At 44.0% G+C, this 71,860-nt stretch overlaps 4 protein-coding genes across 5 annotated transcripts in view; 2 read left to right on the top strand and 2 right to left on the bottom strand.

The window, feature by feature from the left end:
* The window catches only part of LOC139393107 (receptor-type tyrosine-protein phosphatase zeta-like), a 56,390-nt gene extending 46,343 nt beyond the window's left edge, over positions 1 to 10,047 (bottom strand). For both annotated transcript variants that reach the window (XM_071141461.1, XM_071141462.1), the window contains exon 1: positions 9,818 to 10,047. In XM_071141461.1, coding sequence (XP_070997562.1) covers positions 9,818 to 9,881 — 64 coding nt within the window. In that variant the 5' untranslated portion in view covers positions 9,882 to 10,047. The remainder of the gene's footprint in view (positions 1 to 9,817) is intronic.
* Positions 10,048 to 21,105: 11,058 nt separating this feature from the next.
* On the top strand, positions 21,106 to 26,163 carry LOC139393077 (cytochrome c oxidase assembly factor 6 homolog). Its single transcript, XM_071141420.1, has 3 exons — positions 21,106 to 21,242; positions 25,406 to 25,570; positions 25,821 to 26,163. The coding sequence occupies exons 2-3, from the start codon at positions 25,427 to 25,429 to the stop codon at positions 25,920 to 25,922; spliced, it is 246 nt and encodes an 81-aa protein (XP_070997521.1). The 5' UTR covers positions 21,106 to 21,242; positions 25,406 to 25,426; the 3' UTR covers positions 25,923 to 26,163.
* Positions 26,164 to 26,320: 157 nt separating this feature from the next.
* Positions 26,321 to 49,709, bottom strand: LOC139393076 (solute carrier family 13 member 4-like). The gene is made up of 15 exons (XM_071141419.1): positions 49,484 to 49,709; positions 46,415 to 46,543; positions 43,374 to 43,510; positions 43,095 to 43,276; positions 42,941 to 42,995; positions 42,786 to 42,819; positions 42,593 to 42,688; positions 37,812 to 37,996; positions 30,974 to 31,093; positions 30,744 to 30,845; positions 30,512 to 30,613; positions 30,103 to 30,337; positions 29,026 to 29,187; positions 28,533 to 28,670; positions 26,321 to 27,906 (listed from the first exon to the last, which is right to left on the bottom strand). The coding sequence occupies exons 1-15, from the start codon at positions 49,604 to 49,606 to the stop codon at positions 27,769 to 27,771; spliced, it is 1,938 nt and encodes a 645-aa protein (XP_070997520.1). The 5' UTR covers positions 49,607 to 49,709; the 3' UTR covers positions 26,321 to 27,768.
* Positions 49,710 to 59,249: 9,540 nt separating this feature from the next.
* LOC139392996 (uncharacterized) lies at positions 59,250 to 70,638 on the top strand. The gene is made up of 5 exons (XM_071141308.1): positions 59,250 to 60,013; positions 67,177 to 67,368; positions 67,663 to 67,819; positions 68,415 to 68,597; positions 68,743 to 70,638. The coding sequence occupies exons 1-5, from the start codon at positions 59,731 to 59,733 to the stop codon at positions 69,017 to 69,019; spliced, it is 1,092 nt and encodes a 363-aa protein (XP_070997409.1). The 5' UTR covers positions 59,250 to 59,730; the 3' UTR covers positions 69,020 to 70,638.
* Positions 70,639 to 71,860: the final 1,222 nt, after the last annotated feature.

The following is a 71,860-nucleotide window of genomic DNA, read 5'->3' as shown; positions in this document are numbered from 1 at the left end:
GTGAAGGTGGTAATATAGGGGAACAGCTGGGGGTTAGAACAACTGTTCAGAACAACTGGACAGTGAAACGACAGTGGAACAAATATCCCTCTTGGGAACGATAAATCTTTTTTTTATTGACATTTCTTCATTGTCCCCGAGAGGGAAATGTGTTCATCCGCCATCAAGTTTACTTCTGCTGCATAGCAATTCAGCCAGTGTTACCTAGTGTTGTTTTTTAGTGTAACATATCTAGTGTTGATTCATGTGTTAAATTAACTCTGAAATTATTAAGTTAACACTCATTGGTGTAAAAGACCCCCAGTGTTGGTTCAAATAACCACTGTTAAACCAAAACCACGCCCATCATTATCATATTTCCCAGCATGCTGCATTTCAGGTTGATTTTTAGGATCGTTTTTTTCATTATTTAGTTTTTTTGCATATAAATTCATTGATTCATTAATCTTATTCTACTCAAATATAAATAACATAGATGTTTCCAAACTAATATAATCTGTTACTGAAATGGTTGTTCCAGTTGTCAGGTCCTGACCATAGAGAGCCTTTATTTTCCATGGTGGAGTAGGTCAGGGCATTACTGTCTAGTTTATATTTTCTATGTGGGGTTCTAGGTTGTTTTTCTATGTTGGGGTTTTGGTGTGATTCCCAATTAGAGGCAGCTGGCTATCGTTGTCTCTAATTGGGGATCATACTTAAGTAGCATTTTTTCCACCTGTGGGTTATGGGATATTGTTTATGTTTTGAGTTAGTGCAGGTAGCATCTCGTTAGTCACGGTTCGTTGTTTGTTTCTTTATTTGTTTTGTTCTAGGTTCTTCACTTTAATAAATTCTGTTGAAACCATATCGCGCTGCAGCTTGGTCCGACCATTATTACGACGAACGTGACACCAGTTTAGATCATTTATGTAGTCTTGTATCTTAGCCTTCCCAACCCAGCAGTCATTTTTAATGCAGGTTGTGTGTGAATAAAAGTTCAAAATGTTGCATATCCCCACTCTGGCTAGATTCCAATAGGAATTACACATCACTTTATACAAGCAAGCATAATGTGACTTGCAGGCCTGATGTAGCCTGTAAACCATGAGTTCCAGGCCACAGCATTAGGGTAAAACTAGCCCTGTGTTGCAGTGTGTTAAAGAATTGACATAACATATTTGCTGAGGGTCTCACTTGGTGAAGGCCACAGGACTGAACATGGATGAATGCAACAACCATGTCTCAACCAAAACCAAGGCTTTACACTAAGCAGCGAGTTCATTTAACACTGAAAAGTGTGGACCCGTATAGACACTGGATCAGTGTTCAATTTAACACTCTCGGTGTTGATTTAACACTGGATAATTTTCTGTGTGGTTTAACTTCACATTATGTTGAGAACAACTGGGTTTTTAACCAGAGTCATTGGCGCTAAAATGGCTCGGAGTTTAAGACACTGGACAGAGCTGTCCTGTTCTCAGTGATAGGCCTGTGGAAGGTCTGCTCATGCATCATGGGAGTTTGTCTGTGACATTCCATTTCTGTGACAGATTCTGTGCCTCTGCGACTACTCCTCCCCTGATTCTGCTGCATCCGTTGACAGAAATGAGTGTGTGCTGTGCTTCGCACTCAAGAAGAGCCCATCAATCTCCCCTATGGTCCTGCACTCTGAAGGCTGTGTCAAGGTAGATTTTCTCCAAATTCTGTTTAATGAGATGAAGTTTAATGCCGATGGAGAGGGTTTTACTTGTCTCCTCCACAAAACTCTCCATGAAACACAGCATTTGTGAACAAACAACCCATGAAAAAGCCTGTTATTAATGTGAGCCGCGAGCCAGGGAGTTTCCTGGTGAGGGATGGCCTGAAATAATAAACACAAAGTCTCAGATCCTTCCTCCCAAGAAGAACTCATAAATAAATCAGGCACAGAGAGAGACACCCCTGGGGAGGGGGGAGAACACAGAGAGCTGGAGAAAACGGAGGAACAGAGAACTTCATAACGCAGAGACAGTATTTTAGAGCCAGGTACAGTCACTGTACTTACTGTAGTCAGCCCCACTGAGGTTGTGTGGTTGATGATGACATAAATGCTCAGTCCCACTTTGAAGTCATGACTGTGTGTACACTGGTAGAGTGTTTATTTGTTACTTGGGTACGTAGGATTGTGTCCATGTGAGTCATTGGGGATGGTGTGTGTATGTTTTCGTGTGTGTGTGCGTGTGTATGCTAGAACCAGTTGATTCTCCCACTCTGAGTGCATTGAAATGCACCGTGTTCATCTGCTCAGCATCACAGCACTGAGCTATATAAGCATCTCAATACTCTAATGTGGCTTCCTGGAGGAAAGGAGACGAGAAGGGGAGGTGACAGACAGTATTGAGATGCATCACAGGTTTCCCATCAGTTCCATCAGTATGCTGGGAGCATCAGCACTGGACTCCTTGACAACCGTATAATGTCTTGTGGCGTCTGGCCACCCTGATTTCCACACTGACATCCTCTGCTGCCTCCCCCATCGCCATGGACACACACTCCCCTATCTTTCACTGCCCCCCCCAACCCACCCACCCGCCCACCCAACCGCCTTTCACTTGAGGTTCCCCTCCATCTTTCACTGCAGTCTGCAGCCCCTCTCCCACCGGCTTTCCCTGGGTTCCCCCAGCCTCAGTCATCTCATTCCCCCAGACCCACTATCTCCCACAGCCTCTCTCCTTTAAACAACACTGTCCTTTGTGACAGACGGCCCAGCCACAGACAAGCCTTGCTCTTGTCAGGCATCCTTGATGCTGGCCTTCTAGGCAGAGCTCCTCTGTCCAGTGTCTGTGTTCTTTTGCCCATCTTAATTTTTTATTTTTATTGGCCAGTCTGAGAATGGCTTTTTCTTTGAAACTCTGCCTAAAAGGCAAGCATTCTGGAGTCGCCTCTTCACTGTTGATGTTGAGACTGGTGTTTTGCGGGTACTATTTAATGAAGCTGCCAGGTGAGAACTTGTGAGGCATCTGTTTCTCAAACTAGACACTCTAACATACTTGTCCTCTTGCTCAGTTGTGCACCGGGGCCTCCCACTCCTCTTTCTATTCTGGTTAGGGCCAGTTTGCGCTGTTCTGTGAAGGGAGTAGTACACAGCGTTGTATGAAATCTTCAGTTTCTTGGCAATTTCTCGCATGGAATAGCCTTCATTTCTCAGAACAAGTATAGACTGACGAGTTTCAGAAGAAAGGTCTTTGTTTCTGGCCTTTTTGAGCCTGTAATTGAACCGTCAAATGCCGATGCTCCAGATACTCAACTAGAATAAAGAAGGCCAGTTTTATTGCTTCTTTAATCAGAACAACAGTTTTCAGCTGTGCTAACATAATTGCAAAATATATATGTTGTTTCCAGCTACAATAGTCATTTACAACATTAACAATGTCTACACTGTATTTCTGATCAATTTGATATTATTTTAATGGACAAAAAAATGTGCTTTTCTTTCAAAAACAAGGACATTTGTAAGTGACCCCAAACTTCTGAACGGTAGTGTACATTTTTCTAAACTAATCCAATCAGTTAGTTAGATTTATTGCACACATTACTAAAATGGTTGTACCGGTTTAAATGGTTAAGGTAGTGTGGTTTTTTAATCAAGTTTCTTCACAGTCATTCTATGCAGGTCGTGGGTGAATTAAAATCCCAACTGTTGCATATCCTAACTATGTCTGGATTCCAATTGAAATTACACATCCCTTTGCAAGCCAGTAAAATGTGACTTGCAGGCCTGATGTTGTCACGTTCTGACCTTAGTTCCTTTGTTTTGTCTTTTGTTTTAGTATGGTCAGGGCGTGAGTTGGGTGTGTTGTCTATGTTAGTTTTTCTATGATTTTCTATTTCTGTGTTTGGCCTGATATGGTTCTCAATCAGAGGCAGCTGTCAATCGTTGTCCCTGATTGAGAACCATATTTAGGTAGCCTGTTTTCTATTGTGTTTTGTGGGTGGTTATTTTCAGTATTTGTTTGTCTGCACCAGACAGAACTGTTTCAGTTGTCACTTTGTTGTTTTGTTTTTGAAAGTGTTCAGTTTCATTAAAATAAGATGAACACTAACCACGCTGCGCTTTGGTCCTCTCCTTCTTCCGAAGACAACCGTTACAGATGTGGCCACTGGCCACAGGGTAAAACTAGGACACTTACTAGGACACTTACTAGGACAATAATTAAGGCCTTATGATATATGATGTAATTCCAGAGTTTAATTTGAACGATAACAATCCCCTAGGAACTCATTTGGTGAAAGCCACAGGCTGTTAAAAGGAAATAATTCAACCACCATGTCTCTGTCACTAAGAAATAGAGTTATGGGTCTTAAGTCTACAATTTACTCAAAAAGAAAAGGCACCCTGGGAAATATGCAAATGAGGCTTCACACCATACAGCGTTAAAAGAACACCCACAATGACGTACTGTAACACTACAGTTTTCAATTTTCTGACACTGAGAAAGTGTAACGGTGTCATCACTAAGCAAAGTGAGCCCAGTTTACTCTGAATCAAATGTTCAGTTTTACACAGTAGATGTTGCATATTACTCTACAGTTGAGATTTGCAAAATCGAGTTCTGGGGAACACTGCAACATGAGCTGCAGCGTAACGGTCCGTCCGGTTCTACAGTTCTAATCGCTATGGGAACAGACACACACTGGCCCTCAACAGTGGCAAAGTGGTGTGAGTGCGTGTCTGTGTGTGCGTGTGCATCTATGCGTCTGTGTATGAGAGAGACATGGGAGGGGAAAACAGATGATGTGGGACAAAGCACATGTTCCAAATCAGCTCTAAATCTTCTGTTGTTATTACAGGGCTAGATCATAACTTGAGATATGTGTGCCTAGGGCGTACTGCGTAGCTAACTTGAGTTTCCACCCATACATTAGACTGAACATATTCAAGCTGTCTAGAGCGCAAGCAGTTCCCTCAGATCATCTCGTTCGAGTAATTTACCATAGTACATGTTACCATGACTACTGTTGACATCCTCTATTAGATTGCATAGTCTGATGAAACACCCTGTACTGGTGAATAATCATGACGGAGAAGCAGAAGAGAGAGTGAACACAGAGAGGGACAAGAGAGACTCAGCATGAGCACTTCGGGGGTGCAACGTCCTCCATGGATTCTGTCACGGGAGAAAGGCCTGCCTACAGAAACATGGTACGTGAAGTGAGATCCTGCCTCTATGTTTGTTTCCATGAACACCCACACACCCACTCACACTCCTGTCTCTGGAGACAGATACACGGGGCTAAACAGAGAGCTGTACAGCAGATAAGACCGACATTCATCTGTCTCTCTCCTCGGATCCAAACCGCCGACGTTGAAATCAGAAGAGGAGACAAGCCATACCAGTGATTCGTTGACGTTTAACTCTAGACGAAACTCATTTAACATTTAAGAGCAACGGCCGAGATGGAAAACAAATCTAATCAGATAGAGAGAGACGGAGAGAGGTCCCGTGGACGTCTTTTTTTACAAACGTTAAGAGACATGGATCATTTGATCGTCCAGGGGGAGAGGGGGCTCTCTCTCTCTCTCCTCATGACGTACGTAGCATTAGGATGACATAACTACACCGTGGGACTAATGACCAGATGTGGTAGATCACAGGACGTCATAAAGCACCCAGGGGTGAACCAGTCAAACCTCGACGGCTAATAGACAGCTTCTCTGCTACGCATCATCTGCATGTGTCACAGGTCTCGTTAGGCGACGTCGCTTTGATAAGGAACATGATTTACAGAGCTAGAGGGGGAAAAAAAGAGTTCTGAAAGGGTTCTGGGTTCTAAACTGAACCGTTCATTTGAAGAAGCCCTTTTGGGTTCTATGGCATCAGGTGTATGATTGGCTTCATTCACAGGTCATGTTGCTTTATTAAGGCAAATTGCTCCTATTATAAATAGTATCATAATACACAGTTAATAAAGGTTGTATTAGCAGTAATTATTTATGAGCATGGTTGGACGTAATGATTCTAAACCAGGTTGCAGTTCAATTGGTTACAGGTTTGACTCAGACACATTTTGCGTCCGCAACACCAGCAGGTGTCTCTTCAGTAGAAGACTCCTATTCTATTTTTAATAGTCCTTCTGGCTTTTCATTGTGTTTCATTATCTGGTGCTCTAGTCTAGGGCTTTGTTTTCTTTATTCCATGTACATTCTGTCAAGGTTCAAAGGAAACTGCAGTGGACATGCTGCCAAATGCCAATTAACTATACACCGTGGGTTTGGAGAAGAGTAAACGAGCCTAATTAATGATGCTGGATCCCATAACAGCACTCATCCAGGCTCACCCACCTTCACCACATCCACATAGGGTAGTTACACTTGCAAACACCGTATAGAGAGTTTTTCTATTGTGTTATTGACTGTACGTTTGTTAATCCCATGTGAAACTCTGTGCTGTTGTTTTTTGTTCGCACTGCTTTGCTTTATCTTGGCCTGGTCGCCGTTGTAAATGAGAACTTGTTCTCAACTGGCCTACCTGGTTAAATGAAGGTCAAATCATATAAAGAGATGACACTGCAACTGTTACAGGCACACACATGCTGCTGCAGGTACAGCTCATTATTAAAGAGAGCATCAACTATCTGTTCATGTCGGCCAAGAGATACTATTATATTATATTAAACTCTGTAGGTCTGATTGACCAGCAAAGAAGAACCCAACACAAACTTTTAGAAAAAGGGGGGGGTGTCTACAGTAGAGTATCGTGATATTATTTTTGACTATGTTACATTGATTCTATGACATTGATGTACTTATTTGTTGCTGGGTAGTTAACATGAGTTATCGCTAGCCGGTTGTACCAGCGCCAAAACATCTCCTCATATAGGTTGGTCACAATCTTCTTTTTAAATGGTGAGCCAACATGTTTTCAGCTCTTTTATATCCCTGACTGATCAAAACTCGTTTTTATTATGGCTCTCTGTTGTCCCTCTGTGGCAGACATATAGTGAGCAATAGGTTTTTAACATTGAATCGCCCAGAAAATCTCAGTATCAAGTCGCAATACATATAGAATTGTGATATATCGTGATAGATATCGTATCGGCACTTACAGTTGAAGTCGAAAGTTCACCATCTCGTGCTGTTACTTCATGCATCCCAATCACACCCATTGAGATAATAACGTTACTTCATACATCCCAATCACACCCATTGAGATAATAACGTTACTTCATACATCCCAATCACACCCATTGAGATAACAGTGTTACTTCATGCATCCCAATCACACCCATTGAGATAATAACGTTACTTCATACATCCCAATCACACCCAATGAGATAACAGTGTTACTTCATACATCCCAATCACACCCATTGAGATAACAGTGTTACTTCATACATCCCAATCACACCCATTGAGATAACAATGTTACTTCATGCATCCCAATCACACCCATTGAGATAACAATGTTACTTCATACATCCCAATCACACCCATTGAGATAACAGTGTGGAAGATCAATTCTTCACATTCATTCAATAACCCTCTAGGGTCATTCCATGTCATTTCAGCAAGCCATGACACCCACCATGTCAGATTGTTCTGAAATCATTTACTTAGTTAGAAACAGATAATGTGAGCAATCTTTCAACACTATTTTGTTGAAATATTACTTGATATCTGAGAAATGAAGCTAATTGATTGCACCCAAATCCATTCAATATCAATTCAATATTCAATACATATACCTAACATCCGATTTGGACCAAACTTTTTTCAAACAATGAGTAAGACATGAGAAATTCAAAGAACTTGTCAAAAGCCCCAATATCAGGATGTAGGATGGGACGTAACAACTTCAATTAATAATTTATCTAAACGGGGGAAAAAACATGATCAAATTCACTGGGAATACATTACATAGGGTGAAGAAGCAATACTCCAAGCCGCAGCTCCATGCTACTTGTCAGATACTAAGGATTTGTTGTTGGGGTGTGGCATCTGTGGGTGGCTTCAAACAGTTTCTTTGGATTCCTCGTGTCTAACTCATTGTTAGAAAAAAGTTTGGTCCAAATCAGATGTTACATGATACATTTAAATGGCCAAATTTGGATGTAATCTGATGTAATTAGCTTAATTTCTCAGAGATAAAATGATATTTAAACAAAATAATGTTGCAGGAAAGGTAATCGTATCTCTTTCTAACTACAGAAACAATTTCAAAACAATCTGATACGGTGGGTGTTGAAATGCTTGTGCTTTTTGAAGTGGAACGACACTCTTGCCCTGCCCATAGATGGTGTTACAACCATCTCATTTAGATACATAATAGGGCAACATTATCCACAGTGATCCACTGATCAGCATCAGCGTTAGGATGAGATCTGCTCTGATGGTAGAACTAACAGACTCTGTGTGCTCTCAGAGCCTCGCACGCACACTAACTCTGTCCCTGTCCACCCAGCCCAGAGAAATAAAGAGAGCCTGATCTATAGCGCTGCTGGCTCTGCTCAATGGGTATTATGTCATTACCACGCTGCTGCTTATGAACTCTCCCGGGGCTCTCCTTATCAGGGTTGGGTTCAGTTCCGTTTTCAATTCAGTCAATCATCTATTGCTTTCTATGAGGATTGTTCCACTTTCTGAACCGGTCCTACTGAATTGAAAACTAACCCTAGCCATGCCCACCACCCGTGGCCAAAACTTGACCCTGACACTGGCACACACCACAGCTGTTACTTTACAATGAGTTCCTAATGTACTGTTCTGCACTGTTCATATCTAGGCTAATTACTGTAATCTAGTCTACAGTAAATATATATATATATTCTTTCTTTCTCTTTTTACATATGGCATGGTGTGAATGTGTTGATTGTATCCAAACAGTTAAATTGGTGATAGTCTTGCATGCAGATGGATGTTTCTATTTGTGAGACACAGGATGAGTGCCTTATGCTGTTTATGTGTGTGTGTGTGTGTGTGTGTGTGTGTGTGTGTGTGTGTGTGTGTGTGTGTGTGTGTGTGTGTGTGTGTGTGTTTGTGTGTGTGTGTGTGTCTGTGGCCAACTCCTGTATGGTGGCCTGGCATATTGAGGAACAGATGGCTTAGAGATGTGCTCCCTCCTTCTTTTCCCTCCAAATAATTTCCCCCATAATTCCCAATTCCCATAAAACCCCATAGCAAAACTGTCCATCTCTTAGATGCTTCTTTTAGATCACAGATAATGACTCAGCCAAGGGATTAGAAGAAACGGAAAAAGCAGATGGCAGATATCAAATCTCTCAAAAGCACTTCCTCTTTCTTTTCCATCTAATCTTTTTCCAGAAAACCATCCACGAAACCGACCCTATTGTCAGTGATCATGCCAGGGAAACAGTAGATAGACAAGACAAACCTTTTAAAGGATCAATACAATGGCTTTCAACATCAAGTTAAAGGCTCTCAATGGCATGTCCAAATGCCATCAGAAACACTCTGTTAACAGCCTACAAATGAGTCCTCTTGAAATATCAAGTGAAATGCTTCTATCAAAATGAAGAAAGTTCTCCAAATGTTAAAAGTCTCTTCATGAGAAATCAACAGTGTAATTTCTCCAAATAGTCCTGAGATGTGTCCTGAGATGTGTCAGGTGGAGTGGCATTTGGGATGCACTTTTAAATTCACCATGGTCCCTGTCTTTATTTGTTTGCTAGTGTCAAATATGTCACCGTTGAGTGAATGCACAATAGCATCAAATATAGAGACAACATTAGCCAGTTACTGACATGGGCTGTGCACACTACAGCAAAAACCGCTGATAATGCGTATCACACACATAAATCATTGCACTTATCAAAATCTATAAATATTATTATTACTTACCTATCTGGCAGAAAACCAGGAGCTGCGCAATGGAAATCAGCACTCTGGATACAGTCAGTTCCATAGTCTCCGATTCAGCGGCAAACTGAATTTTAAACGCAAAAAAAATAATTGTAGCAAAACAATCTGAATTTCTGGCGCGGGCGCTAAGATGCTACACTCGCTTCATACCGCCGATGTCGGCGCTCCGGTCCTCCTGCCTCTCTTCCCTCCCTGTCTTTCGCTCTCTGCTTGGAGGAAACGGAGTGGCTCCACTCTCTCATGTACAACACTGGCTGGGTATGGAGAGGGGGATTTGGTATGCGCGCCGCCCACTACTCACACAGGCGCAGCGGGAGGGAAAAACTGATGGTTGAACATGCTCTCTGAATGGTGATATGAAATGGCTACTGGCTGGCCAGCGATAAAGGGAAACGTGCATATTCAGCAGGCAAAACTTTTATTTTTGTGAGCTCACAAAGACGAAATGCCAATTTAGTGCCTAATGCAACTACACTAAGAAGTTGTGATTTAAATGAAAATAGAGCCAATCAGCATAATTGCATGATGGAAAAGTAAAGCCAGGATAATGTCTAGGGGTCTCTACTATAACAGCTAGGAGATGAGTAGGGCTGTTTCATAATTTACCAATAATAAGGGCTTACGACTGTGCCACCCATCATCTGAATAAACCTTTGTGAAATTGTTGTTCACAAACACTTCAATATTCCTATAGGAATCCAGATCTCAAGTCTCATTATATTTCTCCTCTGCAGAGTACGGAGCTGGGTGTTGGCTTCGCCCCATATGAAACCTCTATTACTGTTTCTCCTATTATATGGTGCTGGGCAACATGGTCTTACAGTCACAACGAAGGCTCACATTCTCGTTGGCCGATGCGAGTAAGACATTTAAGCGTGTTAACCCTCGCAAGGCTGCCGGCCCAGACGGCATCCCTAGCCGTGTTCTCAGAGCATGTGCAGACCAGCTGGCTGGAGTGTTCACGGACATATTCAATCTCTCCCAATCCCAGTCTGTTGTTCCCACTTCAAGATTTCCCCTGTACCCAAGGAATCGAAGGTAACTAAACTAATGACTATTGCTTCGTAGCACTCACTTCTATCATCATGAGGTGTTTTGAGAGGCTTAGTTAAGGATAAGGATATACCACCACCATCTTACCTGACACCCTAGACCCACTACAATTTGCGTACTGCCTCCATCCACAGATAACACAATCGCTATCACACTGCACACTGCCCTATCCCATCTGGACAAGAGGAATACCTATGTAAGAATGCTGTTCATTGACTACAGCTCAGCCTTCAGGACCATAGTGCTCTCCAAGGTCATCACTATGGTCGGGGCCCTGGATCTGAACCCCATCCTGTGCAACTGGGTCATGGACTACCTGTAGGGCTAACCCCAGGTGGGGAATGTAGGCAACAACACCTCCACCACGCTGGTTCTCAACACGGGGGCCCCAACAAGGGTGTGTTGACCTGTACTCCCTGTTCACCCATGACAACTCAATCGTCAAGTTTGCTGATGACACAACAGTGGTAGGTCTGATTACCAACAATGAAGAGACAGCCTATAGCAGGGTCCCTCAACTGGCCGGAGAAATAGGCCCACTGTCACACACTGATCTGTTTCACCTGTCTTTGTGCTCGTCTCCACCCCCCTCCAGGTGTCGCCCATCTTCCCCATTATCCCCAGTGTATTTATTCCTGTGCTCTCTGTCTGTTGCCAGTTCGTTTTGTTCGTCAAGCCTCCCAGGGTTTTCCCCCTTGCTCCTGTCTGTTTCTAGTTTCCCCGGGATGACAATTCTGCCTGCCCTGACCCTGACTGCCGTTCTGTACCATGTCACACCACCCTGGATTATTGACCTCTGCCTGCCCTGACCCTGAGACTGCCTGTACCTTTTGGACTCTGTTCGGGATTACTGACCTCTGCCTGCCCTTGACCTGTCGTTTTGCCTGCCTCCTGTTCTAGCAATAAACCTTTGTTACTTTGACATTGTCTGCATGTGGGTCTGCCCTGAAACATGATACCTGTGTCTGAATCTAGTTGATGATCCCTGGCCTACAGGGAGGAGGTGAGGGCCCTGGTGGAGTGGTGCCAGGAAAATGACCTCTCCCTCAACATCAACAAAACAAAGGAGGCTGCAGTGGAGAGAATTGAAGAAGGCGCCGCAGTGGAGATGGTGAAAAGCTTCATGTTCCTCAGCGTGCACATCACTGACAACCTGCAATGGTCCAGCGGCAACTGCTCTGACCACAAGCGCAGGGCACTTTAATCATGTTTCCATACTGTTTTACACACTTCATATGTATATACTGTATTCTAGTCAAGGCTGATCCTTTATACAGTTGAAGTAGGAAGTTGACATACACTTAGGTTGGAGTCATTAAAACTCATTTTCCACCACTCCTCAAATGTCTTGTTAACAAACTATAGTTTTGGCAAGTCGGTTAGGACATCTACTTTGTGCATGAGACAAGTCATTTTTCCAACAATTGTTTACCGACTATTATTTCATTGTATCACAATTCCAGTGGGTCAGAAGTTTACATACACTAAATTGACTGTGCCTTTAAACAGCTTGGAAAATTCCAGGAAATGATGTCATGACTTTAGAAGCTTCTGTTAGGCTAATTGACATAATTTGAGTCAATTGGAGGTGTACCTGTGGATGTATTTCAAGGCCTACCTTCAAACTCAGTGCCTCTTTGCTTGACATCATGGGAAAATCTAAAGAAATCAGCCATGACCTCAGAAAATGAATTGTAGACCTCCACAAGTCTGGTTCACCCTTGGGAGCCATTTCCAAACGCCTGAAGGTACCACGTTTATCTGTACAAACAATAGTATGCAAGTATAAACACTATGGGACCATGCAGCCGTCATACCTCTAAGGAAGAAGATGTGTTCTGTCTCTTAGAGATGAATGGACTTTGGTGCGAAAAGTGCAAGTCAATCCCAGAACAACAGCAAAGGACCTTGTGAAGATGCTGGAGTAAACAGGTACAAAAGTATCTACAACCACAGTAAAACGAGTCCTATATCGAAATAACCTGAAAGGCCGCTCAGCAAGGAAGAAGCCACTGCTCCAAAACCTCCATTAAAAAGCCAGACTACGGTTTGCAACTGCACATGGGGACAAAGATCGTACATTTTGGAGAAATGTCCTCTGGTCTGATGAAACAAAAATAGAACTGTTTGGCCATAATTACCATCATTATATTTGGAGGAAAAGGGGGAGGCTTGCAGGCCGAAGAACACCATCCCAACTGTGAAGCACGGGGGTGGCAGCATCATATTGTGGGGGTGCTTTGCTGCAGTAGGGACTGGTGCACTTCACAAAATAGATGGCATCATGAGGTAGGAAAATTATGTGGATATTTTGAAGCAACATCTCAAGGCATCAGTCAGGAAGTTAAAGCTTGGTCACAAATGGGTCTTCCAAATGGACAATGACCCCAAGCATTCTTCCAAAGTTGTGGCAAAATGGCTTAAGGACAACAAAGTCAAGGTATTGGAGTGGCCATCACAAAGCTCTGACCTCAATCCTATAGAACATTTGTGGGCAGAACTGAAAAAGTGTGTGCGAGCAAGGAGACCTACAAACCTGACTCAGTTACACCAGCTCTGTCTGGAGGAATGGTCAAAATTCACCCAACTTATTGTGGGAAGCTCGTGGAAGGCTACCCGAAACGTTTGACCTAAGTTAATCAATTTAAAGGCAATGCTACCAAATACTTATTGAGTGTATGTAAACTTCTGACCCACTGGGAATGTGATGAAAGAAATAACATCTGAAATTAATCATTCTCTCTACTTTTATTCTGACATTTCACATTTGTAAAATAAAGTGGTGATCCTAACTGTCCTAAAACAGGGAATTTTTACTAAGATTAAATGTCAGGAATTGTGAAAAACGGAGTTCAAATGTATTTGGCTAAGGTGTATGTAAACTTCTGACTTCAACTGATACGACTGCTGTACACACCTTTGCTATTCATTTCCTGTCCATACTGTCTATATATTTATATTATGGACTCAACATTGTTTGTTATGATATTTCTTCATTTCTTATTTGAATTTTGGGGATTTGTGTGTATTATTTTATATTGTTAGGTATTACGGCACTGTTGGAGCTAGAAACATAAGCATTTCGATGCACCTGCGATCGCATCGGAAAAATATGTGGACACAACAAATTACGTTTGATTTGATTTAGATGTTTGGTCGACTGAGGAGGTTTGGCCGAGAGCCTCTTCTCACAATGTGCACCCTTGGGTACTTCCACTCTAATCCGGAGGCAGGACTTAAACACACAATAACATGTTCCTCCACGGCTCCCTCTTGTTTTCCCCTTGCATAACTTAACATCATTTAACAGGGGATTATCTTTAATTTATGCAGGAAGGAAATGCATTTCACTTGTTGCACCACATTTTTTCAGGGTGCTCAATACAATGTTTTGCTTCTTGAGTTCCGCTGCTCTTCTTTGTGTGCCTTTTTGTGTGTGTGTGTGTGTGTGTGCCTTTATGTGTGTGTGTGTGTGTGCCTTTGTGTGTGCCTTTGTGTGTGTGTGTGTGTGTGTGTGTGTGTGTGTGTGTGTGTGTGTGTGTGTGTGTGTGTGTGTGTGTGTGTGTGTGCGTGCGTGCGTGCGTGCGTGCGTGTGTGTGTGCATCTGTGCTTGGCTTGTGAGTGAACCTGTGGCTTTGTGGAAGCAGCCTGTTGCTAGTTAAGACTTTCCGCTTGGCAGAGAGGAGAGTATTGAAACAAGAGTTAGCTTCCAGGCAGGTCAGTTTAGTCCTTCCTCTCACTGCATAGGGAGAGAATAGCAGTGAAATAACAGATTGCAAAAAAGACAACATTCTGTGTTGATGGAGAATAAAGCTGTATTGTATATGAGACCCTCAAAGACACAGGTGTTACAGCGGCAGGGAGTATAGACCGTATAAAACGCACGAGAGATCACATCCTGGATCCTTAACAAACCAACCCTGAACAAGGCAGTTAACCCATTGTTCCCTGGTAGGCCGTCATTGGAAATAAGAATTTGTTCTGAACTGACTTGCCTAGTTAAAAAAATTAAAAAAATTACGATAGGTGCGGGACAGTACTGTGTCGGATTGTCAGCAGAAGCCATTACTGCGAAAATGGAGATAGGGAGGAGGACCAGAGCTATTGGTCAATTAATAGTCTCCCTCCATCAGCCCTTTGCGGGGCTAATCGATTTAAGAACACATAAATGACTTAGTAGAAGTGCATCAATAAAGGGAGTGGGTGTGGGATAAGGACCCATTACCGTGTAAATCTTTGGCTACTGGTAAACACAGCATTGTTACGACCAGAGAAAGCTCTACTTTGCAGCTAGGTGTTTGGTTACTTCTGGGGGAGTGACTGTGTTCGGTGGCTGGCGTCGGGAGTCAGTCTGGGTGAGAAGGGCCCTGGGATGGGATCCGTGACTGAGGGAATATAAAACACACAGTGTTAGAGAGAGGACAATGGTAGATCACCGCTATCTCCCTAGCTGACGTCACCACACCTGCGGTACAGTTACCTGTGGTAAACAAACACACAAACCATGGGAGAGGAAGAGGGACACAAACAGCCAGACTAACATAAGACTGTTTGTCAATGATGAGGAATTCCCCCTGGATTTGACCAGCCTAGGCGTCAGCGGTTTCTTGTTTAGCTACTAACAGTATTCTGCTAATCAATGCCGAGCCTTCAGTAAAGCACAGCATCATATCTTCCCGACTGTATGCATGCTGTGCTTCTTCCTGTCACACGCATAGAAGCATTAATGGTAAAAGTCAGGTACCCAGACTAGAATTTGACACCATCCTGTTGGGTCTTTTTAGTGTCCTCTGTCTGTAACACATGCTTCCCATGGTATCTTCCTCTCTTCCTCCGCCTTCATGGCCTCTAAGAAAAACGGAATATTCTCTCTCCCTGCTGATGTGGCTTCCTTAACTGCCTCAGCCCTGTTTCCATGACACCCTGGTAGGTTGTAGCCGAATGTCAACATTATTGACAGCCAACTGTCGTGCCTGAAATTCAATATTCCGGACACCCCGTTGCATAACCCCAACGGATCGATGCCTGTCTTAGCCACTCACAGCTAGGTGTGTGTGCTAGCCGGCAACAGCACACACCCCTCGCTGTCAACACATTGTACGTGGCAGCACACGCACACACATAAACACACACACCCCTGTCTGTCTTCTCTGTCTGTGGCTGTGCTGCTCACGGCAACATCCTCTCAGGCGATGCCGTTTTTGATTGAGTTATGTGACCTTGCCAAATAGCTCGATTACAGTCTTTTCAACTACAGGACAAGTCAATAGAGCTTTCATGCTATACTCTGTCAACGCTCTAACTAAAGGAGGCAGGAGGGAGCACGACATCTCAAAACCCTCTAAAAGCCCCCACAGACTCAGTCTGTTTCCTGTCACGGGCCTCAACCACCTTTCAGTTAGTCATACAGCAGAGAGATGTCTGACTGAGAAAATACATTTACCTCACGGTGACAGTCCAGTCCCTCTGTGCGGGTCTTTGGCCTCCTCTACAGCTCCCTCCGTGGAACAGAGAGCTGCCAGAGGCCAGAGACGACAGCAGTGGGACAGGCAGCCACAGAGACAGCAGCCAGAGTGGAGCAACCGTCTGTGAATCAGCAGCAGCAGAAGCAAACACAGAGCTCCTTCAGTCGACCTCAAAGGCCCTCGTGTGGCATTCCAGCCAGTCCCTCTCATGTGACATCAGGCTTCCCTGAGCCCAGAGAGAGGAGAGCGGTGCGTGGCAGGGCTTTCATCTGGACCACAGAACCAGAGTCAAAGAGTAGCAAGGCAGTACTAGTCAACCCTCCTGTCTCCACCTCCCTCTAGGGATAAAACAAAGACCGGAGACAACCAGACCCCTGGTCCACTAACTACACACACACACACACACACACACACACACACACACACACACACACACACACACACACACACACACACACACACACACACACACACACACACACACACACACACACACACACACGTATGCATGAACACATTTTCACATAAAACTGAGAGTGGAGCCAAGCCTGTGGCGTTCTTTATCAAGAGGCAGCAGGAGATGCAGAGGCCTCTCATATGATGAGCTATCAATCCTATTTCCCTGCTCTGCTGGTGATCCAGAACCTGGTAAAGACTTGAACCTTTAAGCTTGACATGTTCAGTGATATGCATATGGACTTACTCTAGTGTTTGCTAAGTCCTAACGCTGTATGAAAGCCAATAGTCAATCAGCTGGAGGCCCAGGGTTTCCTAGCAACGGGCTAATAGAAGGGTAAGGCTATGTCAAACCAGTATGACCCTCACACAGCTGCAGAACAGGCAAGAACACTGCAATATCCCTCAACAATTTGCTGAAGAGCCAGACCGACACATACAGCCTGAACTTTGACATGAAGATATATTGTAATGAGGAGGAATGCATTGCCTTTCTATAATCTTGATTCTTCTTAATTCCTAAGGCATTAAAGCCATTCTGCTCTAGTGCCGTGCGTTATTAATGGCATACTGTAGTATTCAGCTATTCTCTTTTTTAAAGCAGCTCTCCTTTTTTCTTCAGGTGTCACATCTCACAAAGGACTTCCTGGGAACTCACAGTGAGCCTCTGATTCGATGACATTCCTCTCCACAATAGCCCTCTGAGTATCTCTTATACCCTGGCTAAGAGTTGCATGCAAGGTTTAGAGCTACTAACTTACATGAAGCTCTTACAGCAACGGTCAGAGAGAGAGTGTGTGTGTGTGTGTGTGTGTGTGTGTGTGTGTGTGTGTCTGTGTGTGTGTGTGTGAGAGTGTGTGAGAGTGTGAGAGAGAGAGAGAGACAGAGAGAGAGAGAGAGAGAGAGAGAGAGAGAGAGAGAGAGAGAGAGAGAGAGAGAGAGAGGAGAGGAGAGGAGAGGAGAGGAGAGGAGAGGAGAGGAGAGGAGAGGAGAGGAGAGGAGAGGAGAGGAGAGGAGAGGAGAGGAGAGGAGACAGAGACAGACAGACAGAGAGACAGAGAGAGACAGAGAGAGAGAGAGAGGGGGAGAGAGAGGGAGAGAGAGAGAGAGAGAGATAGAGAGATAGAGAGATAAAGAGAGAGAGGGATGGAAAGAGAGAGAGATGGAAAGAGAGAGAGAGAGATGGAAAGAGAGACAAACAGAGAGACAGAGAGAGACAGAGAGAGACAGAGAGAGACAGAGAGGGGGAGAGAGAGACAGAGAGAGAGGGGGAGGGGGAGAGAGAGGGGGAGAGAGAGGGGGAGAGAGAGAGACAGAGAGATAGAGAGATGGAAAGAGAGAGAGAGATGGAAAGAGAGAGAGAGGGATGGAAAGAGAGAGAGATGGAAAGAGAGAGAGAGATGGAAAGAGAGAGAGAGAGAGAGAGAGAGAGAGACAGAGAGAGAGAGAGAGAGAGAGAGAGAGAGAGAGAGAGAGAGAGAAGGCGGCTGGGATTCCAAGTGCCGTTTGGCCCTGCTTGCCATTTTGCATATGCCTTATTTCTTGGATGTTTTCAGTTCTGACAGTTACTGATCAAGAGAGAAGGCAGAACCGACAACAAAGCAGGAGCTGCAGAATAAATGTTCTGCAGGAATTAGATGTTTTGCTGCTGGGTGATTCTGCAATCACATTGTGGTCTCTAATATGTTTTGATCATTTTAGTGAGTTGAGAGTTTACTTCAGTGTGTGGGATTGCAGCCTTCCTCAGTCTGACACCCTGAAATGGATTGTTGCTGGGCTCCATGGAAACAGGGCACCAGGCAGGCCTATTATATCCACTCTCAGAGCAGGGGCAGTGTTCCGTAAAAGCACCCGTGTGCCTCCTCCCTCCCTCCTCCCCTCATCCTTTATTCTGTCAGTTCCCATCCATAAAAGACTGACCAACTGCACATTGCCCCAAATTAATTGTTTTGCATATGACCTGCAGTGGCCCACAGTGTTGTCTTTGATTTGACAATACTGTCGAACCTGGAGGGCCAATGTAACTTTAGGCACAGAATCAATCAATCAAATGCATTTTTATAAAGCCCTTTTTACATCAGCAGACACCCAGCCTAAAACCCCAAAGGGCAATCAATGCAGAGGCAGAAGCACAGTGGAAAAACTCAGTAGAGGGCAGGAACGTAGGAAGAAACCTAGAGAGGAACCAGGCCCCCGAGGGGTGGCCAGGTCGAGATTTAAGAGTGCAGTGCCTTCAGAAAGTATTCACACCCCTTGACTTCATCCAAATGTTGTCAACGATCTAAACAAAATACTCTGCAGTGTCAAAGAGGAAGAAAAATGATAACATTTGTAAAAAAAAGTAAAATAAAACACTACTTTATCTTGATTAGATAAGTATTTAACCCCTTGAGTCAATACATGTTAGCGATTACAGCTGTGAGTCTTCCTGCGTAAATCTCTAAAAGCTTTCCACACCTGGATTGTGCAACATATGCCGATTATTATTTTCAAAATTCTTCAAGCTCTGTGAAATTTGTTGTTGATCCTTGCTAGACAACCATTTTCAGGTCTTGCCATAGATTTTCAAGCAGATTTAAGTCAAAACTGTAACTCAGCCACTCAGGAACATTTACTGTCGTCTTGGTAAGCAACTCCAGTGTAGATTTGGCCTTGTGTTTTAGTTTATTGACCTGCTGAAAGGTGAATTAATCTCCCAGTGTCTGGTGGAAAGCAGACTGAACCAAGTTTTCCTTATTTTTTTATCCTGAAAAGCTCCCCAGTCCTTAACGATTACAAGCATACCCATAACATGACACAGCCACCACTATGCTTGAATATGGAGAGTGGTACTCAGTTATGTGTTGTGATTTGCATTTGCCCCAAACATAACACTTTGTATTCAAGTGCTTTGCCACAGTTGTAGCGGAACGCAGAGGGAATTTGAAGATTTTAAAAAGTGTTTTATAATTAAATATTGTTTATCTCCCTCCTTCCTTGTTGTATCACATGAGAAACATACATTTTGTCAAACATCTTTCTTATACCTGTTTCTGTGAGAACATGAGATTACTGTGTGAAGTGTGCCACCTAGCGGCATCTCAATACTCCCCCAAAATGAGGAGAAAAACATAGAGATAGATAGAGGACTCATCTTTGAATCTGTGCCATTATAGAGCTCTCCAGCTTCTAGTCCAGAGTTTCCCAAACTCGGTCCTCGGGACTCCAAGGGGTGCACATTTCGTTTTTTTCCCTAACACTAACCTAACATATTATTTGAATATGCTGTGTAGTACTATGGCAAAAACCAAAACGTGAACCGCTTGGGGTCCTGAGAACCGAGTCTGGGAAACGTAGTCCTAAAAAACATTTCCTAAAAAATGGAAATTAGTTACCTCTGGTTCGTTCAGCCATTCCTATGGGTGAAATGAATGGGGAAAGAATAGGGTTTTGGGATAAATGCAGAAAATAAGGTCTGTGGTTAACACAGGCTTAAGAGATCTTATACCTTTTGTTCTATAAGATAACATTAGTCAGTTAACAGTTAACCATGGCGGAGTTAGTGCCTACAAAAAGACGCCATTACTATTGCTCTCTATATTGTCTGTGCCAGCATGGGCAGCACCATTGAGGCTATCTCCATTTTGAAGTAGTACATTTTCCTCTTCACAATTGGCTGATCGCTCCTGATGACCCGGTTGGACATGACTACAACTGGGTCCCCAGGAAGGATCAGCCAATTAAGTTTTGCTATCCCACCCAGTTGACTACATTAAAATGGTGGAAGCCCTCAACGGTGCTGCCCATGCTAATCTCAAAGACAGTACAATACGAAGATAGGCTAAAACTGCTTCTACAATATCCAATGATCACACTTGTAGGCGATGTCATGGCAACGTTGGCTAGCTAAGCTCATGCGTAGAAACACGTCCTAGGGTCTGACGGTCTTCTGGCGCCGAACTGTGCATGTTTAGGCTGTCAATTCAAAGGCACTCCTTTTGTCACTTTGTATTTGTATTTATTAGGGATCATGAGGTCGGAGTAATAAAATGTTAAACTGCTTAAGACATGCGCTGGAATCTAGGTTGTGCCTTTAGATTTCGAGACAATTAACAACTAAGGAATAATTGTTAATTTCTCTCAATGACTTCTCAAACCCCAAACCCCAAACCCCCTATTTTGTCTGTTTCGTGACGTTCCCGGAAGTCTCTCGATGTTGTGTCTCTGGGTTTCGAAACTCTGTGATAAATAGCCTTTTGGCTCCCAGAGGCCTCTGTCATTCTCTATGGTGAAAAAACCCAAACTTTTGCGTCACTGAGATGCGACGGAAGTCCTTACTCCACAAGCAGCTGTCCTTGAATGCACTGGGGAAACATGTTACACAACTAAATGCTCTTTTTGGCATTATTGAACAAACTATTCATACCGGAGTAGTGATATAAACATTCATGGTGAGTTGTCAAGATTATAACGTGTGCGCATTAGCTAGCTAGCTTATTTGATAATAGTTTGGCTTGGAAACAGAGTAAGCTAGTAAGGCACAATCTGTAAGGTTGGAGCTTGATTCTCGAGGAATAAAACTTGTAAATCAGCTAGCTGAAAGCCTCTATAGTCTCTCCTTACCTCTGTCGGGGCTGTGGAATATGAGGGCTGCAGGAAAAAAAGGATATGTGTGCGTTGGTTTATGCGTCACTGATTTATAATAGAGCTCGCCAGCTTGTAGTCTGAACAAAAATAAACGCAACAATGACAAATATTTTACTGATTTACAGTTCATATAAGGGAATCAGTCAATTGAAATGAATTCAAAAAGGCCGCAATCTAATGATTTCACGTGACTGGGAATACAGATACGCATCAGTTGAAAAAAAGGTAGGGGCGTGGATCAGAAAACCAGTCCGTATCTGAGGTGACAACCATTTGATTTGCCTCATGCAGCGTGCAACGTCTCTTTCACATAGAGTTGATCAGGCTGTTGATTATGATCTGGGGAATGTTGTCCCATTCCTCTTCAATGTCTGTGCGAAGTTGCTGGATATTGGCAGGAACTGGAACATGCTGTCGAACACGTCGATCCAGAGAATCCCAAACACACTCGATGGGTGACATGTCTGGTGAGTATGCAGGCCATGGAAGAACTAGGACATTTTCAGCTTCCAGGAATTGTGTACAGATCCTTGCGTCATGCTGAAACATGAGGCGATGGTAGCAGATGAATGGCACGACAATGGGCCTCAGGATCTCGTCACGGTATCTCTGTGCATTCAAATTGCCATTTAAAATGCAATTGTGTTTGTTGTCCGTAGCTTATACCTGCCCATACCACAACCCCACCACCATCATGGGGCAAACTGCTCGCCCACACAACGCCATACACGTGGGCTGTGGTTGTGAGACCCGCTTGGACATGCAGCCAAATTCTCTAAAATTATGTTGGAGGCAGCTTATGGTAGAGAATTGAACATCCAATTATCTGGCAAAAGCTCTGGTGGACATTCCTGCAGTCAGTATGCCAATTGCAAGCTCCCTCAACTTGTGGCATTGTGTTGTGTGACAAAACTGCACATTTTGGTGGCCTTTTATTCTCCCCAGCACAAGGTGCATGTGTGTAATGATCGTGCTGTTTAATGAGATTTTTGAAATCCCACACCTGTCACGTGGATGGATTATCTTGGCAGTGGAGAAATGCTCACTAACAGGGAGGGAACCCTTTATATAAAAATCACATCCCTAAACAGTCTCAGGTGGCAGTGAGGACGGCGCATTCATCGACAGGATGCCTCTGCTGTAAAATCACAAAGAAACACTCATCCGCACTCACAACAATGACTTTTTTCCCCCTCTGATTTCCTCTCTGTGTGCGCTTTGCAGTTGATAACCAATGAAATAAACGCCACAAAGTCCACTTTCTTTCACATGAAACATGTCAGGATCCCTCTGTTGACAAAGAATATTATCTGGCGTCTCCTACTAACATTAGTTCTTCAACATCATTATTTTCTTCCACTCTTCTCAATGCCCCTGGAAAGGTGACATGCTGGACAGCCTTTATTCTAGACGCCGTCCGTCTCTTTGAGCCGAACAGGACACTACAGAAATTCGGGTGCATGTTCACCACCACAATTGCAGCATTTAGGGTCAGCTGGCACATGATACCCCTCCCGTCTGCGTACACTTGACATAGGACCAAATCATTCGCATTTGTCACACAATTTGAAGACAATCGTGGTACCAATAATTGGATGTATTAAACCAGATGAGTGACAAAGTTAGACGCACAAATATCATACCCAAACGACACGCTAACCTCTCACCGTTTCAATAATGGGATGTTAGCATTTCTGGGGTGTATGATACTTGTGTGTCTGTAATTTTCTCACTCATCCTTATTCACAATTCATTCAGGATTATCCGTGATGGTGACATCCACATTAGTGTGGAAGTGTTTAGAGACATATTATATTCTTATTTACAATAAAAGTTAATACAATGACACATTATTTACCATTAATTTCTATTGGGTACAAAATCTGAAATACAGCCAAAACAAACGGCATGTTTATCCAATACATTTGTAGAGTCACAATCTTGATGTAGTCATTGTGTGCCATGAATATTTTGACTACTTCAATATACATCAGTGAATTTTTCCTAAATGGAGGGGACGATGTAGAAAAAGTGCGGTAATTGATATGTATGGAAAGGCTCTGAAATTAAAGCTGACATACTGCACTTTAACCTCAGTCATTGTTTTATTTCAAATCCAAACTTTTGGAGTACGGAGCCAAAAGAAGGAAAATGATTCCGTGTCCAAATAATTATGGAGGGCACTGTATCTCCTTGAACCGATTATTTTCAAATCACACACACAAGTAGTTATGAGGATTATCTAGTTGCTAATGGAAGCCTGCAGTTCCCAGGATGGCCTTCAATTTGAGTTTCTCAATGAGAGTGGGCAGCACTGAGTGACAAAGCAAAATTACATAATGACAAATACTTATTTACATAAGTATTCAGACCCTTTGCTATGAGACTCGAAATTGAGCTCAGGTGCATCCTGTTTCCATTGATCATCCGTGATGTTTCTACAACTTGCTTGGAGTCCACCTGTGGGGAAATTCAATTGATTGCACATGATTTGGAAAAGCACACACCTGTCTATATAAGGTCCCACAGTTGTCAGAGCAAAAACCAAGCCATGAGGTCGAAGTAATTGTCGGTAGAGCTCCGAGACAGGATTGTGTTGAGGCACAGATCTGGGGAAGGGTACCAAAACATTTCTGCAGCATTGAAGATCCCCAAGAACACAGTGGCCTCCATCATTGTTCAGCGGAAGAAGTTTGGAACCACCAAGACTCTTCCTAGAGCTGGCCGCAAGGCCAAACTGAGCAATCAGGGGAGAAGGACCTTGGTCAGGGAGGTGACCAAGAACCCAATGGTCACTCTGACAGAGCTCTAAAGTTCCTCTGTGGAGATGGGCGAACCTTCCAGAAGGACAACCATCTCTGCAGCACTCCACCAATCAAGCCTTTACAGTAGAGTGGCCAGACAGAAGCCTCCCAAGTGGCTCAGTGGTCTAAGACACTCAGTGCAATAGGTGTCACTACAGACCCTGGTTCGATCCCTGGCTGTATCTCAACCGGCCGTGATCGGGAGTCCGGTATGGCGGCACACAATTGGCCCAGCGTCGTCTGGGTTAGCCACTCCTCAGTGAAAGGCCTGCTAAAGGACACCGACCATGAGAAACTAGATTCGCTGGACTGATGAAACCAAGTTCGGACTCTTTAGCCTGAATGCCAAAAGTCTCGTCTAGAGCAAACCTGGCACCATCCCTACTGTGAAGCATGATGGTGGCAGCATTATGCTGTGGGATGTTTTTCAGCGGCAGGGACTGTGAGACTAGTCAAGGGAAAGATGAACGGAGCAAAATACAGAGCTTCTTGATAACCTGCTACAGCGTGCTCAGGACCTCAGACTGGGGTGAAGGTTCACCTTCCAACAGGACAACGACCCTAAGCACACATCCAAGAACGCAGGAGTGGCTTTGGGACAAGTCCGTCCCTGAGTGGCCCATCCAGAGCCTGGACTTGATTCCAATCGAACCTGAGACCTGATAACAGCAGCTGTTCAGCGTTCCCCATCTAACCTGACAGAGCTTGAGGATCTGCAGAGAAGAATGGCAGAAAATCCCCAAATACAGGTGTGCCAAGCTTGTACCGTCATACCCTATGAAGACTCGAAGCTGTTATCTCTGCCAAAGGTGCTTCAACAAAGTACTGAGTAAAGGGTCTGAATACTTATGTAAATGTGATATTTCAGTTTACATAAAAAATAAATAAAAAATTGCAAACATTTCTAAGCTTGTTTGTGCTTTGTCATTGTGGGGTATTGTGTATTGATTGATGAGGAAAATAAACTATTATATCCATTTTAGAATAAGGCTGTAACGTAACAAGATGTGGAAAAAGTCCAGGGGTCTGAATACTTTCCAAATGCACTGTGGAGGAGTGATTATATTTCCCCAGCCCCCATCTCTGACCTTACCAAACATAGTGGCAGGGTCAGGTTGTGCCATGTGGTTGACTTAACCTGTTTTTTCCTCTCGTTGTTTTAGTAAATTTCCCCGAGCCCAGTGATGTCTGCCCCTGACTCGAACCAGAGAAAAGCATGCTGGGGCACTAGGGACGAGCTGTGGAAGTGCCTTGATTATAACCAGGACAATGCCGCCTCCTGTGAGAAGTTCCAGAAAGAGTTTGAGGCGAGCTGTCCTGCTCAGTGGGTGAGTCTCCCTGTCTGGTGTCGGTCTAGCGATAATCTACCTGTTACTCTGTGGAATATGACAGACTGTCTCAGAGGTAGCCAGAGAGGGAGGGCTAGATCTCGAATGTATGTATATAAAGCCCTGCTTCTATTCATGGTGGTCTAAATTCCGTTATTACTGGCTTTGATGTAGCTACATTAGTAAACTCACTGTGGTCACCAAGCCTGGTCCTGCTCAAATACATCCTATCTCACATTGATCCCGACAGGTGAAATACTTCACCAAGAGGAGAGACTTCTTGAAGTACAAGGAGAAGATGCAGACGGAGGGCTTTGAGCCTGCTGCCGGGCCTAAAGAGTCACAGTCCTAGCTGGTAGCCACTGGTCAGAAGACTGAGAGGAGGGCTTCCAGGGGCCTCCTGGTTGAGGATGGACAGCAGTGGACTGTCACTGGACACTAAGAGCACAATCCTGCTATGCCTCCCAGCGACGACAGCCGCTGGAGATCAGGGACCTCACACCTGGACCTGAACACTCCGGGGTAGATGTCACCTACGGGCCGCGGTCAGATTCTCAAGCCTCTCCCCGAGTGTGCACTTAACTTGGTCACACCTTGCCTCCGACTAGTGACCATACCGGCAGGGACAGGTGTGGTGACGTAACCACGGCGAGTGCTGTGGAAAGTGCACCCCTCAAAAGTCACTGACAATGGTTCTCCAGGCTTTCTCCGTGTCTCTCTGCTCTCTCAATACAACATCAAGTGGTTGTATGTGGTGTGACAATGCTTTTATTTGACCTAATATCAACTGAACACATCAACAGCTCCGTAACGGATAGTCTTAACCACCGACTCATTTCTTATTCATGCTATTGTCAAAGATGGATGCAGAAATGCTTTATTTATGAATATACCGTGACTGTGTGTGTGTGTGATTTGTTGTGTTAAATAAAGATGAGTCAATGGTTCATTATTATTTTATAACATTGGTTTCATTTCCCATTAATCTGGGCCTATTCTGAGTGAGTTGACTACGAGTGGAACCACAACGTTAATGCTATTCATGAACGTTACACTTCGTCGGATTGGTTTGACACACGGCACATCTTTTATATCACAAGTTGGCATGTATTTACAAAGGTTCTAGATCCTTCTTCTAAAACCACAACGTATGAACTTGTGCAACTTTGGATAAGTTCTAGACCGAGATGTGGGATTTAGATTGCTTAACGCGCCTACGTTCTCATGGCGACAGTGAATAAAGTACCAAAAAAAAGGCACACGGTTACATTTCAATTGGTTCAACAACAACAAAATATAAAGCATTTTATACAAGTCATATGGTCTACAATTATGTACACTTTGCCCTGTCGTCATAGCGACAGACAGCTCATGATTTGGCTATTGATTGGAGAGGCACTTTTAATCTGCAGTTTTTTCTCTGGTTTCTTTTATCTGCCTTGACACCTTATTCTCCATGGCTCTGGTCAATAGTAGTGTACTATGTAGGGTGTTTCAGCACACTAACAGTAGGGATCCGGTATGTAACACCGTGAAGATTGTATACTACTGTAAATATAGAGTATACTCCGAGTTAGCGGTGTCATAGGCATAGAATGCTGTTTTTGTGGTTATTGTGCTAGCGGAACCTATATGAATATTATGTGACATGCAGTAATGCTGTGTCATGTGTGAATCAATGTTTTTTCTTTTGGTGGGCTATGTGTTGGAGAGATTAGAACCGCTATAAAACGTAACACTTACAGCAACATACAGTAATATGGAGTAAAAGGCAATATGATCCATTGACTAGAGTCGGAGTCTATTCCATGCTACTTTTGGCTGTGTTTACACAGGCAACCCAATTCAGATATTTTGTGCAATTATTGGCAAAATATCTGATCTTGATTGGTAAAAATACCAATTAGTGGTAAAAAAAATAAAATAAAAAATAAACAAATCTGAATTGGGCCGCCTATGAAAAGGCAGCCCCTGCGACTCCTCCTTTGTGGTGCTTCTTCCACTCAGTCTTCCCCAACCTGCACGATTCTCAGACGTTACCAGCCCGGCTGAAGGTATAAGCCTCAGTCCCTTTCAATTTGGCATTTACAGTAAAAGAGACGGCGAGTGTCTCTGTTTAGAGACGTCTTCTGCATTCTTCCGCTCTCTGCCTCTCTCTCTCTCTCTCTCTCTGTGCGACTGTCTGCACCCCCGCGTGGTTATAAGCTGCCAGTGACGTTCCTGTCGACGGCCCAGTCTGGGAACTCAGTCAGGTTGAAGAGGGGCACACCCCAGGTCGTTATGGCCAGCATCACCACTAGAACACCAATCAGATTCACCCCAAAGCCTGCCTTCACCTGAGACAGACAACAACACTGGGTAAGAAAGATGTGCTTGTTCTCTCACTTATCATTGAGGAGCTACAGTATGTGCCTGAGCCTCTGTGTTCTATTTAAGGCCCTGTGTTTTTGTGCAATTATGTGACTTAGCAAGTCCTCTTATTTCTCATGTCTTCTTTACTCTATATATTTTTGTTAGGTATACTATTTTGATGTTGATTACGGCACTGTTGGGTGGAGCTTGCAAATGAAGCATTTCAATGTACTTGAGCATGTGACGACAAAACGTGCATTTATCCAGATATGAGAATTACACCAAAAATGAAGGAAATTGTCTGAGGTGCTGGACCATCTGATGGAAAAAGAAAAACGCAGACAGTCTGATGAAAAAGCTGTAAATGAAAAGGTTCAGATCCAGGCATGTCACATGATTGCGCAGAACACAGGGCTCTAGTTATAATGACTGATTGCTGGTCATTAAAAGGTATTATGACTATTAAATAAATCTGTTATAATCTTGTATAATAGGAGTGTTACGTAAAAACGTGCAGAATTGCGTGTTATTGCAACAACGGCCTTTGATTCTGCTTGGCACTGTGCAGTCCCGTCCCAGTGGGGTTGGTGCTTATGTGTTTGTGTCTCACCATGTCGCTGATCTGCACGTGTCCGTAACTGAACACTATGGCGTTAGGGGGGTTCCCGACGGGCAGCATGACCCCAAATGACACACACATGGTGGCAGGGATGAGTGTGTGGAGAGGGTTGATCTTCAGGGTCTCGGACTGAGAGGGAGCGAGAGGAGAGAGGTCACATAACGGAGTGTCAGGCAAAGGAACAGGGTGTCTCGGAGTGTTTTCAATAACATTGACAGAGAGAGGAGGCGAGCAGATGGTTGTGTTGATGTTGAGAGAAGAGAGTAGAAGTGTGTAGGCTATTTGAGGACACTCGGAATCGAGCTGAGAAATTGATGGATGGGGTTTAGGTTTTTCTTCACGGGCTCTCAGCGATAGAGGGGATAGTTAGGGAAGAGAGAATAGACCATGACTGTGGTTCTCTCTAGAGCAGAGTGTGCTTCTTACCAGAGACGATCGAGAGGAAAGGTAGAGAAGACTGACAGAGAATGACTGTTATTCTTACCAGAGCAGAGAGGATAGGTAGGAACACGGTGAGAGTAGCAGGGTTGCTGGCGAACTCTGTAACCGCAGAGACGAGCAGGCAGGCCAGCAGCGTGACCATCCACGGGGGGAGACCACTCATCGGCTCCAGCTGTCTGCCAATCCACACACTAAGCCCTGACACCTGAACACACACACAATGACCAGACACACACACACACCACATGATCAGACACACACCATGCCGAATGTCTGTACTATAGATTGTGACGCAACTTCATAGCTCACACAGTAACGTGAATACAGTATATACTGTAACCCGCAATGGGGCGGCAGGTAGCCTAGTGGTTAGAGCGTTGGGTCAGTAAACGAAAGGTTGCTAGATCGAATCCCCGAGCTGACAAGGTAAAAATCTGTTCTGCCCCTGAACAAGGCAGTTAACCCACTGTTCCTAGGCCGCCACTCTAAATAAGAATTTGTTCTTATTAACTGACTTGCCTCGTTAAATAAAAATAAAATAAAACGTTTCATGTGTACAACATCTAAAGACCTGCGTCACTATACTGAGAACTTTGTCATTTCTAAAAGGATGTATTTGGGTGTTTTTGGAACCTTTGTTTATGTTTTTTCAAGGCCCCCATACTACACAACAATAATTAGGAAGTGATTTGCTGTTTGGGGTAAGTTTCTCAAAAGTGAAATAACCAAAAAAAGTGTCTGGCACCTTCTATAACATCCCATTTACATAGAGATTTGGTTGTAAAACCTTTTCAAATCGGGACCCAAATGAGACATTGACCGTCCTCCTGTGACCCAAATTGTCCTCTATTGACCCAAATTAGGATGAAATAGTGTGTGATTATAGATGTACTCTCATAACTTGCGACCCACCTCTCGCATGCCCAGGGCCCACTTTGGGTTCCGAACTCTAGTTGAAGAAGCCCTGGTATAGTGTATATAGCCTAGTATCCATATTAAAGCTCCTGTATGTTACCTTGCAGCATGAACTAGGCCGTTTGAGATGGTTGTCATCCTAAGCTATCCGCCCTGTGGTGAGTAGCTACATGTTGTTTGTACAGTATACTATATAACCTGGTACCTTGCAGCCAGCAGCCAAGGCGTAGCCCCCTCCCACAAGGATGACGATCTCCCAGGGCATGAGATTCTGGAAGTCCTTCCAGGTGATCATGGGGGCCAGGGGGTCTGGGTCTTTTTCTGTGGAGCCGCCCCCTGCTGTGGTTCTGGGGGCCCGAGAGAAGGGCCGGCGGGCCGGGATGAGGAAGAGCAGGAAGCCCAGCAGCACAGAGACAGTGGCGTCGGTCCTGTAGCCTTTCCTGCGGAAACAGAACACGACATTTAACAAGGCTGTTTTAAAAAAAAAATCGAACCTTCCTTATTCGAGGTTAGTCTCAATGAGAGAGACTGCATTTGGAATGGTACCCTATTCCGTTAATAGTGCGCCATTTTCCCCCCCTTTGATAGTACACTACAAAAGGGTGGCTACGCACTTCTCGAACAGCGACGTCCACCCGGGTACGAAGCCCGGTTCTCTGGTGAACCACAGCAGAGTCATCAGGATGAAGAACACTCCTGTCACCACCTCTGGATAGCTACAGCACAGGAGAGGCAATGCACAGGTCAGTGTTATTGTTTTCATTCAGCTTTTAGTCAATCAGTCCTCAAATATGGCTGTACAGCTAGTCTCTTGTCCCATAACTGGAAAAAGAGTCTAAAAATCACCTGATGGGCCCGAGCTTTATGTACTCGTCGTGGATCTTCCTCTCTGACAGCATCTCTCTCCTCGTCTTACGCTTTTTACTCAACGAGCATGTCTCCCTGAAACTGGACACACAACAACAAGGTAAGGTTAATATCACTGAGATACCTGCACAACGTGTGTGTGTGTGTGCGTGCGTGTTCCTGTGTGCGTGTCTTCCTCCATTTTGCATGCATGCATGCGAGGTGCTTACTTGCAGCCGAGGAAGAGGAAGTGCAGCCAGACCCAGGTCAGCAGCAGCATGATGATCGCGATGGGGAAACTGAAGATGAACCAGGTCCCAAAGTTGATCACCTTCGCATCCGGGTAGCGACTGCAAGGGGGGAGAGAGAGAGAGAGAGAGAGAATAGTTAGTGATGGGAGGAGATACAGAGAGCACGGTTAACGTTAAACCAAATGCACCTCACAATCGGTAAGGGTATTGTCCTCATAGTATAACACCAGCAATCTAGCCAAGAGGTTCAGAATCTGACCTTTTTGGTGTCATGTCTATGGTGAGGGACTGCTAGTTGCAGGGTAATCTCTCGTGGACAGACCAAATGGATGCGACAACAAAAGAGAAACAGTTGCTCCGGTCTTTTCTGGCACTGGTTATTTAGATGTTTCAGGGTTGGGTGAAGGTTGTGCTTCAAATGTGGGCTTGGATTTGAAGCACAGATTTGAAGCAGAATATTTTTGGGAAGTGGAGGAGCTTTGGTTTAGAGTTTCCTTTAAGAGGGGTGGAGACTTCACTAGTCTCGTTAGTATCTTATCTCATACATCTCCCCCAGAACCCAATGGAGCATCTGATGGAATTACGGGAGATTGTAGTTCTGGGTTTGAAGACCCAAAAATCGCTGAAGTTGGAGACTTTTATCTCCCTCACCAACTTTAAACATCTGCTATCTGAGCAGCTCATCCCCATACTGTTTATATTTATTTACTTTTCTGCTCTTTTGCACACCAGTATCTCTACCTGCACATGACCATCTGATCATTTATCACTCCAGTGTTAATCTGCAAAATTGTAATTATTCGCCTACCTCCTCATGCCTTTTACACACAATGTATATAGACTCTCTTTTTTTCTTTTTTCTACTGTGTTATTGACTTGTTTATTGTTTACTCCATGTGTAACTTTGTTGTTGTTGTCTGTTCACACTGCTATGCTTTATCTTGGCCAGGTCGCAGTTGTAAATGAGAACTTGTTCTCAACTAGCCTACCTGGTTAAATAAAGGTGACATAAAATAAAAAATAAAAAAATTGACCACACAAAGAATACGTTCAGGTCTATTTTCTGCCTCTGGCCTATGTGGAAGGATATCTAGTAGTTGTCAATACATATACTGGAAGAGATATGGTAATATCTCTGTTTGCTGAAAGACAAGCTGACTCGCTGCTTCTTCTTCGTATACTTGCTCTGCTGTTCGATATCTTGCCCCCCCCCCCCACACACACACACACTGTCTGCGGTCAAGGGTTATTGAGGGGTTTCATTCCTTTTTCCATGTGGAAGTACCGGCCAAGGTCCTGTTTACACACACACAGTCAGATGGACTTGTACAGATATCAATTTTATGTCTCTGTGTGCAGATATAAAAATGCTATTCATGAGTACATCGGACTCTGGGGAGGTCGATAAAGGGCTTAATTGCCAAAATCCTGAAGCATCCCAAAATCCTGAAGTAATGACTATTGATGTTGAGGGAATCTTTTGGAGTCTGATCTCATTGCATATTAGGTGCAAGGCAGAATATATTGAGTATTATTAGTTATTTCTATTACCACATTTGACTATCAATATAATATAATACTAATAATTCTAAATAATTTTGCAGATGATTGACTGCTTTGACAAAATCTGCATACTGGTGTTGAAGAGGATGGGTCTGGTCTGGTGTTGTTGTGAACATTGCTCTGTTGGAAGTCTCTGTTCCCGCAATAGCAGGATACAAATGCCTACAGGGTTAGGTTTCACCAGTGTGGACCTGTTATAGCTACTCAAGACAACAAATCATCTTTTGGGGGATCACCAGCAAACCCCCTGGCTCACAGAGCTGTCCTTTACCAATCTGGGCCCCAGTTTGACCGGGCTAGACGTGAAGGAGTTGCTAAGCAGGGTCTCACATATTTTACTTGCACTGGGAAGGGAGGAAAGGAGGGGGATAGACTGGGAGAGAAGGAAGTCTGATATTTACAGTCCGAGTTACTTTTCCATGAAAAGAGTCCATTTTCCCTGGCTTAGCCTAACTGGTTTATTAAAGTGCCCAGGAAATCGGCTTTGTGGGATTGTTGTGGGTTTACACCAATCCTTCAATCCATCAATCCCAGGCCTCTTTGTCCTTTTGTTTCCTATGGACCCTGACACCCTCTGTCACTGAGTTAAACATGACATGTATAATTCTATGTTCCCTCTAAACTGCGCTGGTGCCGCGCACTTCCTCCAGGCCTGCAGCCCAGAAGAAATGCCATGCGGAGTAGGGACACTTGAAATTTGCTGAATTTGCATGATTAGTTTGAGCTATATAGATCAACGTTTTGTTCTATGACCGAATCAACATTATAATTAGGCCCGTTTCAATGCAACAAACCAAAACAAATCTCACTTTGCAAGATTGTGATTTTGTTGTAGGCAGAGCCAGAGCGAAACGGAGTAGAATTCTATTGGCGGATGTGCACATTTGTTGATATTCTTTGCTAGTTAGCGAGTTATTATGCCATTTATAGATAAGTATAGGTCAGCAATGGGGAGTTACTGCTTCCTACAACAGCACAAAATGTGTAAGCCACATTTCAAGCGGTTTTTAAAAAGCCATTGCTGTGAAAAGCTTTTGTCAAAATTAAAGGGGCAGTGTTTCATTTTGAGACAGGCTTGAATATGCAAATAAGCCAATAGGCAGATGGGTAGCCGACATTGTCTAATTATCTGGTAATAATAATACATTTTATTTTGTAAAGTGGTTTCTTGCATCATACCACACAATACAATGCAATTTACAGTCAGCTATTTGGCCCATGGTGTTACAGACCAAGTAAAAAAATCATGAATTAATGTCAAGCCCTTCATAATGTAAAAAAAAGTTTTTAAAAGTTACATGCAATGTATGCCAGCATTAAACACCACATATAGGTTACTGTAGGCTATCAAAAGTTATTTCCATGTGAAAATGTTATGGGATTTGCTCCATTGGTTTTGTTGGTAGGCCTACATTATGCTCAAATAGCCACAATAGCCTATTGGCTACTGTCTAAAACGCTAAGGGTACAGCCTCAGTGTTCACTGTAAACGTATGCCGGAAGTTAGCCAATAGCCTATTGGCTACTGTCTAAAACGCTAAGGGTACAGCCTCACTGTAAACGTATGCCGGAAGTTGCACAAAGTTCTCACAATGTTCACGTTTCAACTCACAAGACCTAAACTTGTGAGTATAATTCATCTATTCAACTATCTTTATATATCCATTTAAGTTTCACTGAAACAGAAATAACAGATTGTTATTTGGAAGATATTGACAGTGCATGGGGTATTAGTCAGGTATTGTATCTAGTAGTGAGCAATGTGTGGTACTGCAACATAGCTTCAGCGTGTAAATCAGCTAGAAAGATGTGTCGGCATCGAGTAATTGTCTCTGGCCCCCTCCCAGTTAGGGGGTGATGAGCTCTACAGCAGTCTCACAACTCAATCACTGGTTGTAAACTGTTTTCTGCCCCTCCCATAAGATAGAATTTGTAGATAATTGGCCCTCTTTCTGGGACTCACCCACAAACAGGACCAACCCTGGCCTGTTGAGGAGTGACGGACTCCATCCTAGCTGGAGGGGTGCTCACATCTTATCTACCAACATAGACAGGACTCTAACTCCCCTAGCTCCATAATGAAATAGGGTGCAGGCCAGGCAGCAGGCTGTTAGCCAGCCTGCCAGCTTAGTGGAGTCTGCCATTAGCACAGCCAGTGTAGTCAGCTCAGCTATCCACATTGAGACCGTGTCTGTGCCTCGACCTAGGTTGGGCAAAACTAAACATGGCGGTGTTCGCCTTAGCAATTTCACTAGAATAAAGACCTCCTCCATTCCTGAAATTATTGAAAGAGATTGTGATACCTCACATCTCAAAATAGGGCTACTTAATGTTAGATCCCTCACTTCCAAGGCAGTTATAGTCAATGAACTAATCACTGATCATAATCTTGATGTGATTGGCCTGACTGAAACATGGCTTAAGCCTGATGAATTTACTGTGTTAAATGAGGCCTCACCTCCTGGTTACACTAGTGACTATATCCTCCGTGCATCCCGCAAAGGCGGAGGTGTTGCTAACATTTCCGATAGTAAATTTCAATTTACAAAAAAAACCCGACGTTTTCATCTTTTGAGCTTCTAGTCATGAAATCTATGCAGCCTACTCAATCACTTTTTATAGCTACTGTTTACAGGCCTCCTCGGCCATATACAGTGTTCCACACTGAGTTCCCTGAATTCCTATCGGACCTTGTAGTCATAGCAGATAATATTCAAATTTTTGGTGACTTTAATATTCACATGGAAAAGTCCACAGATCCACTCAAAAAAGGCTTTCGGAGCCATCATCGACTCAATGGGCTTTGTCCAACGTCTCCGGACCTACTCACTGCCACAGTCATACTCTGGACGTAGTTTTGTCCCATGGAATAAATGTTGTGGATCTTAATGTTTTTCCTCATAATCCTGGACTATCGGACCACCATTTTATTATGTTTGCAAACGCAACAAATAATCTACTCAGACCCCAACCAAGGAGCATCAAATGTCATGCTATACATTCTCAGACAACCCAAAGATTCCTTGATGCCCTTCCAGACTCCCTTTGCCTACCCAAGGATGTCAGAGAACAAAAATCAGTTAACCACCTAACTGAGGAACTCAATTTAACCTTACGCAATACCCTAAATGCAGTTGCACCCCTAAAAACTAGAAACATTTATTATAAGAAACTAGCTCCATGGTATACAGAAAATACCCGAGCTCTGAAGCAAGCTTCCAGAAAATTGGAACGGAAATGGCGCCACACCGAACTGGATGTCTTCCGACTAGCTTGGAAAGACAGTACTGTGCAGTATCGAAGAGCCCTCACTGCTGCTCGATCATCCTATTTTTCCAACTTAATTGAGGAAAATAAGAACAATCCTAAATTTATTTTTGATACTGTCGCAAAGCTAACTAAAAAGCAGCATTCCCCAAGAGAGGATGGCTTTCACTTCAGCAGTAATAAATTCATGAACATCTTTGAAGAAAAGATCATGATCATTAGAAAGCAAATTACGGACTCCTCTTTAAATCTGCGTATTCCTCCAAAGCTCAGTTGTCCTGAGTCTGCACAACTCTGCCAGGACCTAGGATCAAGGGAGACACTCAAGTGTTTTAGTACTATATCTCTTGACACAATGATGAAAATAATCATGGCCTCTATAAACCTTCAAGCTGCATACTGGACCCTATTCCAACTAAACTACTGAAAGAGCTTGGCCCTCCTATGTTGAACAAAATAAACGGCTCTTCATCCACTGGATGTGTACCAAACTCACTAAAAGTGGCAGTAATAAAGCCTCTCTTGAAAAAGCCAAACCTTGACCCAGAAAATATAAAAAACTATCTGCCTATATCGAATCTCCCATTCCTCTCAACATTTTTTGAAAAAGCTGTTGCACTGCAACTCACTGCCTTCCTGAAGACAAACAATGTATACGAAATGCTTCAGTCTGGTTTTAGACCCCATCATAGCACTGAGACTGCACTTGTGAAGGTGGTAAATTACTTTTTAATGGCGTCAGACCCAGGCTCTCCATCTGTCCTCGTGCTCCTAGACCTTAGTGCTGCTTTTGATACCATAGATCACCACATTCTTTTGGAGAGATTGGGAACCCAAATTGGTCTACACGGACAAGTTCTGGCCTGGTTTAGATCTTATCTGTCGGAAAGATATCAGTTTGTCTCTGTGAATGGTTTGTCCTCTGACAAATCAACTGTAAATTTCGGTGTTCCTCAAGGTTCTGTTTTAGGACCACTATTGTTTTTGTACAGTCGTCTCAAATAAAACTGTGAAGGACCTCTGTGTTACTCTGGACCCTGATCTCTCTTTTGACGAACATATCAAGATTGTTTCTTTCCAGGACAGCTTTTTTTCATTTACGTAACATTGCGCTCTCTCTCTCTCTCTCTCACTCACTCACTCACTCACTCACTCACTCACTCACTCACTCACTCACTCACTCACTCACTCACTCACTCACTCACTCACTCACACTCTCTCTCTCTCTCTCACTCACACACTCTCTCTCAGGACCTGAGCCCTAGGACCATGCAACAGGACTACCTGGCATGATGACTCCTTGGTGTCCCCAGTCCACCTGGCCGTGCTGCTGCTACAGTTTCAACTGTTCTGCCTGCGGCTATGGAACTGACCTGTTCACAGTCCTTACTATTTGACCATGCTGGTCATCTATGAACATTTGAACATCTTGGCCATGTTCTGTTATAATCTCCACCCGGCACAGCCAGAAGAGGACTGGCCACCCCTCATAGCCTGGTTCCTCTAGGTTTCTTCCTAGGTTTTGGCCTTTCCAGGGAGTTTTTCCTAGCCACCGTGCTTCTACACCTGCATTGTTTGAGGTTTTAGGCTGGGTTTCTGTACAGCACTTTGATATATCAGCTGATGTAAGAAGGGCAAAATAAATCGATTTGATATTAATAGACTATGTGTGACCAGTGTGAGCTAGCTAGCTATTTAGCGGTGCACACTGGTAGCGTTTCAATTGGTGACGTCATATGCTCTGAGACTTTGAAAGTTTTTTCCCCCTTGCTCTGCGAGGGCCGTGGCTTTTGTGGCGTGATAGGTGACGATGCTTCATTGGTGCCTGTTTTTGATATGTTCAGAGGGTCTCTGGTTCGAGCCCAGGTTGGAAATACTGTTACACATGGGATATTTGTCTGATAGTGTATTGATAGGCCATGGGGTATTTACCAGGTATTGTACCTATTGAACTGCATTCAATGCAGTGTATGGTAATGTAGCTTACTTGTTGAACTGTTCAGCGAAGATAAGGTTGGTGGAGGTGCCCGTGATGGTGATGAGGCCTCCAATGGTGGCTGCGTATGTGATGCTGAGAGAGAGACATTTACAGATCATATGATCTCTCTTGGTGGGATAGCGAGAGTTCTTGCTCTCCTTCTCCTTCTTAGGCTCTGGGATGCTGATCGCTGTCTGGAACGGAGAGAGGAGCAAGTATAGTGAGTCACTGATTGTGGGGGAGGAAAAAACATGTGCAGTGGAGAGAACAAGTATTTGATACACTGCAGATTTTTCCGGTTTTCCTACTTACAAAGCGTGTAGAGGTCTGTAATTTTTATCATAGGTACACTTCAACTGTGAGATACGGAATCTAAAACAAAAATCTAGAAAATCACATTGTATGATTTTAAGTAATTCATTTGCATTTTATTGCATGACATAAGTATTTGATCACATACCAACCAGTAAGAATTCCGGATCTCACAGTCCTGTTCTACACTCATTACCTGTATTAACTGCACCTGTTTGAACTCGTTACCTGTATAAAAGACACCTGTCCACACGCTCAATCAAACAGACTCCAACCGCTCCACAATGGCCAAGACCAGAGAGCTGTGTAAGGACATCAGGGATAAAATTGTAGACCTGCACAAGGCTGGGATGGGCTACAGAACAATAGGCAAGCAGCTTGGTGAGAAGGCAACAACTGTTGACGCAATTATTAGAAAATGGAAGAAGTTCAAGATGACGGTCAATCACCCTCGGTCTGGGGCTCCATGCAAGATCTCACCTTGTGGGGCACCAATGATCATGAGGAAGGTGAGGGATCAGCCCAGAACTACATGGCAGGACCTGGTCAATGACCTGAAGAGAGCTGGGACCACAGTCTCAAAGAAAACCATTAGTAACACACTACGCCGTCATGGATTAAAATCCTGCAGTGCACGCAAGGTACCCCTGCTCAAGCCAGCGCATGTCCAGGCCCGTCTGAAGTTTGCCAATGACCATCTGGATGATCCAGAGGAAGAATGGGAGAAGGTCATGTGGTCTGATGAGACAAAAATAGAGCTTTTTGGTCTAAACTCCACTCGCCGTGTTTGGAGGAAGAAGAAGGATGAGTACAACCCCAAGAACATCATCCCAACCGTGAAGCATGGAGGTGGAAACATTATTATTTGGGGATGCTTTTCTGCAAAGGGGACAGGATGACTGTACCGTATTGAGGGGAGGATGGATGGGGCCATGTGTCGCGAGATCTTGGCCAACAACCTCCTTCCCTCAGTAAGAGCATTGAAGATGGGTCGTGGCTGGGTCTTCCAGCATGACAAAGACCCGAAACACACAGCCAGGGCAACTAAGGAGTGCCTCCATAAGAAGCATCTCAAGGTCCTGGAGTGGCCTAGCCAGTCTCCAGACCTGAACCCAATAGAAAATCTTTGGAGGGAGCTGAAAGTCCGTATTGCCCAGCAACAGCCCCGAAACCTGAAGGATCTGGAGAAGGTCTGTATGAAAATCCTTGCTGCAGTGTGTGCAAACCTGGTCAAGAACTACAGGAAAGGTATGATCTCTGTAATTGCAAACAAAGGTTTCTGTACCAAATATTAAGTTCTGCTTTTCTGATGTATCAAATACTTATGTCATGCAATAAAAGGCAAATTAATTACTTAAAAATCATACAATGTGATTTTCTGGAATTTTGTTTTAGATTCTGTCTCTCACAGTTGAAGTGTACCTATGATCAAATTACAGACCTCTACATGCTTTGTAAGTAGGAAAACCTGCAAAATCGGCAATGAATCAAATACTTGTTCTCCCCACTGTATGTACATGTATATACATTTGTATTTTGTACACAATAAAGAAAATAAATGATGGGTCAAAATCGAAATATTTCTCCCAGCGTTGGTCAAAGCTCAGAACGCTTATATTCTTGATCTGACCGAGTTTTTATTGAGCCTGCTTCTTTGCGAATGAGTGGAATCATGAACAGTGGTTTGTTAGTTATGGTCGCATGCGTCCTCTGGATTTGCTTCCTGGATTTGCATTTTTTTAGCAGCACATTGACCACTCTCTCAAACGGCTAACTCTTCCCTCTCGCGGCACAGACTGAGGGCCTGACGTTGGCAAAGCTGTAGACGCTGCTGATAGTGTGTTTGCGAGATGCCGGTCAAAAGGCAATTTTAAAATTGTCCTGCGACTCCTGCCGTGTCTACAGGCATCCCCTAAGAAACAAAAAACGACTTTCTGAGAATGAGTGCACAACTGGTAGTCACGTATAGATATGTATAGCTACACTGCTCAAAAAAATAAAGGGAACACTTAAACAACACAATGTAACTCCAAGTCAATCACACTTGTTTGAAATCAAATTGTTCACTTAGGAAGCAACACTGATTGACAATAAATTTCACATGCTGTTGTGCAAATGGAATAGACAACAGGTGGAAATTATAGGCAATTAGCAAGACACCCCCAATAAAGAGTGGTTCTGCAGGTGGTGACCACAGACCACTTCTCAGTTCCTATGCTTCCTGGCTGATGTTTTGGTGACTTTTGAATGCTGGTGGTGCTTTCACTCTAGTGGTAGCATGAGACGGAGTGTACAACCCACACAAGTGGCTCAGGTAGTGCAGCTCATCCAGGATGGCACATCAATGCGAGCTGTGGCAAGAAGGTTTGCTGTGTCTGTCAGCGTAGTGTCCAGAGCATGGAGGCGCTACCAGGAGACAGGCCAGTACATCAGGAGACGTGGAGGAGGCCGTAGGAGGGCCCAGCAGCAGGACCGCTATCTCCGCCTTTGTGCAAGGAGGAGCAGGAGGAGCACTGCCAGAGCCCTGCAAAATGACCTCCAGCAGGCCACAAATGTGCATGTCTGCTCAAACGGTCAGAAACAGACTCCATGAGGGTGGTATGAGGGCCCGACGTCCACAGGTGGGGGTTGTGCTTACAGCCCAACACCGTGCAGGACGTTTGACATTTGCCAGAGAACACCAAGATTGGCAAATTCGCCACTGGCGCCCTGTGCTCTTCACAGATGAAAGCAGGTTCACACTGAACACGTGACAGACGTGACAGAGTCTGGAGACGCCAGTGGGAACGTTCTGCTGCCTGCAACATCCTCCAGCATGACCGGTTTGGCGGTAGGTCAGCCATGGTGTGGGGTGGCATTTCTTTGGGGGGCCGCACAGCCCTCCATGTGCTCGCCAGAGGTAGCCTGACTGCCATTAGGTACCGAGATGAGATCCTCAGACCCCTTGTGAGACCATATGCTGGTGCGGTTGGCCCTGGGTTCCTCCTAATGCAAGACAATGCTAGACCTCATGTGGCTGGAGTGTGTCAGCAGTTCCTGCAAGAGGAAGGCATTGATGCTATGGACGGGCCCGCCCGTTCCCCAGACCTGAATCCAAATGAGCACATCTGGGACATCATGTCTCGCTCCATCCACCAACGCCACGTTGCACCACAGACTGTCCAGGAGTTGGCGGATGCTTTAGTCCAGGTCTGGGAGGAGATCCCTCAGGAGACCATCCGCCACCTCATCAGGAGCATGCCCAGGTGTTGTAGGGAGATCATACAGGCACGTGGAGGCCACACACACTACTGAGCCTCATTTTGACTTGTTTTAAGGACATTATATCAAAGTTGGATCAGCAGTAGTGTGGTTTTCCACTTTAATTTTGAATGTGACTCCAAATCCAGACCTCCATGGGTTGGTAAATTTGATTTCCATTGATAATTTTTGTGTGATTTTGTTGTCAGCACATTCAACTACGTAAATAAAAAAGTATTTAATAATAATCTTTCATTCATTCAGATCTAGGATGTGTTATTTTTTATTTTTTTTGAGCAGTGTATGTAGATCAGTGGAGGCTGCTGAGGGGAGGACGGCTCATAATGAAGGCTGGAACAGAGCGAATGGAATCAAACACATGGAAACCATGTGATAGTGGAGTTGTTTTATTTGATAACATTCCACTAATTCTGCTCCAGCCATTACCACGAGCCCGTCCTCCCCAATTAAGGTGCCACCAGCCTGTGATGTAGTTATGTCAGTCAGGTGGCTAGCTGCCAGCAGAGATTTCTATGGCATTGAAGAGCTTTGGCTAGTATTAATGAACCATTGCTTATTGGGATCCTTGGTACGTCCATACCCTAAACCTAACCCCCAATCATAACCTTAACCAAAACCCCTACCTAACCCTAACCTTAACCATTTTAAATGTCAACTCAATGGGGTAGGGGCTTCCCAAGGATACTAAGTTCTAAATGTTACTAAAGTACTAAATGTTGCTTTACAGAGAGTAGGCTACTAAAACAGCCAGTGATGTGGCTGTTGATAATTTCTTTCCTTTCAGGGGTATAACATTACAGATGTGTTTGTAGATTGATTGAGATGAATTAACCTACAGCAGCCAAGGTGATAATGTCTGGGGTCATTTTTGCTCGTTTTTGCTGTTTTCCAAATAGCAATAAATTAGCTTAAACTTTTTTTAAATATATATTGGGAGGGGGGGGGTATTGATTTTAATGTATTTTATTTGACCTTTATTTAACTAGTCAAGTCAGTTAAGAACACATTATTCTTTACAATGAAGGCCTAGGAACAGTGGGTTAACTGCCTTGTTCAGGGGCAGAACGACAGAGTTTTACCTTGTCAGCTTGGGGATTCGATCTAGCAACCGTTCAGTTACTGGCCCAAAGCTCTAACCACTAAGACCTGCCTTTCCGAGCTTCACCAAAACTTAAACCCTGGTTATGCCACTGAGTGTAGTGAGTGTGTCTACTGACCGATGGCAGTTGTCCGTTGGTCTGCTTTAGAGACAATTGGCCCAGACTGGTCTTACTGGCCTTCCTACCAGTCCCGTTAGTCTCCACAGTCGGCAACTGAGAGAACAAAACACACAATGGAGAATTAACGTTGAAGTAAGAGAATGGAACCACATATATTTGTACACAGATTTTCAAAGGTTTATGTTCTCACCTCAGTCAGAGTGCAGAGCTCCTGCTTCACACAGCTGTGGATAAAACACAACACGTTCAAAAGCATAACACTGGAGTTGTTTTCATGATGTGGACTGCAAGACTGTATTGTATGTGATTCTTCAGTGACTGTCTCAAAAGCTCCCCAGGTCTTACCTGTCTCTGCGATACAGACGCTCTAGTTGGTTCTTTTCTAGATTCTCTTCCTTGTCTGCAAAGGAGCAAAATAAAACCGTTTAACGATTATAGTGATGTACAATTTATCATGTCTCTGAGATGTTTACTGCAGGCAGTGAAAGGGCAGCCATACCGCCGAGGCAGTCGTCCTCGGTGGCCTCGACGGTTTCGGAGTCTTCCTGGGTGTCGGCCACGCCGGTGCTGATGAGCTGCTGCAGGACGGCCTCAGCGATGGGCATCACCATAGCAGTGGTGGAGGTGTTACTGAGCCACATGGACAGGAAGACCGTACAGCACATGAAACCCAGCACCAACCTGAGAATACACACAGGAGAGAGGAGAAGTTGAGGGTGTGTGTGTGTGTAATTGATTTATATATGTTTGTGTGCGTTTGTGGTAGCTGCGTACTTACATGCCAGGCTTGGCTCCGGCAATCATGACCATGCGTAAAGCGATGCGTTTGTGGAGGTTCCATTTCTCTATGGAGGCCGCCAGACAGATCACCCCCATCAGCAGCAGAGTGGTGTCCTTACAGTACTCTGCAGCTACCTGTACCAAAGACAACCACACAGTATTTATAGCACTCTATACGTACATATACACTCAACCCTTACATGTGGCTCGCACGAACACACACCTGGATTCATTTAAAAAAAAATTTACTTTGACCTCTTCTATGTTCATGTTTGTCCCCAAAAAATCCTGTATTGACATGGTCACTAGTCAGTATATTGTTGTATACCACCACAGGTCATGACCTCTAACTACAGAGAACTGACCTTTTGTGATTATTGGAACTAGACTAGATATTCCTAACCATCATGACTTCTCTCCAGTCTCTGTCTAGTTCTCATTTTTAATCAGAACCGGTTGAGTTCTGAGAAGAACATACTGTACTCCAGGATGGGCTCAGATGGATCAGTTGGATCAACACGTCTGAGCTTTGCTCCTTTCCAAACATTTGCAATTGGAGGCATACGAACCAAAAATGTGACCCAAAACTCATAGCACGGCACGAGAGTGAGCAAGAACACCTTCTTGTTTGTGCCAGGTTAAAACTGAGGTAAAGCAATCCCATTGGCGAGGCAAGGTGAGGTGTGAGAGAGCTGCACTAAGTACAGTACACAAGTCTAGTCATCAGAGCAAAGAGTTGCAGAAAAACGTGGATATTTACCAAACACGATTACAAGAGCTTATAATAACACTAATAGCCTTCTTTGGCAGGTTTTGTCCATGCGATCAGATCACATGAGCAACTCAGTGGTTCTTTTTTTATGTAACACTGACATAGTGAGGAGAGGGAACCATTAATGGTGGTCATTGGGACCACTTTGGGTTGGTTTAATGACAGACCATTTCCTGTCCAGCAGGGGTTAATAGGTTACTTTGATCAGTACATGAGGCCATCATCTCAGTGATAAGTGTTTCACTGGAGACGGACAGAGAGGTTCTGACGACCATGCTTCCTGTATTATATTAGACGTTAGCATACAGACACCTCGTGATAACTGATGATCTGATGACGTCAGATGACGTTACTCACATGTTTACATGGGTCTGTGACATCATGACCATCTCTTCACATAACAAGAGAGGAGGATGGTGAATTTAGAGTATAGGTGAAAGGATAATGAATGAATTAAGGATAAGGATAATGAATGAAGGATAACGTTTAAGACTTCATGAAGCCTTTAGAAACACCTTAGAAGGTGCTGTACAAGTACATCGTCTGTGGTTGTTAGTTCACGCATGAGGCTACATCTAGCGAGTTAGCGAGTGTAAACCAGGTGTCAACAACAATGCTGAGTTTTTTGTTTGTTTCCTCAGAATGGGATTGGGTCAACCTACTTCCCTTTCAGTCATCACAGAGGCATTACAAAGCAATGGGACAGGACTTCTCAGGTTCTTCCTATAAAGCATCCATCCATACGCTTCACATCCATCTGGTCCACACATGTAGCTGTGTGTGTTTGTCCTAGATTTTCATTTAATACATTTTAATTTCTAATCCCATCCCTGTAGGAGGCCTTTTGCCTTTGGTAGGCCGTCATTGTAAATAATAATTTGTTCTTAACTGAATTGCCTAGTTAAATACATACAAGTTCATTCGGCCTTGGTGGGAGTCAGGTGCTCAGATTACCGTATCTACAGTTGAACAAGAATTATTAGAAAATAAATATTTTTGGTTTGAATGTACATTTGTGTGTTTGTACACTGAACAAAAATAAGACAAATGCAAGATGTAAAGTATTGGTCCCATGTTTCATGAGCTGAAATAAAAGATCCCAGAAATGTTCCATATGCACAAAATGCTTATTTCTCTAAAATGTTGTGCACAAATTTGTTTACATCCCTGTTAGTGAACATTTCTCCTTTGCCAAGATAATCAATCTACCTGACAGGTGTTGCATATTAAGAAGCTGATTAAACAGCATGATCATTACACAGGTGCACTTTGTGCTGGGGACAATAAAAGGCCACTATAAACTGTGCAGTTTTGTCACACAGAACAATGCCACAGATGTCTCAAGTTTTGAGGGAGCGTGCAATTGTCGTGCTCACTGCAGGAATGTCCACCAGAGCTGTTGCCAGATAATTTAATGTACATTTCTCTACCATAAACCGAGAGAATTTGTCAGTACGTGCAAGCGGCCTCACAAACACAGACCATGTGTATGATGTTGTGTGGGCGAGCGGATTGCTGATGTCAATGTTGTCAACAAAGTGCACCATCGTGGCGGTGAGGATATGGTATGGGCAGGCATATGCTAGGGCAGTGAACACAACTGCATTTTATCGATGGCAATTTGAATGCAGAGGGATATTCTGATGGGATCCTGAGGCCCATTGTCATGCCATTCATCCGCCGCCATCAACTCGTGTTTCAGCATGATAATGCACAGCCCCATGTTGCAAGGATCTGTGCATAATTCCTGGAAGCTAAAAATGTCCCAGTTCTTCCATGGCCTGCAAACTCAACAGACATGTCACCCATTGAGCATGTTTGGGATGCACTGGATCGACGTGTATGACAGTGATCTAGTTCCCGCCAATATCCAGCAACTTCACACAGCCATTGAAGAGGAGTGGGACAACATTCCACAGGCCACAATCAACAGCCTGATCAACTATGCAAAGGAGATGTGTCGCGCTGCGTGAGGCAAATGGTGGACACACCAGATATTGACTGGTTTTCTGATCCACGCCCCTACTTTTTTTTTTTTTAAGGTATCTGTGACCAAGTCATGTGAAATCCATCGATTAGGGCCTAATGAATATATTTTGAATGACTGACTTCCTTATATGAACTGTAACTCAGTAAAATATTTTAAATGGTTGCATGTTCTGTTTATGTTTTTTTTCAGTGTATATGTGTGTGTGCGCTCCTGGTCCTCAGTGCCCTTAGCAGAGAGCGAGAAAAAGAGAGATTAGAGTGAGTGATAGTTTACTGACCTCGCTGGACTTGAGCACTCCGAACAGCGGGTATAGGAAGGCTGGTACGAGGGCAGCAGCTCCCAGGGGTACAGCCTCTGACACCCAGTACACCGCTGTCACTATCAACACGTACGCACAGCAGGCCTCCTACATGGGACAGAGACACCGGGGACAGAGACACAGGGGGTGAGACATAGGGAAGAGACAAGGGATTGGGCTTTTATGCAACAATGCAGTTTGCCATACATTTATGCCTGTATTGTATCCTAACGTTTCTTATCATAAAAGCACGGTCAATTATTTAATATATGTCAATGTTAAACTTGATGTGAAATGCTGGTCAAACAAACTCATTTCTAGGTCCCACATATTGTCAGGGTTCATATGTCTGAGTTTATCGGAGTGCAATAACACTGTTGCCTGAAAGAAAGTGATTTTGATTGGATTTGATTGATTAGGATCCCCATGACCCGACACCAATGGAGACAGCTAGTCCTACTGTGGTCCGACACATAACGCAAAATACATCACAGACAAAAGACTTTACAATTTACACACATTTAAAAACATTCAAATAGTAGCGTGTGTGTGTGTGCATCTATCAAGTTCCTAAGTTACCGTGAGACCGAACCTCCGTGTTCCTTATTCACCTTTCAGCACCATTTATTTGCCATGGAAACAATGGAGAATGTGCTCAGTTTGTGAAAGAGCCCATCCAAATTCCAATCTAACAGTCTAATCAAAATGGGATTTGTTATGTCCTTCATTCAAACGTACCTGTTTAACATTTTTGCTTTCTGGAAACTTGAGGCAGCTTTTCATCAAAAATAGATGATTATCTTTGACCACATTGAATGATCCTCACACTGAATGATCCTTGGTTACCATAGACGGGGTAGAGTACAGTACTCCTACGGGACCACCAGTGGTGGTCACATTGTACAGTAAACCAGCGGTAACTTATCATGCGTAAGTGAGGAAGCCTTAGAAATCTCCCCTTTCCATAATATGTGGCATACAGGTGATGTGTCAGGCACTTGTCTGACTAGCGTAAACGTGTAACTCCCGGTCGAGTAGAGGATGTCTAGCCAGCGAGGTGAAGGGGTCTGGCAATATATCAGCTATACATACACACACACGCCATCGGACTGTCCAGCTATGCACACACACACACATACACACACTGGTAGTGTAACCGCTCATTGAAAACAATGTTGAATATTGCTGTGTATCACACAGAGACTATTTGGCCCCTCTATGGTGCCTTTGAGGCAGCAGCCACCAACCCTGGCCACTAGCACCTGCCTGGGCATGTTCTCCACATGTGCCCTACTGGACATGCCCAGTCCTGACCACACCGCCCCAGGTGGGAACACAACACCCCCTTTCTGTGATCTACTGGGCATGTCCAGTAATAATGTACTTTGGCCACAGGAAAAGCGTCCCCAGCTTTTGCCCCAGGAAACTGAGGTGATCCTGACTATCTCCCAGTAGTTAGTGTTTGTCAGATACGGGATGTGAAGTCTGATCTCGGTCATTCAGGAGACTGGGGACAGAGACAATCAGTGATCCCAAGAGATCATTGATCAGAGGTTGTCACACAGTAGAGAACTGCCATGCAATGAATGGACTTTCAATGAATCAATAAACTCACTCAAAATCTCATCCTTTTTCCAGTTTCATCAGAGAACTGGGTTATTGAGGCGATCATGGGGTATCTCGTATTTACCGACAGGTTTCGTTTGGTTAGATAGTATGGAAATATGTTTCTAAATGGTCAATTGCTCAATTTGTTTCTCCAATCTGGCATGTGTATGGATGGACTGTGTGATATTTCACTGCAATGAGCAAGCACTTCTCAAGAGGTCAAAGGTAACTCAGCAAACAGTTTCTGTCCACATCTGGAGGTTGCATTGTCACTTCACCTTTCAGACCATGACTCAACATGACCCTTAAGTGAGTGACGAGATCAACGAAAGAAGATGGCTTTTCAGGCATTCATGTTATCTCTTCATCAAGGCCAAATGCTTTTATAAAGATGATTAATCTGGATAACCGTTCATCAGTGTTGACGGTGAGATTTTTTTCTCCAGATGACTACAGAAAGAATGGATTCACTCATTAGTTCAATTCAACCCTTATCTTCCTCTGGAGAAACAACGATGATTAAAAAGAAACACTGTTTTGCATTCCTTCATATGATCATCTCTACTGATAATCTCTGAACACAGTTTGGTCACTTAATCTGCTCATTAGACAGACATTATTTTCTCCTGACTCAAACCCCAAGGAGCTGAGTTCACCCTGCTGTCAGAGATAAGGAGGATGCCTAACCTTGCCTGAGACCAGGGGCCAGTACTCATAAAGCGTCTCAGACTAGGAGTGCTGATCCAGGATCAGTTTAGCGATTCAGATCATAATGAATAAGGACCCTGAAGACTAGGTTTTAGTTTAGTGGGCTAACACAGTCCCGGTGTAAAACAAACCTGGGTTTGAACCAAGAGAGGCACATTAGTGCAATTCTCTCAGGCTGACACAGGAAAACAGAGCATGAGGGGTTCTGTAGCTGCAGCTGGCCACATGCTCCATTGTTCTGTCCCTCTCTGAACTTGACAAATTCTGTAATTGGTGAGAGGGCATTCTGGAACCGCAGGTGGTTCTAGGCAAACAGAACGACCAGACCCGTCCCCACATAGCTGAGCTGAGTTATATAACCTAATAGCTTGGCACAGATTCCCCTTCTCCCAGCCGCCTGTGGTGCCAACCGCTGTACAACAATGCACCCTACTGTGAAGTGTAAACACGCGAAATGGTGCACTTTACGCACAGACGCCGATAGCTTAAATAATGCGTAAAAAAAGTCTCCATCAGCAAAGCATTAATAGAATATGAGGTAAATCGAAATATTTGCACTGTGGGTATGTATTATGGTTAAATATAATCATAAAGACACTTACAGCTGTTCTCACCCCCAATTTGATTCTGCTTCATGTACTGTACGCTAACTCGGAAGAACAATGCCGATAGCCTACCCATGCGCAATATTAGTCATGCTAGTGATATGATATGATGAAGTCGGGTACTCACGCTGGTGGGGTGGATGAGGGGCAACGGCAGCAGCGACAGCGGGATCAGCACCACCAGGATCAGCTTGCGTGCTCTCCATAGCTTCTTGATAAGGTCCATCCTTGCCGCGGCCTCCAGCCTCATCGGGGACTGCTCGCCTGGGTTCGGTCTCCGCGCAGAGAAGCTGGCTTGTTTGTCCCTTTTAACGTTTTTTTTGGCGTGACATGAAGTCTTAATGAAAGTTAAAGAAAAATCCCTTTAAATGTCTCCTTCTGGAGTGAAAACTGGAGTTTCTATTTGCAGTTGGTTGGTCCTCGCAGGTTCTGCTTGTTTGGCTCTGGTGGCGATGTACTGCAGTCTGCAGGGCACAGTCCTCCGTCTTAATAACTGCTCTTTGTACAACCTCACCTCAGTACTTGACCTGCAGGCAACCCCCACCTCTGAGTTCAGCTAGGAGATCCAAAAGTGCAACAAATAGGTTCCTGACTTCTTTTTCAATACTGTCTACCTATTCTTATCTGAATACCAGATAAGGTATCTTATGCAGAGCCCCCTTGCAAAAGAGACCTTGATCTCAGTGGGACTCCCTGCTCAAATAAAGGCTAAATAAAATGTTGTAAAATGCTGATGTTTGAGATAGACCAGGCGGCTACCGTGAGTGCAAAACAAATGTCTATATAAAGAGGTTCTCAGGACCAAGACTTTTCATAACATGTCACATTTATGACCCTCCAGTATGCTAATTTCCTCAACCTCATCCTTCACCCTGCCTCACTGGTCTCTAAGCCAATCAGTTTTTAGTAATGACTTGTCATGAGTTTGCAGCATGGTGTGCAGAAGAGAGGTAGGTCTGATGATGTTTTAGTGCGTCCAATGTGTAATAATATTACAGTCATGTACCATTGGTAACCCTAACATTTGCTACACGGACAATTTACACTGACTCCCTTTATTATTCATTTATCTTGGTTGTTTTGCACGGACTCTCTTGCCCTGGCTCTATGCACACTCACTAGACTCTACCCACACACTCACACATACTACATTGACACTCCAACACACTACACACGCTCATACACACAAAACACACACACACACACACACACATGCATATTGACGCCACCAATGCTAACACATAAACACGTTCCCATACACTGCTGATACTCTGTTTATTATCTGTCCTGAATGCCTAGTCACTTTTACCCCTACCCACATGTACAGTCTGTATTCAATTCAATTTGGTTTGATTTGTAAAGAAAAAATAATCGTTTTGAGTGCTTTATAAATGAAAGTGCTGGTATTAACAGATTATTGAATGTAATAGCTCGTTGTTCCATGTGCACCAGTTTTGTTCCATGCCAGTTTTGATCCATACACAGCGCGTCCTTGGTACCAAGGACGGATACCTCACCAGTCAGAGTGAAGTGCAGCCCGAGCCTGCCCTCAGGTGGTATTTGTCTGTACAGTAAGTGCTAAATCCCCTATTTGAGTGGAGGGCTGTGGAATTGAAGAGATCCACGCTCTTTACACATCTATCTTGCCTTATTTATTCAGACAAAGCTTTCCTCGGTTCTGTGAATGTGTGAATATGTCAATGTTAGTTGTCACATGTTTCGTCATCATACAACTGAATAGCCTGTGTCACGATCTTCTTCATCTGATGAACAGGAAAGATCGGACCAAAACGCAGCGTGGTAAGTGTCCGTGTTAATTTAATATAACTGAACACGAAATACAAAATAACAAAGTGAAACAACGAAAATCAAAACAGTCCTGAAAGGTGACACAACACAAAACAGGAAACAACTACCCACAAACACCAGGTGGGAACAGGCTACCTAAGTGTGGTTCTCAATCAGAGACAACGAAAGACAGCTGCCTCTGATTGGGAACCATACCAGGCCAAACACAAAGAAAACATAGAAAAAACAAAATAGAATGCCCACCACAACTCACGCCCCGACCGAACCAAAATAGAGGCATAAAAAAGAACCACGGTCAGGGCGTGGCCTGGCTGTTTAAAAAGCTATAAAATAGCTAAATATAGGCTATGTCATGGTCATTTAAGGGTTTAACATGAAAGCTACATAAATAAGTATATTTTAAACTTTGCTGACCGGCTAACTAATGTCACATGACACACTTCTAACTCATAATCAGCAGAATCCTACCAAACAGCAAACAGAAACACCTTTGTGTGACAGAGAGAGGATTCCTGATGACTTGAATCTGAAAGTATTTTGCTTTGGCTGTATATACCTGTACATTGCATGTCGAGAGTGGGAGATTGAAAGAGAGAGATTGAAGGAGTGAGTGAGAGAGAGAGAGTGAGAGAGAGAGAGAGAGAGAGAGAGGAGACAGACCCACTGGTTGCCCTCTAGGTTACAGAGAGCTGGTAGTCCCATCCACCAAACTACCAGGTGTGAAACAGGGAAGGGACTCAGGGGGTATGTTAATTTGGTATAGAGCAGACCTAACTCACTCCATTAAATTAATCAAAACAGGAACATTCTACATTTGGCTAGAAATTCAAAAGGATATTATCCTAACAGAGAAAAATGTCCTCCTGTGTGCTACCTATATCCCCCCACTAGAATCCCAATATTTTAATGAAGACAGCTTCTCCATCCTGGAGGGGGAAATCAATCATTTCCAGGCCTAGGGACATGTACTAGTCTGTGGCGACCTAAATGCCAGAACCGGACAAGAACCTGACACCCTCAGCACACAGGGGGACAAACACCTGCCTGGAGGTGACAGCATTCCCTCCCACATATGCCCCCCTAGGCACAACTATGACAACATAACCAACAAAAATGGGTCACAACTCCTGCAGCTCTGTCACACGCTGGGTAAGTACATAGTCAATGGTAGGCTTCGAGGGGACTCCTATGGTAGGTACACCTATAGCTCATCTCTTGGCAGTAGTACTGTAGACTACTTTATCACTGACCTCAACCCAGAGTCTCTCAGAGCGTTCACAGTCAGCCCACTGACACCCCTATCAGACTACAGCAAAATCACAGTCTACTTAAACAGTGCAATACTCAATCATGAGGCATCAAAGCCAAAGGAACTGAGTTACATTAAGAAATGCTATAGATGGAAGGAATGCAGTTTGGAAACCTACCAAAAAATAATTAGGCAACAACAAATTCAATCCTTTTTAGACAATTTCCTGGGTAAAACGTTCCACTGTAATAGTGAAGGTGTAAACTTGGCAGTAGAAAATCTTAACAATATATTTGACCTCTCAGCTTCCTTATCAAATCTAAAAATCTCAAATAGAAAATCGAAGAAAATGAACAATAATGACAAATGGTTTGATGAAGAATACAAAAATCTAAGAAAGAAATTGAGAAACCTGTCCGACCAAAAACATAGAGACCCGGAAAACCTGAGTCTACGCCTTCACTATGGTGAATCACTAAAAGAATACAGAAATACACTACGGAAAAAGAAGGAACAGCATGTCATAAATCAGCTCAATGTAATTGAAGAATCCATAGACTCTAACCACTTCTGGGAAAGTTGGAAAACACTAAACAAACAACAACACAAAGAATTATCTATCCAAAATGGAGATGTATGGGTAAACCACTTCACCAATCTTTTTGGCTCTATAACAATGAATAAAGAGCAAAAACATATACATGATCAAATACAGATCTTAGAATCAACTATTAAAGACTACCAGAACCCACTGGATTCTCCGATTACATTGAATGAGTTACAGGACAAAATAAAAACCCTCCAACCCAAAAAGGCCTGTGGTGTTGATGGTATCCTCAATGAAATGATCAAATATACAGACAACAAATTCCAATTGGCTATACTAAAACTCTTTAACATCATCCTTAGCTCTGGCATCTTCCCCAATATTTGGAACCAAGGACTGATCACCCCAATCCACAAAAGTGGAGAAAAATTTGACCCCAATAACTACCGTGGAATATGCGTCAACAGTAACCTTGCGAAAATCCTCTGCATTATCATTAACAGCAGACTCGTACATTTCCTCAATGAAAACAATGTACTGAGCAAATGTCAAATTGGCTTTTTACCAAATTACCGTACAACAGACCATGTATTCACCCTGCACACCCGAATTGACAACCAAACAAACCAAAACAAAGGCAAAGTCTTTTCATGCTTTGTTGATTTAAAAAATGCCTTCGACTCAATTTGGCATGAGGGTCTGCTATACAAACTGATGGAAAGTGGTGTTGGGGTAAAACATATGACATTTTAAAATCCATGTACACAAACAACAAGTGTGCTGTTAAAATTGGCAAAAAACACACAAATTTCTTCACACAGGGTCGTGGGGTGAGACAGGGATGCAGCTTAAGCCCACCCTTTTCAACATATATATCAACGAATTGGCGCGGCACTAGAAAAGTCTGCAGCACGCGGCCTCACCCTACCAGAATCCGAAGTCAAATGTCTGCTGTTTGCTGATGATCTGGTGCTTCTGTCACCAACCAAGGAGGGCCTACAGCTGCACCTAGATCTTATGCACAGATTCTGTCAGACCTGGGCCCTGACAGTAAATCTCAGTAAGACCAAAATAATGGTGTTCCAAAAAAGGTCCAGTCACCAGGACCACAAATACAAATTCCATTTAGACACTGTTGCCCTAGAGCACACAAAAAACTATACATACCTTGGCCTAAACATCAGCGCCACAGGTAACTTCCACAAAGCTGTGAAAAATCTGAGAGACAAGGCAAGAAGGGCATTCTATGCCATCAAAAGGAACATAAATTTCAACATACCAATTAGGATCTGGCTAAAAATACTTGAATCAGTCATAGAGCTCGTTGCCCTTTACGGTTGTGAGGTCTGGGGTCCGCTCACCAACCAAGACTTCACAAAACGGGACAAACACCAAATCGAGACTCTGCTTGCAGAATTCTGCTAAAATATCCTCCGTGTATAACGTAGAACACTAAATAATACATGAAGAGCAGAATTAGGCCGATACCCACTAATTATCAGAATCCAGAAAAGAGCTGTTAAATTCTATCACCACCTTAAAGGAAACGATTCCCAAACCTTCCATAACAAAGCCATCACCTACAGAGAGATGAACCTGGAGAAGAGTCCCCTAAGCAAGCTGGTCTTGGGGCTCTGTTCACAAACACAAACACACCCTACAGAGCCAAAAAACAGCAGCACAATTAGACCCAACCAAATCATGAGAAAATAAAAATATAATTACTTGACACATTGGAAAGAATTAACAAAAAAACAGAGCAAACTAGAATGCTATTTGGCCCTAAACAGAGAGTACACAATGGCAGAATACCTGACCACTGTGACTGACCCAAACTTAAGGAAAGCTTTGACTATGTACAGACTTAGTGAGCATAGCCTTGCTATTGAGAAAGGCCGCCGTAGGCAGACATGGCTCTCAAGAGAAGACAGGCTATGTGCTCACTGCCCACAAAATGAGGTGGAAACTGAGCTGCACTTCCTAACCTCCTGCCCAATGTATACTCACATTAGAGAGACATATTTCCCTCAGATAACACAGATCCACAAAGAATTCGAAAACAAATCCAATTTTGATAAACTCCCATATCTACTGGTTGAAATTCCACAGTGTGCCATCACAGCAGCAAGATTTGTGACCTGTTGCCACAAGAAAAGGGCAACCAGTGAAGAACAAACACCATTGTAAATACATATTTATGCTTATTTATTTTCCCCTGTGTACTTTAACCATTTGTACATTGTTACAACACTGTATATTTGAAACTTCTGTATGTGTAATGTTTACTGTTAATTTTTATTGTTTATTTCACTTTTGTATATTATCTACCTCACTTGCTTTGGCAATGTTAACACATGTTTCCCATGCCAATAAAGCCCCTTGAATTGAAATGAATTGAATTGAGAGAGAGAGAGAGAGAGAGAGAGAGAGAGAGAGAGAGAGAGAGAGAGAGAGAGAGAGAGAGAGAGAGATGCAAACATAGACTGTTCATAGACTACCACAACATTACATGGTTACTGGAAGTGATACTACAGCTGTCTACATTGATATCTATGAGTTAGCCTGTATAGATCCACTGGCCCTTGATCTGTCTTGACTGATATAATGTGTGTGTGTCTAATGTGTGTGTGTGTGTGTCAATGTGTGTTCCTTCATGCATATGTGTGTATGTAAATGTGCTTGTGTGCGTGCGTGTGTGTCTGCAGAGAGGATACTAGGCCAGGTGTTGTATAACCCAATCAACGTTGCCTAATTCCTCCTAACCCTCTTTACATCGTAACAGGGATCAACTTAGTCAATGTTGCTGAACAATGTGTGTGTTTATATGTGTGTGTGTTTGCATGCGTGTGTTTTCTTTTCTTGTTGTTGTGGTGCGGATCAGGAGATCATTGCCTTCTAGTATGGACAAGTAACACTAAGAACAGGTGGGTTGGATTGACTGGCTTGGGACCGATCATCACATTAGGTCTGGGACTGGTTGGTTCTGTGTCGGGGTAAAACCCAGGGGTAAGAGTCAGGTTAACAGACTCATTAGTACCATAGAGCTCCCAGCTCACTGAGACTGTGTCAAAGGTGGGTGTGTGGTTAGTCTGGTACAGAGCCATACGTATGGTCCTGTAGTGAGGTACAGATGTAGGATCTTAATTTGACCTATATTGTCTCAACAAAATAATCCTGCAGAAACAGGATTTTTACGTTTAGCCCACATTGTTGCTTGATCGGTGGTTGGGCTATTAGCTGGCCAAAAGTAGGCTTCATGAAAAGTGCAATACTGTTAAAATAACCGTGTGTTAGTTTTGGTTTTCAGCAAATTTATGTAAAACACAAAGCTCATCTGCATTTCCTGCGGTGCAGGAAAATTCTCATCAACGAAAGAGTGATCCATTTAAGATCCGACATCTGTAAATTGCACTGTGTCTGGTATTCTGGTTCATCAGCTATGTGCGTGAGAGGCTATAGTCGCCTAGCACACGTGAAGACTCAGTGACTGAAGACTGTAGAATTAGTAACCAGATAGAATTACTTCTAATTCTATAGATGGTGCACCCAATTCATCAAAATACTCTCTAGTGCTACACTGCCCAGTAGGCCTATATCACAGTATTCTCCAGTATCCAGTCAAGCAGAGTACTCTGGAGTACATTGTTCCATATCAGTCATATCATATCATATCTCAGTGCAAAGACACCATAAGCTAGTACTATAGAGGGAGTATCATGGTAAAGCATTTTTTATTTGGTTTTTATTTCACCTTTATTTAACCAGGTAGGCCAGTTGAGAACAAGTTCTCTTTTACAACTGCGACCTGACCAAGATAAAGCAAAGCAGTGTGACACAAACAACACAGAGTTACACATGGAATAAACAAAAGTACAGTCAATAACACAATAGAAAAATCTATGTACAGTCTGTGCAAATGTAGTATGATTAGGGAGGTATGGCGATAAATAGGCCATAGTGGAAAAATAATTACAATTTAGCAATTAAACACTAGAGTGATAGATGTGCAGAAGAGGAATGTATTTGTAGAGATACTGGGGTGCAAAGGAGCAAAAAAAGAAATAACAATATGGGGATGAGGTAGTTGGGTGGGCTATTTATAGATGGGCTGTGTACAGGTGCGATGATCGGTAAACTGCTCTGACAGCTGATGCTTAAAGTTAGTGAGGGAGATATAAGACTCCAGCGTCAGTGATTTTTGCAATTCGTTCCAGTCATTGGCAGCAGAGAACTGGAAGGAAAGGTGGCTAAAGAGGAGTAGGCTTTGGGGGTGACTAGTGAAATATACCTGCTGGAGCGCTTGCTACAACCACAAGTTCACATGAGGGGATGGGACAGGGCCAAGGTTGGCAGAACCACAGCACAGCAGGCATGAGCCTGAGAATCAGATCCACTGTTGTATATACTGTAGCCTTTCAGCCCCAGGAGGTCTTAAATCCCCCCCTCTAAAGCTGCTGCCTGCTGCCTTCCTGTTATAGCTCTTTACAGCCTTTCACATGGCCCTGCTAGCTTAGTTAGGTTACTGTAACTGTACAGCAGTAAAACATCTCTACGGTTATTATCGCTCTCAGAGAAACGACTGTAACAGCCGACCATGTTGATAAGATCTGGTCAAATGTGATGTGGTGGTAGTCTATGAACAGTCTACGTGTGCATCACTCTCTCCATCTCTCTCTGTGTAACTCTCTCCCGCCGTTCACAATGCATTTACGGTGTGGCTGTGATTGCCCTTGACCTGTAGGTGCAAAGCTCATCTGCCCTGAGTGACCTGCTCCTCAGTTATCTCCTGCAGAGCACATCCTGTTAGTGGCTTTAGCTGCGTGCTGCTGTGCTCCTCAGTTCTGTACTCATCTGTGCTCTTATGCACTCTGTACCCTTGCACTGAAGTGTGACACATATCCACCAGAGACACAGAGGGGCTGTGAAGAACGATGCGTTGCCTCTGTGTTGTTGTGTTACTGAACCGTGTATCTTATCATCTCTGTCTCCGTGAAGACGATTCATCTGGGGATTGTGACGAAGACGCTGCTTCGTGTTTGTTGTTGTTGTTTTTGTTGTTGTGTTATGTTGTCAACTTCATTTGAATCCTACGTAAAGCAGAACATGATTCGAGCTAGGAGTTTGTCGGCCGTTTCAGATGGCTTCAGTCTATGTTTATCTAGTCATGATAGGTTCAGTGACCCCAACAAGACCCCTGCACCTTTTTTTAAAGTCACGATCAGTGACCCCAACAAGACTCCTGCACCTTTTTTTAAAGTCACGATCAGTGACCCCAACAAGACCCCTGCACCTTTTTTTAAAGTCACGATCAGTGACCCCAACAAGACCCCTGCACCTTTTTTTAAAGTCACGATCAGTGACCCCAACAAGACCCCTGCACATTTATTTAAGTCACGATCAGTGACCCCAACAAGACCCCTGCACATTTATTTAAGTCACGATCAGTGACCCCAACAAGACCCCTGCACGTTTATCTAAAGACATGATCATTTCACTGAGCCCAACAACACCATTAAATTTAACATACACACTTGACCGGTGATATTTGTGAATGTTTTTCACCGTGGTTGTTAAAGTGCCAGGTGAATCAGGTCAGAGATTGCAGCCTGGACAAGACAGGAAGCCATGCTGATGACTGTTGAATAATAGAGGCTGTGATCTAAAATATACTTTTTGTGCCAGTCCAGCCCGTTAGTGATCAGAGAGTACTGCAGGAGAAACGAGCCATTCACAGCTTCTAGTTTCTGTTAGAGATTTTTATTGAAACTTTATTTAACTAGGCAAGTCAGTTAAGAACAAATTCTTATTTTTATGTTTATCGAGTATGCTCGATGTACTGAGCATACTGCTGCGCTCCTGTTCTATGCTTTGTCCCAGAGGTGATGCTGGCCGATGCTGTTGGCTGCTTATGCAGTTTTCTCAATACTGCAAACTGTTATTTTTTCCCGCACAGATCCACTTACCTGTGAAACATGATCTCTCTCTCTCTCTCTCTCTCTCTCTCTCTCTCTCTCTCTCTCTCTTTCTCTCTCTTTCTCTCTCTCTCTCTCTCTCTCTCTCTCTCTCTCTCTCTCTCTCTCTCTCTCTCTCTCTCTCTCTCTCTCTCTCTCTCTCTCTCTCTCTCTCTCTCTCTCTCTCTCTCTCTCTCTCTCTCTCTCTCTCACACACTCAGCCCTGGGATGAAGAGAGGGAGGGTGGGAGGATAGGGGGGAAGAGGGAGGGTGGGAGGATAGGGGGGAAGAGAGAGAGAGGGAGGGGGAGCAGCGACCAGGAATATCAGGATTTAAGAGTGCATGAATTACCGCTCTACAGCGGGTTACGTAAGAGCTGCCGTCAGAACAGGGGATCACAGGGAGCAGAGAGAGAAGGAAAGCAGAGAGGAAGGCAGAGAGAGAGAGAGAAGGGACAGAGACAGGGAGTAAAGAGGGAGAGAGTAGAGAGAAAAAGGCATTGTGCAGAGATTGCAGGGACAGGCAGATTACAGAGCGGCTACGATCCACAGAGCACCAGCGACATGGGCCACACACAGACCTCTTTGTCTCCACTCAGGGAGTGAAGAGACGAGACTAGGACTGGGAAGAGGACAGGACACTGCGAGAGGAAGTGATTTGAAGAACAACTGTGTTTCTGCAGCTTTTGCTGGGGCACCTTGAGTGGTGGGGCAGTAAGGGACCAGCTGTGAGTGTCATCTGGCCATGAGAGAGTGACGGAGAAAGGACATCTACTGCTACTGAGGACGTCTTGGTATCTTCCTCTCCTGCCTGTCCCCATGTCTAGAGGAGGTAGGCCCCCGGGTGGGTGGGCCCCGATGTGGCCCCTAGCGTGTGCACTGACCCTGGCTGCATGCTCGTCGGTCAGCCCCCTCCTCCAAGAGACCCCCTCTGATCCTCCCATTGCTACAGAGACACAGACTGGAGTATGGACACAGCCAGAGCTTCAGACAAAGGCACAGACTGTGGCACAGACACAGACAGAACCACAGACACAGCCTAAGCTACAGACTGAGTCCCCAACAGAGTTCGAGTCACAGGCAGTTACCAGTAACCACACAGGTGAGTCCGAGTTCTCCTGGACTGATGTCTGATACTGCTACAAACTAATACCGCAAACAAACTTGTGTTGTGTTTGTGGTGTGTACTACTTTATGCTTGCAGGTGCAAGTGGGCCTATGTTATTGCTTGTTTGTCCGCATGTTCATGTCTCACGGTTTCCCCATCTGTACACAGAATGGCAGTATCAGTCATCATATGAGAGCTTGAGTAGTGTGCAGGTGTTATTGACTTGTCTAAACGTTATTAGAATCCAAAGTGAAGCAGTTCAGACTCAGAACTTCCTAATCAGAGCCTGGGGGGGGGGGGGGGGGGGGGTTCGTGGCTTCAGGTGCTGTGGTTGTGATGTCTCATTATGTCCACTGTTCAGCTGCACTGCCTAAAGAGAAATTAGCAAGATGCCACTATGGTGCTGCTGTGTGCATGAGTTAGCAGTTAGTGGGGCATCCCATGCCCTCTCTCTCCTCTCTCTCTCTCTCTCTCTCTCTCTCTCTCTCTCTGCCTTTCTCTCTCTCTCGCTCTCTTTCTCTCTCTATGTCTCTCTCTCTCCCTCTCTCTCTCTCCCCTCTCTTTCTCTCTCTCTCTCCCTCTCACACACACACACACTAGTGCTCACACACTAATACACAGTCCCACCACCACCCACACGTGCATGGCATAAACACGTGCATACACACAGACAGAAATGGACACACACTAACCACAACGATGTAAATCTCCTTAAAGGTTTAAAAAACACACAGTTGGTTTCATAACAGCAGCTTTCTCTCTTTCTCTCTCTCTCTCTCTCTCTCTCTCTCTCTCTCTCTCTCTCTCTCTTTCACTCTCCCCGTGGGAATACATATTTAATATTAGATCCCGCTGGTCAACAGCACACTTCCCCTCAGCCCTCTCTTCTCTATGCCTCAGAATTCTCTTTCTGGGCAGAATCATGAGCAGCTCCCCTGTGACTAGACTGCCCTGGTCCCTACCAGCCACACTCTGTAAATAGCATATTTGTATTGCCATTAGGGGGTCAATGGTAGTGATATATTTGTAGTTTTATCTCCCTACTTTATCTCCCTTTTCCATTCCATTAGTTGTTTTGCTAGCAGGGGAGAGTGTGTATAGTGCAGTTGTGGCACAGGAATGGGATACAAAAATGCCAGGCCGAACAGCAGGAACATTCTCAGTAATAGTTACAGAAACGTTTGACTTGCTATGACTGTGATATGTTCTTGTTTATCTTCCTTAGTTGAATACACTGACTGTAAGTCATATCTGCTAAATGACCAAAATGTAAATGTACAGTATATGAACATACCAAAATGAACTGCAAAGCAGTATTGGCCTTGTTTTGGGACGGAGCTCATTAGAATAATACTCAGCATGCTATGCAATTATTCATTTTTTACATGACATTTATATTTAGTTTATTTTGCAGACACTCTTATCACACCATAGTGCCATCAGACTTCTGATACCAATGCAGGGTGCAGTGGTGTAAAGTACTTAAGTACAAATACTTTTAGTTTTTGGGGGTATCTGTACTTTACTATTTATATTTTTGATTACTTTTACTTTTACTTCACTACATTCCTAAAGAAAAGAATGTACTTTTTACTCCATACATTTTCCCTGACACCCAAAAGTACTTGTTACATTTTTTAATGCTTAGCAGGACAGGAAAATAGTCACTCACTTATCAAGAGAACACTTTCACGTTTCACTTTTACCTGAGTCAATTTCTATGAAGGTATCTGTACTTTTACTTAAGTACGACAATTGTGTACTTTTCCCACCACTGACAGGGTGAAAAGGGGCTACAAAATTGTAAACCACTTAAATGTTTCTTCTAGAAAAGTATTTTGAAAATACAAATTACAGCTCTCGAAACGATCTTGTTTCAAAATACTGTACATTAGAGTGTAATTCAGCTCAGAGGGATAATGGACTGAGAGTTAATGGAACTGACTCTCAGATCCATGTTCCACAGCTGAAACAATGCAGACATTCTAACTGGGGAGGTCTAGCTGCTGTCAGTCAGTCTAGCAGCCTCTGCTGGCACACAAACAGTCCTCTTATTACCAGTCACCGCATGGTCAGAAGACCCGAGCTATGTTTAACCAATACGTCCAGCCTCACAAGGCACAGGTCCAGCCCTTAACAGAGAGAGAGAGGGGATAGGTGGAGTGAGGAAGGGAGCGAGAAGACAAACATAGTTCTCGAGATAAAGTTATCGTCGGTTATTATTAGAGGGAAAGGTTAGAGGGAACACCAACTCTCTTCTCATCAGCCATTCGTTCTTAAAAACAGAGAGAGAGTGAGAATGAGACACACCATTCGCTCTCAATCCTGGCCCATGGGACCCAAAGGGTTGTTTTTTGGCCCTAGCACTACACACCTGATTCAAATCATCAAAGCCTTTTGATGAGTTGATCATTTGAATCAGCTTTCTAGTGCTAGTAATGCAAAAAAACAAAAATGTGCATGCCTTTGGGTCCCCAGGACCAGGATTGAGAACCAGTGAGAAACACACATCCAGGGCGCTCATCTAGAACTCAGCAAGGATTCAGAGAAATAGAGAGTTCTACAGTGAGGGAGGGCAGCACCTTGTTTCCACTCATCCCTGTCATTCCTCTATCCCTACCTCACCCCTCTCACGCTACGTGGAGTGTTTAAGGGGATTCGGTCATTGGCCGTGTCAGAGAGTAACGGAGAGAGACCACAGGAATAGACTGCTGCAACCTCACCCTCTGATGGAGAGAGGGATGAGATGGATGAGAGAGCGAGAGAGAGAGAGAGAGAGAGAGAGAGAAGAGAGAGAGAGAGAGAGAGAGAGAGCACAGTCAGCCTATGACGTCGGTCAGTGTGGGAGTTGGAAGGTTTACTACAGAGAGGTATCCCTGACAGACAGAGAGAGAAATAGGATAGATAGAGGGGGTGAGAAAAGGAAAGAGAGAATACAAACATAAGAGGGCAGTTTGTTTAGCAAACTGTCTGAAACAGAAGACAGTAGAACACCAGGCTAATCAGGTGGTTTAGCCTCCACCGCTTCATGTATTAGGTCAATAGGGGTTACTCAGCTTCAGGGTTGCTAACCCACATGAAAAAACATGACAGTTTACTATGGAATAGTACAGTACTTGCACTGTAGTATCCCTCGATCATGTGCAATACTTACTATGTTGTAGTATTCTATAGGATACTACAGTAAATGCTGCAGTATTATCCACGAAACAAACATCACAACACAGAAATAACATTACAACTCAGTATAAGTACTGCTCTCTGCTGGTTCACTAGTTTATTGGTTCATTGGTTCATTGGGATCCCCATTCGCTTTTGCCGAAGCAGCATGGAAAAACACTACAGTAATGTCTGCAAAAACACTACAGTAAAAACGACAGTATACTACAGTCTGCAAAAACACTACAGTAAAAACGACAGTATACTACAGTCTGCAAAAACACTACAGTAAAAACGACAGTATACTACAGTCTGCAAAAACACTACAGTAAAAACGACAGTATACTACAGTCTGCAAAAAAACACTCAAATAAATACTATAGTATTTATACCATAGTATAGTATAGTTCTTTTTTTATGCTGGAAATCCCGTTAACTTTCCCCAAAATCCAGAAATCCTGTTTGAAGGATTCCGGATTTACTGCTTATTCCCCTCTGTTTAGGGAATCTTCCGACGGGGCTTTCTGGAAAACCTGGGAATTTGGGGAAAGTTACCTCAAGTTTTCAACCCTAATTTAGATGGAGGGATGATGCTATGTTAGAGAAGTGGTAATATCTAGATTACAGAGGTTGTTGTGGCCTCTGGGATGTGTAATATGCCAGGTGGCCCAGCAGCCTTCTCTGCCTTGCTGCAGGGCAACACACTATGGTCAGTAGTGAAGCAGCTCTAAGCGAAGAGTGAGTGTGTGTGTGTGTGTGTGTGTGTGTGTGTGTGTGTGTGTGTGTGTGTGTGTGTGTGTGTGTGTGTGTGTGTGTGTGTGTGTGTGTGTGTGCGCGTGCGTGCGTGCGTGTGTATATGAGTGTTTTTGTGTGTGGATGAATCTTTAATGGTGGCCCTAATCTTTATTTAATCAGGCACTATTCTGAGCGCCTATCTGTCAGGACCCTGAGGCGGAGAGGGAGATAGGGAACATCAAGAATAGAGAAGAAAGGGGCGGTTGTTATGTTGTGAGAGTCAGGTTGCCAGGTTGGCTGCTGGCAGCCCACGGTATTGCCATGCCAGCTAAGCCCTGTGAATGGCGGCCCACTGGAGATAAGCTGATCAGAATGAGACAGACCCAACATTCACCCAGCAGCCAAACCCAGCAGTCGAACACGACAATAGAAATAGTACTCTAATGGCAGTTCAAAGTCCACTCCACAAGATATTAGAGTGGAAGGGGTATTTTCTGAGCTGTGCAGGGAACATCCCAATACACATTGATCTGTAGGTCCACTAATATAGACTTTAGCTCAGTTGGCTAACACAATCTTGAGTTGTGCAGACAACTCGGGTTCAATACTGGTCTGTCACGTGTGAGTGTGTGTGTGTGTGTGTGTTGGGAGGGGAGGCATATGGCTTAGGGGCTGCATTCCTGATTAAACTCTATGATGACTCAGGTCTTAGCTTGGCTGGTGTGTATGTGCGTGTGTGTGTGTGTGTGTGTGTGTGTGTGTGTGTGTGTGTGTGTGTGTGTGTGTGTGTGCGTGCGTGCGTGCGTGTGTGTGTTTGTGTGTGTATGTATGTGCGTGTGTGTGTGTGTGTATTTCTGTGTATCAGGGCATGAATATATGCAAGCAGATGCTGCATGGTGATGCAGATTCAATCCTATGCTGGACTCAGTAGGGAAAATGAACTGCCGTGGACCCTCTGCACGCGTGTCTGTCATATTGTTATTCACATGTTTGTATGTGTGCCTGTCTTGGCTTTTATCCAATCCAGTGTGTGTGTGTGTGTGTGTGTGTGTGTGTGTGTGTGTGTGTGTGTGTGTGTGTGTGTGTGTGTGTGTGTGTGTGTGTGTGTGTGTGTGTGTGTGTGTGTGTGTTTGGGAGAAGAGAGAGAGTAAAGCCCTAGTGCAGTAGTATCAACATCCTTCATCCCCTCGTGGCTAGCTAGCTCTCTCTCTCTCTCTCTCTCTCTCTCTCTCTTAGCCCCCCTCTCTCTCTGCACCGCTGCAGAACAAAAAATCCTCCCATCTGTCATGTCTAATCAGCAGACAGCAGCCTGCGTGCTTTCAGGGTCTTAGACCACTAATAACCTCACGACACAGAAATAACATTACAACTCAGCATCAGTACTGCTCTCTGCTGGATCGATTGTTTATTGGTTTATTGGTTCATTCGGATCCCCATTCGCTTTTGTCGAAACAGCAACTATTTTTCCTGGGGTCCACAAAAAAAAACATAAAACATGATGTTGTGTCTCTAGTATGGTTATGAGATGACCTGCTATTTTCCAATCGATTACCTAACGTTTCATTATTTGATTCAATTAATCAGGCAATAACTAACTCATTAGGAGTCTGAGGCACCGCGGAAGCATTAGTTTATATAGAGCGGCTACCTCCGAATCCACTCTTAAAGATCTGAAGATCTTTTATATCAATAGCAGTCAATCAATTCTTGGTCATCTGCACGAACCCTAGCATAAATGATGAATCAGCAATATACACATTGGATTAATGATTTATTTACTAACTGACTAAATAATCACAGAAATACATAACAAACAGTAGATATTGGTTACTAACAATGATATAAAAGTCCCTAGTGGGGTAAGCTGATATGACAGCTTAGTAGACAAAAGGAAAGGGGACTGGCAAGCCAACAGCTTGCAGATACAGTGCAGGTATAGCCTGCTACATGATGAGATTATTATGGATGGAAGAGCGAGATTATTTGTATTTGTCAAATGGCAGCTAACACATCTATGATCGTGTCTCCATTAGCATCATGCTAATCACCGTGCACTTTCACCACCCTGTGAAGTTCATCATAACTTATTTCATCTGTAGCCTAATAAACTGCATGCTTCCCCGAGTCATAGTGGGAGGACCACACAACATATCATCGCGTGACTCCAGGTTTACTTCGATATGATGGTTATTATATCCGTATTTGTGCATAAAGGCGTTTCCACCGCCATTTCTTGCATAATTAATTGTACCGACACAAAAAGATCCCACCTTGTCTAGCGTATTTTCTTTTGTCGACATTTGGAAAGTTTACCGACAAGTTTGCTGTTTCCATCAGGCCTGTCGTGACATTTCTTATCCTACGTACTTTACTTGCATAAAAAGTCTGGATGGAAACCTGGTTACTGATATACAAGAACAGTCTCACAAATGTCAAATACATTGATATACAAACAATACAATTAAAGAATATTGTGTGTATAGATTGTTTGTGTTGGAGTGTGATAGTGTGCCTGTGTGTGTTCGTCTGTGTGTCATTTCGCAGTTCATAATGAGCTGTTGTTTTTTGTTGCTCTGTTTTGAGCCAGCTGTAGCTTTGCTAGGTCTTTCTGTGCTGCACTTGACCATATTACCGGACAGTAATCAAGATGGGACAATACCAGAGCCTGAACAAGAGAGAATGCATTGAACCAAATACAACATTTTTAGTTTTAGATGTATTTAAGACCGGTTTATTATTAATTACCCATTCTGACACAGACTGTAACACCTTATTTAAATTTTCAGTGAGATCACTGGCTTTGGGTGCTGACATGTAGAATGTGGAATCATCCGCATACATAGTCATTCTAGCTTTGTGTAAGACCAGTGTCAAATCATTTGTAAAAATAGAGAAGAGTAATGGCCCAAGGCAACTGCCCTGAGGGACACCGCACTGTACATATCTGATGTTAGAGGAGCTTCCATTAAAGAAAACTCTCTGAGTTCTATTGTGTATTTACAGAGAATTACCTCAACCCCCCCTCTCCTTGAAACATCTATTTTCCTCAATCTCTTTCTCTCTCTCTGCCCTCTTTCTATAAACAGCCAATTAAACTGTGTAAAATTTGCTCTGAGAGCTTTAGATTGAACACCTTTTGAGAGTGTATACCTTATGATAGATATAAACATCAGTAATAAATGAAAATCAAAATATTCTAAACCCTTCCTCTTGTTCTGCTTTTGTAATTCTCATATTCACTCTCTATCTCACGCTCTCGCCAGGTCTGTTGTGTGTGTCCGTGCTTCCCCCGAGGCGCGGGTCATTCTATGTGGAGCATGGGACTGGGGTATCGGTGGGTACAGTGCTGGCCTTCTGGTGCAGGGAGGGCTACCAGCTTGTGGGCAGTGATAAGATCTCCTGCAGCGTCTGGGCAGGCAAACCCCAGTGGAGCAACTTCCTGCCAGTCTGTGAGGGTGAGACAACACAGCTGGTCCAATCCCTCGCTAGCCCTTTAGCTCCCAGCCTCTTCTCCTATTCTGTGCCCATTTCACCTAGCTCATACCCTCCTTCACTAGCTCCCTTCTCCTAAGCTGCTACACATTTCTCTTACCCTCTTTTCCTAGCTCCATACTCCTTGCTCCTATGTACCCCTGCAGTGATCACAGATCTTAAAAAATATATCCGAAGCGACATGATAGGTGAAAGTAATTTGTCAGAGACTCAGTACTGGACTGAATTGACTTGCCTTTGACCTGCCTTCCCCTCAGCCATATCGAGGCCAGAGGACCGGGGTCTGCGCGTGGCCGTGTTGGCCTCAGTGGTCAGTGGCATCGTCATCCTGGCAATGTCTCTCTCCTTCATCATCTGCTGCCTGCAGGAACGCACTGGGAAGGACAGGGCCACCAGGAGGGACGGCAGGAGCAGGTAGACACAAACACACCCACACTCATTCATAGGCGCAAGCAAGCAAGCACACACACGCACACATTTGAAATGCTTTATTTGAATCCACAAATCACATATCACATTACAGTCGAGAAGGATTCAAACATTTCATAGGTCATGGATATATCGACACTTGTGGATACAGAAAGCACCTTCTTATCCAAACAATAAGGCTGCCCATGACCACTGACACAGAGCAGTACCTCGTAAGACGCTTTGCCTTTGTGCGATGCAGGCCTGCAACCGGAAAGCACATACCGTCAACCTGGCCGAGACTCCCAAATATCAGCACTATAAGTTTGCACTGATAACCAAGGCTGTTCAGGCGTGACACGAGGGTCTGGTATTTCAGCAACTTGGCAGCAAATGTCTGCTCCATGTAGGTGTCCATGAGCACCTCCCTCTGACCTCCCCCCACAACAACAATATGTGGCATATTTCGTATATTAGAAAACACATTAATATCACACACACACACACACACACACACACACACACACACACTCCGAACCTTTACCGGAAAGAGGAGACAGGGGTGATATTGATAGAGATGATGATAACCACCTCTCTCCAGGCGTAGAGACACGCGGTCTTCTCGGCGTAGTGAGTGCTGGCTGGAGAGAGAGGAGGGGGACTGGGGCACGTTCCCCCCTCCTAAGATCTTCCACCTGTCACAGCGGCCGGACCTCCGGCTGGCTGCAGAAAGCCCTGTCTACCTGGGGGGCATGGCCGGCTTCGACAACTGTGGATACCAGCGGTGAGAACCTGAGATCTACTGTATGAACCTAAACGTGTTGTAAATATCAATTGAAACCTGCTACAGTATGCACCTTTTATAGACACCAAATATATTGGTTTGTTTCCACTCATTCTAAGGTCTCTCTCTCCTTCTCTCTCTCTAGGAGTCAGGAGAGCCTACTGAAGGCCCCGCTTCCTGGTCTGTTCCGGGCGGAGAGTCAGATCATCTACCCCCACGTGGTGCTCCAGAGAGTCCCCACCCCCACTGCCCCAACTGCCCCAACTGCCCCTGTCTACCCCCACAACATTCCCTCCAACTCTGCCTCCAACTCCGGATGTGCTCCCTCACAGCCACACCACATGCCCCCATATCCTACCCCGCAGTATCCTATCCACAACTCCACCCCCCAGCGAGTTCCATGGCAAATGCAGCCCCATTGAACTGTCACTGTCCACTCGCTCTCTCCCTCTATGGAGGTCAAGTGTCAATGAGGAAGGATCAAATAACACACTATTCCCTAATAAGTGCGCTACGTTTGAGCAGAGCCCCATGCAGCTAACCTTATACAAGTTTTGGTCAAAAGTAATAAGGAAAAGGAATAAGGTGTTATTTGCCATTTGAGAACAGCCCTCAGACCCCTGTCAGCGAGATGCTTCTACTACTGCAAGGATGGCTGGATGGGACACGTGTTACTGTATATACTGTATGGTATGGACTGACAGAGAGACCAGAGGATCTTTTCCAGCCTCTTCTCTCACTGAGGAAGCCCTTTCTGCTGTTTCTAGTGTATCTCTACACGGCAGAGGAGGTTTTTCTATCTCTACCATTCTCTCTGTGTCTCCTGTCAAGGCTTTTGTTAATTTTGTGGTGTCCTCCATTTTCACAAGAGCTTTCTTCCTATTAGTCTTCTGATTGGTCAAAGTCCCCTTCAGACCGTGCCTATCAGGACACATCCACTTGTTGATGTCACTGACTGAAGACTGTGAGATGTTGTTTGGCGGTGGTCCCCAAGTCGCCACCGACCAAAGAAGAAATGGACTTAGCTGAGGAAGGTGGATACAGAAATCATCCCCAATACCATGTATGGGTGTATAATATATTATTCTTAAAGGTTATGAATATGCAAATTCATGTTTTTCATGAAATTGGATGATATTTGGATGAAAGTATGATGGCCAAAGTATGAAAAATGACTGTTTCGTCTACATTGATAAAGTTTGGATTCTTGGATTCAGGAGGCGGGATTATTAAGGGGATAGGGTGACATCACCCTAACTCTCTCATTTTAATACACCAATGGTAACATGATATTCTCTTACCTAATTTAAATAAGTACTGCCTTGTAACCAGCATCGGAGAAAGCGTGTTTGCATAGGGGCGTGGTTTATATAGCTAGATAGCTACTCTACTGGTGTTAGCTAGTCACTGGCTAGCTAGGTCTTCAGCCAGCGTGGAACTAAAGGGGGGACAGGTCGTTCAAAACTCTCAGTTGTCAGGTCAACACATCAGTCAATGCTACTATGAACCGCAGCACCAGAAACCTGTCAAACGGGAGATGGATAAATCAAATATGTATATCATTGATGCAATTTCAATGTTGTTTGAGTTGCTTTGTGTATCACTTCCTGGTAGTTAGCCATGAAATAAAAAGTAATTTTCCAACATTTTTAGCATTTATATCCCAAAATAATATAATGGGGGATATTTCTGTCACTCAAAAGACTATTTTACATGGGAATCAGAATGACTGTTCAGGACATTTCATGATATGAGAAGGCCTTTCAGCAAAGTTCACCCATTATTTTCCCCTATTTGTTCTAAAGCTTTGGACTAAAACTTTGGAGAGCTCCTTACCTGTTGTTGAGGTCTTTGTCGTGTGTTTTTCTACGGTGGTAGGAGACTTGGAACAGTCACACCAACTAACCTGCACTTTATGGATTTTACTGACGGGCTGGCAATAGCAATTGCAAGAACCTTGCACTGACTATTCCCGCAATATGTTTGTATGAAAAATGGTTTCTACCTAAAAACTGATTAAAGATATTTTTGTTTAGTTGAATGTAGTGTTCTGGGAGTATTTTGTGTCTCCTCCACCTGACCATTATTTCCATAGCAATGTGCCTTATCCATCAACTGTCATTTCTGCACTCTTCAGCAGCAGATCAGTCCCATAGAAAACGCTGACATGCTCTGAACCAGCGTTTCACTCTGTCCTGCGGACCCCAAAGTGTGCACCTTTAGTTTTTTGCCCTAGCACTACGCACAGCTGATTCAAATCATCAAAGCTTGATGAGGAATTGATTCCATGAATCAGCTGTGTAGTGTTAGACCAAATGTGGACCCCTCCTGTATAATGATGGGTGAAATGTGAACAGTAGTTATATCCATCAATAGGTGGGGGGGAAGGGGCGTTCTCGTCCTGTCAAACTATCCTCAGCTCTTCTGCTACTCCAGCTGTCTCAACTACAACCGAAGAGGAATGTCCACGTGGACTGGAAAGTATTCGGAAGGACCTCACAGAACATAAGGATGGAGGTTTGAGGATGGCGGTTGAGGATGGAGGGTTGAGGATGGAGGTTTGAGGATGGCGGTTGAGGATGGAGGGTTGACCATGGTTGAGGATTGAGGATGGAGGTTGAGGATGGCGGTTGAGGATGGAGGGTTGAGGATGGAGGTTTGAGGATGGAGGGTTGAGGATGGCGGTTGAGGATGGAGGTTGAGGATGTAGGTTGAGGATGGTTGAGGATGGTTGAGGATGGCGGGTTGAGGATGGCGGGTGAGGATGGAGGGTTGAGGATGGAGGTTTGAGGATGGCGGTTGAGGATGGAGGGTTGACGATGGTTGAGGATTGAGGATGGAGGTTGAGGATGGAGGATTGAGGATGGAGATTGAGGATGGAGGTTTGAGGATGGAGGGTTGAGGATGGCGGTTGAGGATGGAGGTTGAGGTTGTCAACATGTTGACTGGTCTTCTAGCCAAACGCTGCTCTGCTGTGGCTGCAGCTGAAGGGAGGGAAGGTTCTGTCTGCATCTAAGGTCTGTCTGTCTGTCTACCGTCCCAGTCGCTCTGCATCACCTGGCACTTAGTTTGGTACTAACTTTTTTCTAGCACTGAAGGTTTTGAAGGTTTTACTTATGACGATCATGCTATGTGCTTGTTTTATCCATAGAAATAGATTCTAAATAGATTCTAAATAGATTCTATTTCTATGCTTTTACCTTTGCCAGATTGATATGCCTGTCGTTCATGGCTCTGTAGTAGGCTATAGATTACTAAATGGT

Source organism: Oncorhynchus clarkii, chromosome 33 (assembly GCF_045791955.1).
Source record: "Oncorhynchus clarkii lewisi isolate Uvic-CL-2024 chromosome 33, UVic_Ocla_1.0, whole genome shotgun sequence".
In the NCBI taxonomy this organism is placed as follows: domain Eukaryota; kingdom Metazoa; phylum Chordata; class Actinopteri; order Salmoniformes; family Salmonidae; genus Oncorhynchus; species Oncorhynchus clarkii.
The sequence above is the reverse complement of the archived record's forward strand: the minus strand, read 5'-3'. Positions and strand labels throughout refer to the sequence as shown.

Bases quoted from the DNA above. Each gene is read 5' to 3' on its own strand.
- LOC139393076 (XM_071141419.1), bottom strand. From the start codon at position 49,606: ATGAGGCTGGAGGCCGCGGCAAGGATGGACCTTATCAAGAAGCTATGG. The intron at 42,689-42,785 runs GTGAGAACATAA...TTGTTCTCTCAG, and splicing joins AGCTCTGCACTCTGACTGAG to TTGCCGACTGTGGAGACTAA. The intron at 30,846-30,973 runs GTAAGCACCTCG...TTGTGTGTCCAG, and splicing joins TTCCTCTTCCTCGGCTGCAA to TTTCAGGGAGACATGCTCGT.
- LOC139393077 (XM_071141420.1), top strand. From the start codon at position 25,427: ATGTCTGCCCCTGACTCGAACCAGAGAAAAGCATGCTGGGGCACTAGG. The intron at 25,571-25,820 runs GTGAGTCTCCCT...TGATCCCGACAG, and splicing joins CGAGCTGTCCTGCTCAGTGG to GTGAAATACTTCACCAAGAG.
- LOC139392996 (XM_071141308.1), top strand. From the start codon at position 59,731: ATGTCTAGAGGAGGTAGGCCCCCGGGTGGGTGGGCCCCGATGTGGCCC. The intron at 67,369-67,662 runs GTGAGACAACAC...CCTTCCCCTCAG, and splicing joins CTTCCTGCCAGTCTGTGAGG to CCATATCGAGGCCAGAGGAC. The intron at 68,598-68,742 runs GTGAGAACCTGA...CTCTCTCTCTAG, and splicing joins GACAACTGTGGATACCAGCG to GAGTCAGGAGAGCCTACTGA.